The following is a 72,089-nucleotide window of genomic DNA, read 5'->3' on the forward strand; positions in this document are numbered from 1 at the left end:
TGAACTGTTTTTTATAGTGAATTCATTAAACAAAATAGAAAACAGTTTGCTTAAAAATGTTTTTGTTTATGGACCTACCTGGAGGGGTCCGATTGTAATCTAACGGGATTTTCCCTAAAACTTGTTGAGTAATTTATTTTTGTATACGTTTATCCCTAACCAACCTTACCCAAACATGTTTTAAAGCTTATCAAAACGTAAGTTTTTTATAACTAAAAAAAAAAAAAAGAATGAAACCAATGGGGGCTGGTGACCCAACATGCAAAGGTTCATTTACCCTAGAAAGCTTAAGTTTAGGGCTTAATCTGAGTGTGAATTTACTATTGGAATTTGACATAATTAATACTTAACTCTAAACTTAATATTACTAGATATGAATACTATTATAAATAACCAGGCACAACAATTGAGTGGGGTTCTCTATTAAACGAACTTCAATGAATACAAAACCTGTTGTTAAAATTACAGGAACTATTAAATATGTAGTTTGTTAACTAAAATACTGTATATTAACCACTATAAAAAACTCAATGATATTTTAAGGAGTACTAAATATTAATACAAAACTAAGTGTTGAAAACTACAAGAACTATAAAATTATGTCACTAATGTAAAAATGCTTTATATTAAACTGCTGTAAAAAATGCTTTTAATAAATCACTTGTTGAAAATCAAAACAGCTATAAAAATGTACAGTAAGAAAATTACTAAAACTTATTTTAAATAACAATCTTTAAATCTAACAAATAAAGTTACAATTATATATACTAAAACTTTATAAAACAACTCAATACCAATAATCAAGTGTCTTTCTTGTAAACAGTCTCTGCAGCTCCTGGCGGTTCTCTTAACACATCTCAGTCTGGACTGTCAGCTTGTGACTAAAAACATTAAAATGACTCATTGCATCATACAGTTTTGATTGTACGTCTTATAAGAGAAATGCGCTCTCATTCTCTTTTATTCTCTTTACGTCATAAAATAAAAATGCGCTCTCATTCTCTTTATTCTCTTTCTCACTTTTTGTTGCATCATACTTAGCCCGGGCAAGAAATGTAAGTGCTCTTAATAACTCTTAATTTTCTCTTGATAACAAAACGGTTTTCAAAGAATGCTGCACTCCATCTCGACAAGCATGCTACAAAAAAGTTTACGATAAGAACTTAACTTCTTAAAGAAAGCAGAAAATTACTGTGGAAAGGTCGCAAGCAAAAAAGAAAACTGTCGACATGTCGTCACACAAGTACATTATCGAGGTTTATTTCTTGATTGCAAACGAAAAAGTACGCACTGTAATGACAAAACTTCTGATAAGACCAGAAGCGTGTTACAGAATTTTTTCTCATTTTCCCATTTGCAAGCAATAGCTCATTGCAAAGGATGCGGGGGAGTTAAAAGAATGTTCGAAGAAAAATCGGAAGATCAGCTCAAGAATGTGTACTTAATTTCAGATGAGTCAAAGGCGGTCACAGAATCCTGAGAGATTGTTTGACAAATTATGAACGTGCATTAGCTTAAAAATTGTAGAAACTAACAGCTAACCAATCATCAACCGAGATGCAAGTTAAGAGATTGATTAAACTGAAGAACACATCTCGCCAACTTGTGTCCAACTCTTTTTTATTACAAAAGTTAATATCAGTGTGATGTTGAAGACAATTTTTCGAAAGTCATCACCAACAAGAATGTCAATAAAAACTTGTACATTTCCATCCACATGAAAAACCGAATCGATTACTGGCAAGCAAGACCTAAATGAAATGAGAAAAGTTAAAAATCACTTAACACTATTAACAAAGCCACCACCGATAAAGATGATTTCAAAGCAGCGTTTAAAAAACTTTTGTGCAAAAGAATTGTGAGGGCCAAATATCCTTATTTGGCATAAGACAAAAACATTGTTGAGCTAATAAAAAATGGAGGCTCACCGGCCGAAACAAAGGAAATGGACAAGATTATAAAAGACTTTAATGAGTCTAAAGTGTTGTAGTCCTCATGATGTTGTAATCCTCACGATAATCAAAGTGTTAAGTGCACAGCTACTTATATCTGTTCTAAACTGCAATGTAAAAACTGCACAATGATAAAAAATTATAAAAGATTATATACTAATACTTGCAACTAATACTTGTTGTTACATAACAAAGTGACGTTTGCAATTGATAGTTAATTAGTAAAACATATTAAATAAATAATGCACAAAAGTATGATTTAAAATATTTTTCAAAAGTTTGTAACTTTTATTTTACTTTTTATGCTTCTAAACGTTGCTTTAACATATTTGGTCTGAGTTACTAAATCTTAACATAAATATATTTGAATATTTTTGTCTAGAAAAGGAGTCGGCAGGCTAATAGCCCTCTAGGGCCAAATTTCAAGCTTCAAAATTTTTGCGGAACACAGTTAAATAGTTGTTATTTTTATTTCGTTTTAGTTTTAGTCACTTTTAGCTAAACATCTGAGGTCTGTTTATACTTTTTATGAATTTTATAGCACCGACTGAAATACCTAAGTCATAATACTTATAATTTTATAAACTTAAGACTTTTTAAATAAAATAACGACTTTTATTATTACTTAACTTTGTAAGATTACCACTTAGCTCTGTAAAGACAATAATACATCTAAGTAGGTCATGCTTTTTGTCTTTGGAAACAAAAATGTACAAGATAAACAACCATTAAAGAATAATAACAAACACAGTGATGCAAGAAATAGTTATATTAAAAAAAAGTTTCGATTTCTTTTTCTACATCAGTTACATAAAGTGTTATTTTATTTATCGTTTCTGGTTTAAATTATTCAAAAAATCTTCAAAAAACCCAGAAATGGCTAAGGCGGTCACAGAGGCAACTAATTAAAAAAAAACTTATTTTACGTATTCTGACTAATTTTTAGATTTTTGAAGCACAATGTATATATTTTTTTTGAATAAAACTTAAAAAAAAAACGTATAAGGTTACTGAAAAGATACTGTAAAGCCTTTTAAAATGTGTTTTATATGGAATATATGGATCTAAATAATGTTTAGTATTTTGTGTATAATACTTACGTTTCTTATCTAATCTAAATTTTGTTAACCAAATGTAATAAAATTTAAGAATCCATATTTTCTTTTTTTTTTTGTTTTTTAATTCCAATTTAATCAAGGATATCAGGGTAATTTCTTTGCTGAGCGTGTAGCAACCTTGATCATTATAAATTTTTATCATGCGCTATAACGAACACTAAAATGGTTTTAATAAAGTAGTGCTACATAATCGCCAGATAACTTAGTTTAATAAGTTCGAATAAATAAATATATTTGAAGCACTATTTATTAAATTTTGTTCAAAATATTGTTTTTTTGAATCGTTTGCCTTATAACAAACAGAAGTTTACAAAACTAACAAAAACTGTCTTAATTAGTATAAAAATATAGAAAAAAAATTGTGAACCTTCATAGTTGTGTTAAGTAAAAGTAATACTAACAAAAAACATATGACATATGTTAAATATATGGCAGGTTTTTTTTGTCTATAATTGAAATTTTGCTTAAAACAGGTTGCCAAAGATTTTTGATAAATTTCTTTCAGGTTTTAGAAAGTACAAGTTTTTGGGTATATTTTTAGTAAAACATTTATTTAAGATGTCTTAATTAGTATAAAAACATAATTCAAAAACATACATGTATGTACACTAGTGTGCATAAAAAATAATATTGTTTACAGAAAATTTACTTAAGTTATTGAAAATTTGTTCGATATATAGCTTAGATTTCAACTATATGTATTTGTTATAAAAGTTTTACAATATTTTTATATTACGTTTTCTAATAGAAGTGTTTATTAGTTTTATATTTTAACATACACTTAAACATTTATCTATATGAAACTGAATGTTTATGATTTGTTTAAATAAAATGAAACTTAATAATACGCTTATAAAAAAGTTATGTATTAGTCAAAAGTTTTTATACTAAAGTAGACTATTACGTTTTTACTACTTTTTAACAAATCAAAAATTTTAACTATTTTTGAGTAAGTTATATTTTACGTCATCTTTTTTTTTAACTTTAATAACAAATAACGCTTGTTAGTTCTGGTTATTTTAAGTAATAAATTATAAGTAATAAGTAATAAACTAATTTTAAGTTAAAAAACTAAGTTGAGCTAAAAAAAACTTTCAAATTGAATTAGTAGCTGACGAATATGTAACCAAAAGGACATAGAAACAGATAATTTTATCAAAAAGTAACCATTATACTCTAAATCTATAAACGGTACCTTATAAATATGTTAAAAATATTTGAAAAGAAGTCAAACTTTATCCATCGTATATCAATATAAATTGTTACTTAATATAACCTGTTTTTGATAATTAGAACTTATTACAGCTACTGTAAAGCTGTTTAAAACCCCTTATCAGTTGTGGAGGTTGTGTGGAATTTAATGAAAAAACTTATATAATTTATTGCAGCTGTCTTTTGTGGTTTGTAAACATGACGCAGTTTTTAAAAATCGATATCTTATTTTATTTAGATACTAAAAATATCGATTTTTAAAAACTTCAAAAATGTGTATAAAATTTTTAAAAAAAAACTTTTAATATAAAAACACTGTAAATGTTTAACATAAGAATTGGAAAGTTCCTTAGATCATACCGGCTAAATGAACTTATAAAATAGGATTATGTTTTACAACTACTTGAAGACAGTTCTTGACCGAAATTGAATAAGTTTTAGTTTTACTTACGTTTTTAAAACATTGTGTTTAAGTACTCAAGGCGTGATATTCAAGGTTTTGTTTTAAAATTAATAAGCATTTTTGTTACCTAAACACCTTGTGAAAAAACAAACTTAGAGTTTTTTTGTTTAAAAAATTTTTACTTTTATTACTAACTTAATTCATTAAAATATTTTGAGTTTTTAGCTTTGAATTTATTATTTTAAATAGTTACTTTGTCAATTTAACGATGAACTAACTATTTTTAAATGTATTTTTTCTATAAGTTTCAGTAACTATCAATTTACCACCCAATTTTATAACAAAAGATTTTTTAAACACAATATTATTTCTCTATAATAAGATAATGTCACAGCTAAATGTAAGCTGTTTCAAACTTGTACTTTTGTACCACGTTTGCAACTTTAATCAACCTATATACTAACTTTTGATGCTGATTAAAGTGGTGTAACATTAAGACATATGCATTTTAGAAACAACATTATATAAATTTCTAACGATAGAAGGAAGTTAATAACTTTTAATAAACATTTTTACTAAGTTTTGGTAGAATTAATTTTATATTATATATACATGTACTATTTATCACTTAACTGCCTTAATATTATAAAAAGGTTAAAGGCTTTTTATTCGAGCAATAATGTTACTTATAAACAGTAAGTACTTAGCTTAACTAGACCAAGTTGTTATCTTAGTTTAAAATTTTATAAAGTTATGTTTTAGTTCTTTTATTTATTTTTTTTTTTTCCATTAACAAACTTGATCTTCTATAACCGTTAGAAGTTAAATTAATTATAGATCAGCATATGTTTTTATAAATATCAAACAAAAAAATAGGAAAATATTAAAATTGTTATGTGCTAACTATTAAATTTTAACAGCTAAAACACAACTATAATTAATATATGAGCATACTTTAGTATAACTTTGAAGAACTACTGATGGCTTTAATTATAATGTTTAGTTTTAAAACGAAACGCTATAAAAGTTGTTAGAGTTAAAGTTTCAATTAATTTTTACAATATGAAAATATAAAAATAATTAAAACAAGTTTGTTAGTCAATTTGACAAAGCTGCATTGTTGTAGCTTTTTGAAATTAAAAACTTTTGTTTAAGTACTAAATTATGTAATAGTCTGTGTAGATTTTATACTAAACCATAATAATGACACTCAGTTTAACCAAAAACACAAAACAAGGCAACTACTTTCATCAAGTCTAGAAAACTAAACTTAACACAAAAAAGGTTTAGTCAAGTATCGAGATTTTTAAATAATAATTACGTTATTGTACTATACTAAATCACATGAAAACTATAAATAAAGTTTATAATCTCAGTCGATGATTGTAATTAATTAGAGTTATCAGAACTATTCTAAATGCATTATAATACATTGAGGATACTAAAGTTTGAAAAATAGACGTAAATAAACAATACAGTAATGTGCAAAGCTAAATAAGAATGGTAATATCTTAATTTAATTGTAATTTTAATGTAATTCTAAACATTTTTTTTGTTTAACGATTTAAAAACAAAACTAAACTTTTTTATTTATTTTCTGTACTACGTAGCAGTGGTGTCGCGTGGTATTTTTTTTAGGTGGTGCAGAATTTTAAAAAAAAATCCGCTACTTTAAAACTCTTTTTTTTATCTTAAATAACGAATTTTTTCTACAGCAATTACATTAAATTGCTAATGTAACTTGGGAAATTTTGTTTAAAAATAAAACATTTATTAAAAAAATATATTTAAGAAAATAACTTAAAAAAAAAAGTAAATACTTTAAAAATTAAAGCAAATATAGGAATAAAAAAAAATTAATTAATTTAAAAGACTCAAAAAATGTTAGCTTACTTATGAGTATTAATTTTTAAGAAGGCTTTAAAGTTAAAACTAACAGTAGAAAAAATTTAGACAAAACAAATCGTTATTATTATGAAAATACAGCAACTTTAATAGTTTTTTTTATTTTGCCTCAACTTTATTTAAAAAATATTTGATTAAACATCATACTAAGAATGGTTATTTTATTAATATTTAACTTGATAAAAAAATAAATGTCTTATTTGACTTGGCAAGGAAATTAAAAAGTCTACAAACAATAAAAAATATTATGTAGAAACTGCAAGTTTATTTAAAGTAAAGTTTATTTTACTAAGTAGAAAATAATCGCTTATTTACTGCTGAATATTGAAAACAATAAACGAGTATCAACTTATAACTAATTGAAACTTTTGATGTTTGAAAAAAAAAACAGCTTGACTACTAAGTTAAAAACACAAAAGTAAAATAAGCAAGCTCATATATAAATTTTACGAAGTCTCTAACTTACAATTTAGATTAAACAGACTAATATTATAATAAAAAAATACAGCAAATGCAATAATATTTCTTTTAGCCTCAACTTCAGTTAAAAACTATTGGATTAATTAAACATCAAACTATTAATAACTATTTTACTAATATTCAATTTAAAAAAATCTAATTATACTTGGCAATAAATTAAAAAGTCTACAAACAAATAAAATGTTGTGTACAAAACAATTTTTTTTTAAAGAATAACTTACATTACTAATTAAAGAAATTTTACAGAATTTAAAAAAAAAATTAAGATAAAAAAAAAAAATTGACTAAGTAAAAAACTCAAAAGAAAAACAAGCAAACTTAATAATATTAAGTTTCAAAAAAGCTCTAAGGTTAAAACTAAATGTAGCTTACAATTTAGATATTACAAACTTATATTTTAATTAAAATCACAGCACCTATAATGATACTTCATTTTAGCTTCAACTTTACTTGAAAAATATTGGATTAAATACCAAACTTAAAATTATATTTTTACTTATTTTTAACTAAACAAACAAAGGAATGCATTATGAAGCTTGGCATGTAAATTAAAAAGTCTACAAACAAAGAAAATTTTATGTACAAACTACAACATTTTAAAGAAAAACTAAACTTGCTTATTACAGAAAATAGTTACTACTAAATGTCTACCTAAAGAATAAATTTAAAGTTCTAACTTTGCAAACATAAATACTTAGACTCTTACTTTTCACCTTTGTAACTAAAATTTATTCTTCTCTCCTTTTGGTTGATAAATTACTCCATCACATCTTCCTTGAAACTAGTACAATTTTTATTTAAGTCCCTACCAATCGAAATAACACTTAAAGAATTTAACCTTGACAGACCCATGGTGTTTCTCAAGAATGTTTTTATCCTTTTCAAAGATGAAAATGTTCTTTCAGCTTCTACACTAGTCATGGGAATAGTTATCAAAATTCTAAGAAGCTTTGAAGTTTCGTTAAATATTTTAGTCAGGTTATGTTCTTCAAGATATAGCAGTATTTTAACTAAACCATCCTGATGCATTTCTTTACGTGAATAAAATGTTTTCAGTTCTCTTTCTAACTGTTTACATTCAACAACAGGATAGCACTTCTTCACTGTTCTATAAGTTCTAAAGGAATACAAGATTTCTAAACAGTAAAATATTTTGCCAAAAATAGCTGCGAAATTCTTAAATGGCCTGAAAACTTGAACCTTTCAGTAATGCTGAAGCTGACACTATCACAAACTTCTTTTGCTGAAGTAGAAAGGCTTTTTTTAACATTCTCTGTACTACTTGAACATCTTATACTGTTGACTGCAGCTTGAAATGTTTCCAAATGCTGTTCAATTTTTTGAACAGTTAGGTCTGTGCATTGCATGATGTTATACAAAATTTCAACTGCAGGCATAATTTCTGAAAACTATTTCAGGCAAAAATTAAAATTATCATCATTTAAAGTCCTAATACAGTTTTCTACTGCAGCTATTGTGGAATAACCAAAACGGTCTGGGTTATCTACAATTAAATTAAATCCTGCAAATAATTCCTGTTTATTAAAAGAAACTCTAAGAACAGTTTTGGAGTTGTAGTTCCACCTGGTTTTACTTCCAGAAGGAATATTCATTTCTAGAGAACGTTTTCTATCTGGCGACTTTGAAAAAAAAGAAGGAATTTGGTCTAGCATAGCAAAAAAAAGTTTAGCTTCTTGTTGCAGCTTTTGAAAGAATTAATTTAAGCTGATGAGCTGCACAGTGAACGTAGTGAGCATTTTCATAAACTTGCTTCACTTTTACATGTACCCCTCCAATCCTTCCCCGCATGACTGAAGCACCATCATAGGTCTGTGCAACTACTTTCTTTTTATCTCCTTTCAAGATTTTCTCTAGCTCTGTCAGGATGACATTTGCTATTCCATCAGCATTGACTCTGTCTGACTGGAAGAAGCCCCAAAATCTTTCAACTACTTTACAGTTGTGTATATATCTGATAACTAATGATAGTTGATTTTGGATAGAAACGTCTGTGGTTTCATCAGCAACTATAGCTATGAAAGGTGCTTCACTGACTTGAGCAATAACTTTGTTTTTATAAATCTGAATAACACATTCAAGTATTTCATTTTGTATAGTTGCTGAATTTCCTTTGAATTCTGTACTGTTTTCCAGGTGGCCACTAACATCTTTATCAAGAACGCCTGCAAAATTTAGCAGAGATCTAAAACAACCTGGATTTAATGAGTCTCTTTTTTCATCACTTCCTCTGAGTGAAATCACTTGGAAACCACAAAAAAGAATACTGTCAATAATTATTGACAAAACTTTTCTGTTTTTCTGAACTTTAGTATTGTGCTTATCAATACTGTTCTTGTAGCTTTGACTTAAAAAGGTACTAATAGTATTTTTCCTAATAAATTAAAAGAGACCATGCTGTTTATATGGCCAAGTGAACATTCATGGCTTTTGCATCTTGCAGAGATGTTAGAAACATTTTTGAAGCCAGTTTTAGTCCATGCTGCTTCCTTTCCAAAGAGCAAGCATGGGAAATAAAATAGAGCTTTTGTTTCCGAGCATCCGGATAGCCATTGGTGTTTGGAGCAATAACTTTTGTTGAACTTCCTCTCAACTGTTTTACCTATAACAAAAGTTTAAACATTATTAAATCAGCTTAACAATTTTAAAAGACTCAACTTTTTATGCATAAAATAATATATAAAATATATTGTTTTAATTAGATTTAAAGATAAGAAATCTGACTATGCAACTTTTATTTCTAATTTTTTCTCTAGGATATAGGTATATCTGAATATTTAAATCAAAAAAAGTTATTGTGACAACAACAATTTAAAACTTACTGAATAAACAAGGAATTATACATATCTTTCTCATAGCTTAATTTTTAATTATACCCTTTGGTATTTTAAGATTTTAAAGCAATTTGTATTTAAGTTAAAAAGTCATAAATTTAATTACATTTACCATCTTTAATTTCATCTCTATTTAAGTAAGAAATTTATTGTAAGAACTTTCACTGAACTATTACTGAAATTTTTAACTATTCTACTGGCTTAACTTTTTATAAGCATAAAAACATAAATCTAGATTAGAATTTTTTAAATAAAAATTTCTAATAACTTTAAATCTTTAAAAGTTTTGGCACTGCATATCAACAAAGCTTAAACAAACAAACTAAACCTCAGAAGCTTTAAAAGTGTGTGGTGTTTAAAATATTAAATTAGTATCTTTAATTAAAAAAAAACCTTTTGAAGCAAACTCTTGCTCAACTGTTAATTTGGATTGGGTAATTGTCTAAACTCATAAAAGCATTTAAAATTTTACTATAAAATTATTTAACTACAGTTTAAGAGATTAAAATTTATCAACTAGACAAAATAAAGAGATCTAACTTTTTAACTGATACAATATCATTTAGCAGTTGATACTATTTTAGTTTTAATTTAAAATCATATTAATACTACGTAGCAGGGGCGTCGCGTAGGGTGTTGCACTGCCGCAACTGCACCACCTTAAAATTTTGTAAGAAAAAAAAAGTGTCTGTAGCGTTTTCGTTATTTTTTAGAACGAAATCTCTTTTAAAACTCCAATTTTGAAAACGACCATTTTGCCCACTTCACTGCAGCAAACTCTTAGCTGACTGCCGCAAATGAACTCAAAAAAGCAAAATTTCTTCAAGAATTACCGCAAAATCAATATCTTGCGGTAAGTAAACTAAATTGAAAGTTCCCTAAAACAGGAAATGCTTAAGTATTATCTACAAGCTATTGTAAATATAAAATAAAAACAAAGCTAAGCTACTGCAAAAGATTAAACTTGAGTTTATGTACCCACATGATTTTAAAATTTAACAGATCACTTCTATTAAAACTGGACAATAAAAGAACAAAACTTGTCATGAATGGAATATTTAAAAAAAGATAGGAACCTTAAATCACTAAAGTCTAAGAAATTCGAATTTTTATTTTAATCTGCATACATAAACTTAATTATAACTGATTATTGTTATCATAAAATTAATAAAATATTTAATTAAATTATATTTAAATGTAAAATTTGAGTTCTGAAAAAAAAATAAGAAGTTTAATATAAACTTCTAGTTCACTCTTACAGAAAAATAATTTAGATTTATATTAAATGAAAATTAGTATTATTGAAACAGTCACATATTTAAATAAAGTAAAAAGCCTTAACTTAGAAACTTTGATTACTAAGAGTAGTTTAACATTTTAGGAAAATTCAGTCTACTTTATATGACTTTTGGTTTAATTTTTTCATAGTCAAAGCAAAAGTGTTAGATAAAATTGTTGAAACATGGTTGCCTTGCCTCATAATCAGGATAACTTAGAAATGTTAAAAACTCAAGATTACCCAAGATAAATTAAAATAGACCAAATTATAAAAATATTCAGGCTGACTAAAGCAGTTTTAGCTTTTTACTCTGAAAATAACAAGCTTATTTAAAATTAAAAAATAAGTGTTTTACCCCTATGGCCACATGAAAACTAGCTAACCAATTTTTTACTGCTATAAGGGTTACTTATTTATAAATTATCTTAAAAATTCTTTAAAAATTCAAAAGCCTCACCAACTAAACTTAAAAAAGTTGAGCTCCTGAGAAAAATACTGTCATCAAAATAAAAAAAACATATTAAAAATAAATAAAGAAAAGATACCCTTAAAAACTATTGAATTTTAAACCTCCAAAAAAAACATTAAAATTTGAAAAAAAGTTAATAGAAATCTTAATGGTTGTAAAAAAAAAGTGCAAAATAGTGAGGGGTAAGGGGGGGGGAAGGTTTATAGGCACTTTTTTACATGTTGTTCTTATTTTAACTTTTTCAAAAAGCTAATAGTTACTCTTTAATAAACTTGAAATTTCAAATTGAGCTTTTAGTTACAACCGGTCAAAGCCAGAGAGTACAATGATTTATTATACAAGGAGCAAATCAAAACTGCAAAAGAATACAATTTTACTGAAAACCTATATTCTCCATCATTCTTAAAGCAATTTTTATCAAACTTTTTCATCCTAAGTTTTATAAAATTTGTTAAATTTTGTTAAAAAGAAATTTAAATATTTAAGTACCAATATATATTTTTATATATACAAAAAAAAAACTTTTGTTATTTTTTTTTCTTAGTGTTTTAAATATCTACTTCAGCAATTTGTTTTTTTTATAAAAAAACATCTAAAGTTTTTAAGGCCAACTTATAAAAAAAAAGATATGATTTTAGTGATTTGATTTATTTGTTGTTTTAGTTTATATTATATTAATAAGGATTCTTTTGTACCTCTGACTGTGAGTTACCATATCTTAAAAGTTAGTATGAATTTTTTATATTTATAATAGATGAGTTTTAGTAAAATTAAAACTTTATAAAATAATTTCAGTCAAATAGTTCTAAAGTAGATGTTAAGGGCATAAAAGGGGGGGGGGGGGTAAAACACTTTTTTTCAAGCGCTGTTTTAGTTTGTGCCTCCCGTGAGGAACCTTTTATTGCCTTTGACTTTGACCAGATATATCTAAAAAATATATTGAATTTTTAAAATCTGTAAAAAGCATCTTGTAGCTTTGTAAAAACTACATAAAATAAGATCAAATTGTGAAGAAAGTGTTTCTTTTTTTGTAGTGAAGAATTTATTTTTTGTTTGTAGACTTTTTAATTTCCTTGCCAAGTCTGATAAGACATTTATTTTTTTGTTAAGTTAAATATTAATGAAAAAACCATTCTTAGTATGATGTTTAATCAAATATTTTTTATATAAAGTTGAGGCAAAAAAAAAAAAAAAAAACTATTAAAGTTGCTGTATTTTCATTATAATAACAATTTGTTTTGTCTAAATTTTTTCTACTGTTAGTTTTAACTTTAAAGCCTTCTTAAAAATCAATACTCATAAGTAAGCTAAATTTTTTTGAGTCTTTTAAATTCAAAGTATTTACATTTTTTTTAAGTTGTTTTCTTAAATAATTTTTTTTTTTGAAAAAATAAATGTTTTATTTTTAAACAAATCTTCCCAAGTTACATTAGCAATTTAATGTAATTGTTGTAGAAAAAAGTCTTTATTTAAGATAAAAAAAGAGTTTTAAAGTTAGGTATTTTTTATAAAAATTCTGCACCACCTAAAAAAAATACCACGCGACGCCACTGTTGTGAACTATCAAAGTAAAAACTAAAGTTAAGAAATGTAAAACCTGTTATATAAGAACAAAAGCAGTTTTTAAAAAAATTGTAAAATAAGGTCTTTAAGTATAAAAAGTAAACTCTTTTATTTCAATATTATACCATATCATAAACAAATTAACAGATAAAATGTTTTGTTTATTTGATCCTAAACACATAGATCAAAGCTTTAGAGATCAAAGCAAATATTTTAAGGCGATAAATCTTATAAAGCTGCCAAGTAGTATTAAAGTATATTCTGCATAGTTAAAGAATTTAAGCCTGGTTTTAACAGGTAAAATATAACAAAATTTTAATGTTTTAGTTATATGTTACTTTAGTTAAAAAACATATTAAAACTAATAAACACAGCCAATAACTGGTCTTAAAAAACATTTGAATATATTTTTATAATGTTTAATTTCGGATAGTAAAAATAATATACGTATAAGATATACTTACTTAAAAATATATAAGAATAACATGTACTATTTCAACTGTATATATAGGTTTATATGTTTATTATTTTACATAAAACTTACAAGTTAAAATGTTCAATATTTAAATATATCACATTAAAGTCATAAATTGTTTAAACAATATTTTATTTTTGAAAGTAAATAGCATTTTTTTAATATAAATAAAAGATACAAATATAAACACTTCATTTTTTTGATGCAAGTATTAGATAGTCAAAGGATTGGCATAAAAAAGAACCTTTTTCCAAAACTTTTGCATAATACCACCAGTAAAGAGTTAGAAAATCATAACTACGCAAAAGCAACACTTTTTATAATTATAAAAATATACAACTAAGATATTTTCGCACCAAAAATTAAGATTTATTTTAAATAAACTTTTAAAATATTTATTAAAAAAAAAGTTTCAAGCAAACTTAAATTAAAAATTCTCTTATTTTTTATGTTTGCAAATTTTACTTTTTTCTATTATTACAGTTTTAGACTTCGACATGTATTGAAAAAAAAAATATATTTTAAAATAGAAGGAAGTTTGTTGTTAATATAATTATCAATAAAATTATTATTGTTTTTTTATTTATTAAAAGCACAAATTTTACAAAACTTATCGTCATATTTTCATTTAAAAATGTTAAGTCCATTTATTGTATAAATCACTTCTTTAAAACTCTTAAAACAAAAATTTTAGTAGTTAATTTAACTATTCAAATGTAAAATTGTTTTTACTGTTAAAACTAAACTATTATATAAATAAAAAATACCTTTTTAGAAAAAAATACTTATAAAATAGTTTCGTAAAATTTTTTAACCGTATTCTATTTTACTTCCTTTAAAGAAGTTGAAACCTTTAATTCAAGTATTTACACGTTTGTTATTAGTGTTGTTTATCTTCTTTTAAAAGTTAGTTTAAAGTTATATTTATTTTATAGTTTTTATATTACTAAACAATATTCATAGTACATTATTTAAGACAAAATACAGTTAATTTTCGTTTAGTTTTATTTTCTTTCATTTTTCTTTTCGTTTAGCTGATTGTTTTATTGCTAAACATTTAAATACTTAAATTACAAAAAAGAGTATGTGTAATAGCTCATAAAAAACTTTATAAGCATGTGGTGTACGACTCGAGAACCGAAAAGATCTTTTGTTCACCAGGTCCTTAGACCAAATTTTTTCAGCGCTTTTTTTATCGTCAAATAAACAATAATCATTTCAGAATTTTAATAATTTTAATTTTTTTATATATTAGCTTTCCTAAATATTACAAAACACATTGTTAAATGTTTTTTACGTTTTTACCAATATTTATTAATGGCAGACCAAAATACTTATGATATTTTTTCACTGGTTTATTTTATCATAAGTTATGTAGATTAATAAAAGTTTATCACAAACAAATTAAACATGTGATTTTAATATTGTAAAAGATTTTTAAACTAACACATACTTATATGTACAGTTAACTGATATGAATAGTTAACCAGAAGATCGCAATTATTTTTAATACAAACAGGCAACATTACAAAATTGAAAAAGGAAAATAAAAACTACGAATTACCTAGGAAAATACAAAAAAGAGAATTTAAATCAAGACCAAGAATATAAAGCTGAAGATTGTGCTTGAAGGAAGCACCACTGATTCTTCAAGCAGATAAAAGTTCCTATATAAAAGATCAGAATCATTAAGTTCATGCAAGCGTAGGAACAAACTTTTATTATTCTATTTGAATAAAACAAAAACCTAGGAATTGAAACATTAATAACATTTGAATTATCTGTTAGAATCTTTAGAACTTCTTTGTTAAGAATTCGTTGTGTTTCCGATCATATTGTGTTTAGTTTTTTTTTTTGTTTTTTTTTTTTTCATTTTCATTTATTATTACTAATATAAATGTTACCCTACTATGCATTTTTTAATAAATTTAAATATTTCATTACTTATATTATTTTATATTAAATATTAAATAATAAATTCAAAGTTCTTTTGTTTATGTTTTAATGCATCAATGAGTTCAAATTCACTTCACTTCAATTGTTCGAATGTAATTTACTGTTTTGTTGTTATTTGACTAGGTCAGCTCACGTTCACCGAAACCTGGCAATTAAAATAAAAAATATTTGTATTATTATAATTTAACACTTACAAATTGTTTTAAACGACTCTACGAAAACAAATAGTTTCTTTTGTAAATATATATAGTTTAATTGTATAATATAATGTTATATCAAAGCTTGTTTATATTATTATTTTAAAAACAGTATATTTAGCAAAAATTGATTGAATGTTTTTTAGCAAAAGTATTATAAAAAAAAAATAATTTATTTCATTTAGACATTAATATGTCACAATCTTTAAAAATTTTAAAAATTCATTAATTATATAACTTTTTTTTTGTTTTAAAACTACATAGAGTAAACAGGTTTTTTATAATTTCATTCACTTTTTACTTGTGCCCGGTGTATTATTCACAAAAAAATGCACCTTATTTTTATATATTTTTACTATAAACTTTAAGTTTCTCGTTTTAAGAATACAAGCAGATGTTGCATGCAAGTTTATAAAATACAAATTTTATGCTTACAATACATATATAGCTGATAAGTAATTTTGAAAAGGCGTGTTGTGAGCATGTTTGTATGGGCGCAAACTTGATTAAAGATTATGCAAGTGCTTTTAGATAACAATCGATGTTAATCTGATTTTACAAAGATAACATTTTCTGAACACAGTTGTTTTGCATTTAATCAACTTTGATTATTGTCGACTTAAAAGTTGACTTAGTTTAGTTCAATAACACTTATTAACAAAATTTTTTTTTTGAAATTCTATTTTTAACTTATTTATAAACTAAACCACAATACATTTTTTAATCTGTAGTTTCTGTTTTTAATGCTGAAAGTTGTTTTCAATTAGTAAATATTTTTTAACATTTATTTAGCAAACATATACAGCTTTAATAAACGGAAGTCTAGAAAGTATCAAACGATACGTTTTTCAAATTAAAAGAAGTCATTAAAACTATGTTTATTTTAGTAAATATAACGTAAGAAGTAATCACTTGAATTGATTTTAAGGCAATAAACTTCGTAACTAGTACAAATTAGTAGTAGACAACTTTAAACGATATAATGAATGATAATATGTAGACAACTTTTAGATTAAGATTGTTACTAATCAAAACATAAAGTTACTGGTAGTGCAATAATCTGAGAAAAATTGTTAAATTTTTAAGTCAGAGAAACTATAAGAAGTATTAAACTATTAAAATTAAAACTTTTGAGCGAAATAACTATTAATTTTTGAACTTAACTGCTTAATAGTAAGATATAAAAGTAAACAAAATGAACTATATTAAAGTTTTATATAATTACGAATATACGAATTGGTTTACTTATGTTTGAATACTAACATATTAGTCATTGTTAGTCATTGTTAATTGAATAAGTTGTAAACAAGACCTCAGTTCTGTCTTTAAACTGACGTCATAAGAATAATTTACAATTAAAAGTAAACAAAAAGTTTTAACTAAAAAAAAATTTGTTAGTTGTTGTACATATATATATGACTTTAGCTAAAAAACTGCTAGTTTTTTAATTAAAGTTTATCAAGCAAGTTTTGAAAATAAATAAAAAAATTTTTTTTATAAAAGCAGGTCTATAACATACTTAATACTTCAATTTTGTTTTGTTATAATGAAACTCATAAAACATGAAAAATATAAATAAATTTAAATTAGATATCAAAAATGATATAAAATTATTTAGAGGGGAAAAAATCTTATTTCTTATCTTAACTTAAGAAAAATATACTAAAAAAGCTTTTTATGCCTTGCAATTAGTTTTTATGAACTCATAATACGTTTGAGCACAGTTGACAAAGTGGCAATAGGAAAAAATATACTGGATCTTTAAGAATTTAATTATCAAGTATTTAGAATTCTGTATTAAAGTGTTTAAATGTTAAAATATTTAAAATTTTAATCATATGCCAATACAGTCTTGCGGTATTAGTTTCGCTAATAGATAAGAACATTGTTTTGAGAAAATATTAACAGCTCAACATCTATTTATTTTCAAGGTTAAAAAATGTAAACGAACTTAAGAAAATAAGCTTGATCTGTCTTTTTATCGATAGTACAGAGTACATAAACTTGACAGTTTTTTCAAACATTCATACTTTAATGGAAACTATTGCAGTTATTTTAGCAGTTGTTGCTTAAGATAGTTACAATTAAAAAACACAGTAAGTACTTAACATAATTCATTAAACAAAAATCCGCGCACAATATTTGGTCCTAGGATGTGGTGCACGAAAAACATTTCGATTATTGAGTCGCACACCACGAATATCTCTAAACGTCTTGTCCAGGACAAACTTGGCCATTTTTGTAAATCAAGTATTAAGTATTGACTATAAAAGTTCACAAACTCAATCTAACAAACGTGAAATACTTTTTGCGGACAAAATTAAAAATACTTTAATTGAAACAGATGTATCATGACAACGCAAAAAGTACCGTAAAACTTTTCTTTGAAGTTTTAAAAGTTCAAAAAATTTTATAGTTGTTTCAAAAGCAAAACTATTAAGTAATTAATTAACTTTTTTTTTGAAGCTAGTTTAAAGGTATGGTAAAATTTGTAAACATTTTTTTTTTCTTCGATTAAACTTTGTTGATAAGATAATTTAGAAAAACAGTTTTTAATCGCTCAAAACATTTTCATTGTTACTTTCAATTTTTTTTATAAAGATTACTATTTGTAAATAATTAAAAACAATAGTAAAGCTTTAAACTTTTAAAACTAATATACATGTAATTTACATGAACTTTTAAAGGTACTTATAATTTTAAAAAGTATAAATTATACCGTATTGAGGAAAACATTTTTTGACGTGTGTTCATTTTACTTAGGCATAAATTTGTTTATACCTTACGTCAATGCTTGACATAAACAATGTTATCTTAGACAAATATAAACAAAACTCTAGAAAATATTTGACAGTGTAAATATTTAGTAGATCTGAACAGGTGTTATACTTCTGATAACTTTTACACCTAACCCTAAAAAACACCAGGTGCTTAGAAAAACCTAAATAACAAAAAATAAAGGTTACGTTTTGTGTTTTCGAAATAAAGTTTTACATATATTTCTTTTCCTGTATAGGTGTGACTCATTGTATAAATTTTTGACCTTCTTTAAATTTTTAACCTTATTTAGGTTCAAAACATGTCCATGTAAACCACTGCAGTGTCTTTAAATAAAACTCAGATAAAAAATACTTCTGTACTTTAAATTTAGCTAAAAACATATTGCATGAAGAAACATATTTATTATTACTTAAACTTTATTTTTTTTCTAATATTTTAACTATTTTTAAGTTAAGGTTTAATCATTTTAATTTGTGCTATGTTTTGAAAAATTTAAGCCACAATGTATTTGAATCTTTAAATGTTCATTATTTAACTTTACTTTTAAAAAGTTATTAAACTTGATTCTTATCAGAATAAAAAATCTACCTTCAGCTAGAATATTGTAAATGTTTCGTCACAAAAACAGAAAAACAATCACTGTAAGGTTTATATATTACATAAAAAAAAGAATTCATTTGTTAAATTGTACATCATTAGCCTTTATAAAACCTTAACTACTTGAGTATATAATAAGATAAAAAATTTAAAACTTACTTTCAACATTAAGGAGATTACATCTTATGATAACATAATGGTTACACATTAAAAGTTTTTTGAAATAAAACAAAAAATTCTATTTAAGTTAATTTGAAACCTAGTTATAATTGATAGATTTTATGTTAGTATAAATAGTATGCAATAATAAATATGGCCAAACGATCAAAAAAAGTTTTACGGTAAAAGTAGTATTTTTTAAATTCTGATATTTAACTGTTCACAGTAAATGTTATCTTATTTAAAGGTGTAAACAGCGATATAATCTTAAATTTTTTTATGATAATTTCTCTCCTAAAAACACTTAAATACACACCCATTTTTAAATGCTTATCTACTAAAGCTTGTTTTGTAAGCATTAAGGTTTAATTTAGCAATTTTTCAATTTAAAGCTATTGCCACCAGCTAGAAATCATAATCTCAAAATACTTACTATAAATAAATACAAATATAAAGCTTTAAATAATTCGAACTTTCTTGAGAATAGTTTTTGTTCATAAAAGTTTAATTTACCATAGTATACATACTTTTTAAAAAGTCTTAATAATAATTTATTTAAATGTTTTAGTTTCAATAAAGTGAACTTTGTTTATTTATAATATTATTTGTGGTTAATTTTTTTTTATGTCTTGAACTTGAATTATGAAATACCGTTTACGATTTTTTAAATAACTATAGATGATCTTTTTTTAATGTATAAATCTTATCATAAAGTACCGTTTTTGTTATGAACAATTCATTAGCAAAAAAATGTTTATAGTTTCAGTATTAACATAACACAAAGTAAAATAATAACCAATTTTTTTTATGGAATAATAATGCTGTGTTTAAGAAGAACAAATGTTTAAAAGTAAGTTACTCTTTAATTTATAATTATACATTTAGTATGCTTTATAAGTAATAAATAACTTATAAACTAATGACTACAAACAAAAATTATAATTATAAAAAGAAAAAAACTTGTTAATAAATTGTTTAATTAAGCACACAGTTTCTTATAGCTACTAAACTTTAAAGTTTGTTTTTACATTTTATATTCACAAAAACAATTGAAAATTACAACTGAATGTCAATACTATAAAACAGTCTACATATGAAAAAATAATTTCACAGTTTCGTGTAGCTCATAGTTCTTTAAGTGAAACAACATCAAATAAAACTGTTTTGTAAAAGCAAAAATTGTTTGTTTAATCTCTATTTCTGTTCTTAAAATTATTCAAATAGAGCGTTAGAGTTCTTTTACAAACTTATCATAAAGTTATTTAATTTTTGATGGTTTATAGTGATGCTATTTTAAAATATTCACACTTAATTACCTTAAAATTTATGTCAATTAAATAAGTTCAGACACTTTATAGACCAAAATATTTTATTTACCGCAATAGCATTAACCGAATCAAAGTCGCCACAAATCAATTAGTGCTGAAATATTAGGAATTAAAAAGTACTTAAGATTGTCATTACTTTAAATTAATCTTATTTTTACTATTTAGACGTTTTAAAACATCAAGTTCGAAACAACTAAACTTCTATATATGTGTACGGTGACATAGAAAATAAACTATACTTAGCAATAAAAGGACATAAACTCCTTCAAAAACTTTAATTAACTGTATTTACTGTAAAAAATAAATTTTATATCTTATGAAATAAAGGAGTTAAGTTATTTAACACTTCAACCATATTTTACATTCTTATAACTACTAACAAATAGTTTGGAATTACCGCTTAAAACTGTTTTTTATATACCTTAATTTTCAGAAATGTTGAAAAACTTTTAAGGCTTCTTTTCAGGGGCGTGTTTTGACTGGTTTCCTGTTTCCTGTGAACCCTATAAAAAAAAAAGGATAAGAAAAAAAGCATAGATTATTTAATTAAAACATTATCTAATCCGACATTTTACATATTCAAGTATATTTAGCTGTGCTTTTTTGTTAAATTTTTGAATAATTTTAATCTATTATGACGTAGTTTTAAAATATTTTATGTTAAAAAAGTGAAAACTGTTTAAAAATGTTATAATTCAAAAAGATGCACATAAGAAAAATGAAACTTTTGATACAAAATAAGCCAATCAAAATTGTTTAAAAAACTAATTTTGAATGTTAATCCAACTTAGGGGTGGGCAACGTACGACCCGCGGGCCGGATCCGGCCCGCGAGCAAATTTATATTTCTGTAAAGAGTCGATATTACAAGATTTTTACAAAACTTTGTATCATATTTTTACAAAACAAAACTGTAAGAGTTTGACTTCAAAAACATGCTAAAAAATTACTTTATAAATTGTGTACCAATAAATACACCATTTTGTCCTAATATTTTGTGTTGTTCTAACTTAGTTGGAATGTTTTTTGTAAAATTACCCCAAGCAAATTTTTTTTTTAAGTACGATATTTTACATACGTACCTTTGTCAATTTTAATGTCAATTCTGTTTATAGATATTATTTAAACATCCGATCTCAATCTACATCTTAAGTTGTCGCACTTGAGAAAGTTTTTGTACTTGAAGAATTTAATAAAGTGATCATCTGTATCCATGATTTTATATTCCGGCCGGATCCAAAACTTTTATTTACATTAGAATCCGACCGGATCTGTATCTCTACTTAAAATTAATTTCCAGTCGGATTCGGATCTAAAAAGTCATTACTCGGCTTGATCTCGATACTGGATCCGGTAAATCACTACAGTAGACTACCGCTTAAGTACGCACTTTTTTTAGTACGCACCCCGCCTTAAGTACGCACTAATCCAGAAAAAGAAAAAAAAATCTAATTTTTCTATATGTTTTAAACTAGGGTGAGTAATCCTGAGTAATCTAAGTGGCCTGAGATTGTGAAAGTCCTGTTATTAAATGTTAATAAACTAAATATTTGTAGTGGTTGCAGAAAAGTGACAAGAATAATGATATTTGAGCTGTAATGAAATCAAATAAATAAATCTAGATGACAAAGTTAAAAAGACCTACAAATACAACATAGTTAAGTCATAATTTAATTTAAATGTACACACATTGATGTTTTGAAAATTTTTGGTAAACAAAATGTATTTTGGTACTTTCCCTCTAATAAAACAAAATATGGAAAATATAACTCAATATTCTTTTTTATATCATTAACTGACATTGACTTTCTATATTAAATGTGTTTATTAATTATGTAGAAACTTTTTATAGAAAAAATAAATCATTTCAAAATCTATCAAAAAATTTTGCAGATAAGAATTATGTATTATATGTTATTTAAAGTAAAAAGACTTGTTTATTTGGCTTAATTATTTGTGGCTAGTTGTAAGAAAGAAATAAAACAACTTAATTTCATATTATACTACGTAGTCAAAAAGTACGCACTTACCCTGCTAAGTACGCACTTTTTGTTCGGGTTCAATTTGCGTACTTAAGCGGTAGTCTACTGTAATTTGAAATTCTCCGGCATGCGAAAGACTAAATTTTTTCGGATCTGGCCCTTTTATTGAAAAACGTTGCCCAACTCTAATCCAACTCAATTGGTTTCATTTCTAACTTTGAAAACTTTCACTATATATTTCGTTTTCAAAATCATAACTAACTTTTAATTTAAATCTAATGTTTAGCTAATTATTTTAACTTGAATTTGTGTTTAATTAATATTTTATTTATCAATTTATTAACATATCAGTAAATATTTATTACTAATTTTAAGACACTTTAGTTACTAATTTTGATTAGTTCTCGTGTTCAGTGTCGTGATAATAAGTATTTTCGTTATTCATGTTAGCTTCACTTTTTAATGCAAATTTCTGAATTGTTATTAATAAATGACCAAATGTATTTACTAAAATTAAAAGAACTTTATTACTTATAATTTTTTTTCTTTCTGTTGAACTACAATTTTTTGATTTTTAAAAGTAAAAAATAGTTATGTAAATAAGAAAACTTTAAATAATTATATGATAGCATTCATGAAAATTTCTAAAGTGTTTATTAAATTATACCACACATAATACTTTGTTTTTGAACAAAAAAATTGTGCTACTCACTGAAAAAAGTCTAGACACGTCTCTGCTACTTATATTTTTTTTTTTTATCTAAGCAGAAAAAAGCATTCTAAACACATAGGTTTTCAGATAAATATTGCTACTTAACTGACAGTGCATACCTAAGAAATGCGTACTTACTAATTACGGTAAATTAAGAACAAAAAAAATTGTGAACCCCCTTTGAATAAAGTCTAGACTAGACACTCCCCTGATTCTCTTCATAAAAATTAACATCATACATATTGACACTTTTGTCTATTTTAATATACGCTAGTCAGTGAACCGTCTATTTGTAAAATTTTATACCATTTTTTTTTACGACAAAAAAGACTGAATTGGCTATTTCTACAAGCTATTTGTTACTATATTTACATACTATATAAAGACCATGCTATGCTTGCTTTTGTGTAATGAATCGAAAAAATTGACATATTTATTTACCTGATAAAACAGGGGTCGGCAGGTAGTTGGTGCTCGCGGGCCAAATTTCAAGTTTTCAAAATCTTCGCGGGCCACAGTTTTAGTTTTAGTGATATTTAAATAATCTTTTGGTTTTAGTTTTGGTCACACCAGAGATAGTTTTACTTTTATTCACTTATTTACTTTAAATGAATTTAAGCTACACTTAGAATGCCTATTTAATACATAAATGTTTATTGTAAAAGAATTTGCATTTTTTAATATACTTAAGTCTTAATAAAATATGTACTCTCTTAAATACTTAATAAGTTAAACTTAATAAAATACTTTTATTATTTTACTTACAACCTAACTCTCTATAAAAACCGAGCTTGAAAAACATTTATAGGTCATCTTTATACATTTTTTATAATATGAACCACCTTTTCATATTTAAAAAAATGTTAACTTTAGAAAATAGTTTTTGCGTCTTAAATAGTTTGCACTCTTTAGAAAATTCAGTAATTAGTTAATTAAATAAAATTAACCTATTTATACTGTAGATAAGCTAAATCAATTTTTTTAGTATAATTAATGATGGAATACTTTAATAAAATACCTTAGTGGTAATTAATTAGCCTTAACACGGTTGCCACTTTAAAAGCAAAAATGTCTAAATTATATTATAAGTTTACTAAAAGTTAAAATAGCTAAAAACTTTCTGTTAATCAAGCTTAAATACATAACTAAAATATCATTATTTTAAAAAAATCACAATATGTAAATAAACAAAAAATTACAACTAGGAAACTACACTACAGTCATAAAAACTATTCTGAGAATTCGAAGATTTATTCATAATGTTTGAAATAAAAGTTTCAGATACACCTGAGTTTTTTATAAAAATTTCTTAAACAGCTTTAACCTAGCCTGAATTTAAAAAAATTTCAAACTAGCCTGTTTGTTTGGCAACCCTGTTCAAAATAAAGTTCACAAATAAAGAAACACCGAAGTTTATTAACAGTGAATTAGTTATATGACTAAATAAATTGTTGTAATTCAGCTTGAATGGACAATTATGTTTTTAAACATTTTTAACAAAACTATAAATATTTATTAAGCCATTAATGAATTAGAAAAACTTTTTTTTTTGAGCATTGTAGCAATTCTATATCTGCAATAAAAATACTGAATTTAAAAAGAGCAAATGGAATTATAAGACGAGTTATAAGGACTATAACACAATAGTTTGGATTTATTGCGAGAAACGAAAAAAAAAAACAAATCGCTTAAGACAGTTTCAACAACGCACATAACTATTTTCAGTAACTACTGAGTGATTAGAAAAAACTGTTTAGGCAAGTTATAAAGTAGCAAAAGAAATTATTAAAAAAAAAGATACCGTTGACAGTTGAAAACTTATTTAAATAGTTTGTGTTAGCGTTTGCGTTAGTAAAATATTTTTGTTTATTTATTCAATACCAACAAGAAGTCTTGTTTAGGAAATGTCTGAAGATTATAAAGCCGCATAAACCAAATTAGGATTTAAATCAATCTATTAAGATGCGAGAACTGATACAACAGATATTGCTAATTTTAGAATTTTTATTACAGGTGGTTTTACTAATTTTGAAATTTTAGAAGAATTTCTAGGTTAAGTTCCAATACAAAGTACAACAATAGGTAAAGAAATTTTAAAAGCTAAGGTGCAATGCTCCAATATTAAGTTTTTTAAAGTAAAACTTTTTGCTTCTATTTTTAGTATATAACTAAGTTAAAGGAAAAAAAAAAAATTCTTAAATAATATAGAAAAATTTAAAAGATACTGTTAAGATACTTTAAATGTGTTTTTAATAAAAAATATTTATATGGTAGATTATTGTGTCAAATCGAAATTTCATTACTTTTCATATAATTTTATTTTTTAATTTCCAGTTTTTTTCATAATTCTCAAATTCAAGGCTTTTTCAGATTTTTAAAATATAAATTGTCAAATTCCAAGCTTTTCCGGGATTTTTTGGCAACACTAATTGTTCACACTTATATGTTTACAATTAGTATAAATAATAGTTCAAATTATATCAGTTGAATAACTTAAAATTTAAAATATATATTAATAAAAACAAATACTGTGCATTGAACAAAACATACATCATAAATTTAATCTACCACTCTTTAAAGCAAAGAAGTCAGTCCGAGTGACCAAAATTAGCCTGATATTTTACCATACAAAAAGCAATTCAAGCCAAAAACTGAAAAATGACCATGTTGGCCTGAAATTTGAAATCTTCAAATAGTCATAGTCTGAGTGTGTGGTAATTTCTATTTGTTTATTTAATCGAATTTGAACTATTTTGATTAAAAATGTAGAAACTTAATAAATTAGCATTTCTCTATCTAGTTTGTATTAAACTGGTAGTTTCAAAAAACAGCAACTGTTTATATTAGTATGCAACGCATAAAAACTATCTCACTTTGGCAAAAAACATAGTTTGAAAAACCAAAAAGTATACCTAACAAAAACTTTTTTAATTTATGTCATATATATTAATTTAAATGCGTCTGTACACACTAAGATATTACATGTAGAAACAATAATGTTAGAAAAATATGCATAAACTAAACTTTATCTCGTTAAGTATCAAATAAAAAGTGGTTTTAAATATAAGCATCTTTGTTCATTGGTGTGCATAGGAATTAATTTGAAATGCAAAGAAAACTTATAAAAAATCAAAGATTTTAAAACCAAAGTAAAATTAACCTTATTTATTATTATTATTATTATTATTATTATTATTATTATTATTATTATTATTATTATTATTATTATTATTATTATTATTATTATTATTATTATTATTATTATTATTATTATTATTATTATTATTATTATTATTATTATTATTATTATTATTATTATTATTATTATTATTATTATTATTATTATTATTATTATTATTATTATTATTATTATTATTATTATTATTATTATTATTATTATTATTATTATTATTATTATTATTATTATTATTATTATTATTATTATTATTATTATTATTATTATTATTATTATTATTATTATTATTATTATTATTATTGTTATTATTGTTATTATTATTATTATTATTATTATTATTATTATTATTATTATTGTTATAATTATTATTATTATTATTATTATTATTATTATTATTATTATTATTATTATTATTATTATTATTATTATTATTATTATTATTATTATTATTATTATTATTATTATTATTATTATTATTATTATTATTATTATTATTATTATTATTATTATTATTATTATTATTATTGTTATTATTATTATTATTATTGTTATTGTTATTGTTATTGTTATTGTTATTGTTATTGTTATTGTTATTATTATTATTATTATTATTATTATTATTATTATTATTATTATTATTATTATTATTATTATTATTATTATTATTATTATTATTATTATTATTATTATTATTATTATTATTATTATTATTATTATTATTATTATTATTATTATTATTATTATTATTATTATTATTATTATTATTATTATTATTATTATTATTATTATTATTATTATTATTATTATTATTATTATTATTATTATTATTATTATTATTATTATTATTATTATTATTATTATTATTATTATTATTATTATTGTTATAATTATTATTATTATTATTATTATTATTATTATTATTATTATTATTATTATTATTATTATTATTATTATTATTATTATTATTATTATTATTATTATTATTATTATTATTATTATTATTATTATTATTGTTATTATTATTATTATTATTATTATTGTTATTGTTATTGTTATTGTTATTGTTATTGTTATTGTTATTATTATTATTATTATTATTATTATTATTATTATTATTATTATTATTATTATTATTATTATTATTATTATTATTATTATTATTATTATTATTATTATTATTATTATTATTATTATTATTATTATTATTATTATTATTATTATTATTATTATTATTATTATTATTATTATTATTATTATTATTATTATTATTATTATTATTATTATTATTATTATTATTATTATTATTATTATTATTATTATTATTATTATTATTATTATTATTATTATTATTATTATTATTATTATTATTATTATTATTATTATTATTATTATTATTATTATTATTATTATTATTATTATTATTATTATTATTATTATTATTATTATTATTATTATTATTATTATTATTATTATTATTATTATTATTATTATTATTATTATTATTATTATTATTATTATTATTATTATTATTATTATTATTATTATTATTATTATTATTATTATTATTATTATTATTATTATTATTATTATTATTATTATTATTATTATTATTATTATTATTATTATTATTATTATTATTATTATTATTATTATTATTATTATTATTATTATTATTATTATTATTATTATTATTATTATTATTATTATTATTATTATTATTATTATTATTATTATTATTATTATTATTATTGTTATTATTATTATTATTATTATTATTATTATTATTATTATTATTATTATTATTATTATTATTATTGTTATTATTATTATTATTATTATTATTATTGTTATTATTATTATTATTATTATTATTATTGTTATTATTGTTATTATTATTATTATTATTATTATTATTATTATTATTATTATTATTATTATTATTATTATTATTATTATTATTATTATTGTTATTATTATTATTATTATTATTATTATTATTATTATTATTATTATTATTATTATTATTATTATTATTATTATTATTATTATTATTATTATTATTGTTATTATTATTATTATTATTATTATTGTTATTATTATTATTATTATTATTATTGTTATTATTATTATTATTATTATTATTATTATTATTATTATTATTATTATTATTATTATTATTATTATTATTATTATTATTATTATTATTATTATTATTATTATTATTATTATTATTATTATTATTATTATTATTATTATTATTATTATTATTATTATTATTATTATTATTATTATTATTATTATTATTATTATTATTATTATTATTATTATTATTATTATTATTATTATTATTATTATTATTATTATTATTATTATTATTATTATGTTATTTTAAATGTTTTTGTGTAAACTAGAATTAACATTTAGAAATAAAACATCTGTTATAGAAATCTGTTTTATTTAATTACTGTGCATTACTTTTGTACAAAACGGAAAACATTTGCATTTAGTTTTTACTAAATAGATATTATATAACTATCTTACTAATTCAAAGCACTTTTTACACTCTTTTTTCAGAAAATAATTTGTTGTTGTAAGAAAAAAGTTATTATGAAATTGATAAAAAAAAACTGGTAGAATGCTAACCTGTCTTTTTCACATTTTTTAAGCTAAATCATTAAAATCTTTTAATTTATTTAAAATGTTATACAGGAACTCAAAACTAAATTTATCAAAAAAATTTAAGTTTAAATATGTTTTTGCTTAGCGGGCCACATTTACATGCTCGCGGGCCGCAAAATTTTATTTCGCGGGCCGCATTCCATTCAAAAAAATAACATGCTCGCGGGCCGCAGATTTACCATTCGCGGGCCGCATTTGGCCCGCGGGCCGCAGTTTGCCGACCCCTGTGATAAAATAACACTAAAAAAATAAATTGTTTTTCAATTCAAGTTTAGATTTATAAACAAAATAATGTATTCAAATTTTAATTTAAAGCTTATTAAAAAAGGATTTTATTTTTAATTAAGAAAAAATCTCAGTAAAATCTTTGAAAATATTTAAAAATTATCACTACCTTTTATAATCTGCATGTACTTAGAATATTCGACATTTTAATAGTTTTCAATTTAAGACATAAAATATTTTTCACCAATTTGTTTCTTTAATAGAACACGACAAAGTTCTTTAAAAATATTTATTACAATCCAAAAGTTAATTACGTTCTAAGTTACAGGCTGTAAAAAGAAAAAACTTTTTTAGTATGAAATCGTTTCTTCAATTTTCAAAGGAAAATGTTTTTACTTTACTAAAATTTACTATCAAATTAAACCTAATCATTTATTAACTTTATATTTCAGGTTTTAGATTAGTTTAGAAAAATTAAAAACTTGAACGTACTTATTCAAATATCTAATTTCTTTTTCTAGCAATGCTACTTTTCTCTAAAATGATTTGTTTAGTATCCTAATCTTCTTTTGACATGGATTTATATGTGAAAGTTCAGAAGTTTTGAACAGAGTCAATCAGAAGTTTTCAATGCAAAATAATATCAGGAATAATACAACAGATTTTTCTAAAGAAGATTTTTTCTTTTCAATAATGTAAAGTTTTTGATAGGTAAAATGTTAGTTTATAACTTTTTTATTGATTTCGTTAATCACGGATTAAAAATTTAAGATTTTTGCTAACTTTTTTTAGCAAAGTATAAGTCAAATTTTAATATGTTTTTTGTGTTTATCATAAATGATGAAGTTTTTAATAATTATCAAAACATTATCTCTTTACATATTAAAAATTCAGAAGTATACATTTAAATTTAATGACAGTAATGACTATTATTTTTTAAACTGTAGATTAGTACTTAACTAACTCAATAACACAATGTATACATTTTTAAAAATTTAACTACTCTAAAATGTTTCTTTAACTAACAAAAATATTTTAGTTTGTTTTTTTTTTTAAACATAAGTAAGCTCAGTCTGTTAAAAAGTTTGAAAGATTTTTTTTTATCCTCGAGTAGAAGTTTTTTTCTTTTTTTAATAAGACAAAACTCTTAATAAATTATAAATTTTGCTAACATTTTTCTCCTCAACTTTCTTTACTATTTTTAATTTCTTATGTACACCTTAACTGCAACCTATTAGTTATAGAAATTAGTGAAAATAATTTTTCATTGTCTTTAATTAATAATTATAACAACTAATATTAAACTATAATGTGAATAAAAGTTTAAAAATTCCGAAAGCATTAGCCAACATATAATTCTGAATGTATATGCTTACTTTAAGGATTTGTTTTATTAATAAAACTATATATTTGTTTTACTTATGCATTTCTGATGCTTTTTCAATTTATAATAACGCTACCTGTAGTTTCTTCTCACAAACCACGCTTTGTGCAAACTTTCTGTCTTCATGGGCTTTTAACCAGTCTGTGAAAATTTAAACATTTAAGTAAAAATAACAAGAACTGTAATAAATAAAACTAATAAAAGGTATTTATTTATACTAAGTATGTACTTATCAGTCAAAAAACTAATCAAGTATGTGGAATAATAATAGTTTTCAGTATATTGGACAGAAGATTAAAAATTAATCAGTGTGAAAAAATTTTAAAAGCTAATGTTAGTTTTGCAACAGTATATCAAGCTGCATTTGATAAGTCTCTAAATTTAATGAAAGTTTTGAATTTTGTTTCTTGTTCATCCAAGCGTTTAAGAGAAAGCTCGCAAGATCATATATTTTACTGATGCAATTTTGCATTTGCTTAATACAGCCATATACAAAAACTCATCAGTTGGGGGGTGACAACCTTGCATTTCTGGACAACCTTGCATTTGCTAATATGTAGTTAAACAAGACATATATTATGTTTGTTTTTTTATTTTAAAGGTGTTTTTTTAACAGTGTTATTTCTTAAAAGCAGCTTTTTAATTTAAAATCTAAGTATTTAATTGTTATATAATTTTATACATTCTTAAAGTATATTCCTGTTACATATAGTTCTTGTGTATAAGTTTTTACCACAATTAAAGTAGTCTCTAAAACTGATGTCAGTGTCTGCAATTGTTCTTTAGTTCAATGTGTTTATTTAATATCATGCCTAGTTTTATATAGAGTTCGAAGTTTTATTAATTATTAGTATTAGTTTAGTTAAGACTTAATCAAGGTTTTTAGTATGGTTTACACTGCACTATAACTTTACAGTTGTATAAGTTTTTAAAGTAAATGGATTTTCAACTTTTAACATGGTTAAGTAAAGATTTGTTTTAACATTTACAAAATAAAATTGTATTTAGATGTTTAATTAAATTACTTTTGAATTAAAAAAATTAACACTTATTCAAACTTTTGTGATTAAAAAATTTAAATTGGAGATTTTTTTTATTATCCATAGATACATCTTTTTTACAGGTTTTTTTTTTGACTATATAAGGTTTTTTTTTAATTTCGGTTGACATTTAGGAAAATAAAAATAAAAATTTAGAAAGGTTTATACAAAACAGGGTATTATTTAACAAAACCTCAAAATTATAAAAGTTGTAATGAAAAACTGTATACATTTATAAACCTATATATCTCTATAAATACTTAAAGGGTAGTTTTTATATTGAACCTTAAGTTTTTCTTTTTTTCACATAATATTTATAAAAACATTTAATTTCTAGAACTTTTTAACCAAGAAAAACGCCTTATCCAATATTTAGTTAATGAAAATATTTAACAATATACTTTTATAATTGAGCTCTCAAGTTAACTTAGATACAGTTAAATTCCTAAAATCCTAAAACATTCTATATAAACAACAAAATTTTTATTAATATTATTATCAAATATTTAGTATTATTAATATTCGTAATATGAGTTTAAATTTTTAATTAACAACTAAATATTTTTAAAATATTGAATAAAAAAATAGTTCACATTATAATAACATGTTATGCTTTTTGTTAAATTTAGGCAATCACATGATTTCATAATGAAGTGTTTAATAAGAATTCTGTAGGTGTACACTCCACTCATTTATAGAAAATACCATTGTAATACAAAAAAACTAATCAGAAACACAGTTGTCATTTTCCCAGTAGTTTCATAATACTAATCTACGGGAATATAAGAATATATTCTATAATAATTTAGACTTACAAAAGTTTTAAATGGCTTGTGGTAAACTATGGCAACATTGTCTGAAAACTAAATTGCTTCAGATTATTTAAAATACTTTAAAAGATATAGTTTTAGTTTATTTGAAAAATTTTTAAAGCTAATTCAAATCTTAACACATAACCAACTTTGCATGAGTAAAATCCACATGGTACATATGCACGTTTAGTTTTTTTGAAAGTGAGTTAAGGTTTTAGACCAAACATTTTTATCTTAAGTTTTAGAAAAAAAATTGGAAATTTGTTGAACTTTACTATTAATTCACAAAAATGTTTTAATTATTAAAATAAAGTTAGCAACAAAGTTGAAATATATTCATTTCTTTATTTATTTTTATCAGTGATGACATCATTTTTTATGCCTCTATTAAAAGTTAGGAATTTTTTGTTATACAGGTTTATCACCTGAATTTAAAATTATCAAGTAAAGAACTAAATCTTAAGTTGTAAATTTAAAACTATAAAAATTAAATTTATTTTTAGTTCTAGATTATAGTTTCTTACAGATTCCAGCTTAAAAGTATTGTAAAGTTTAATAGCACATTATATTAACAGTGTTTTATGTCTAGTTTAAGAACAATTTTCATGTACTGTGCACTAATTATAAATATTAAAGTATTATAAAAATGCTATTAGCTAAATTACTTATTAATATATAAACAAATTAATTCATACATCAATTAATTCATCTCTTTATTAATGAATTCAACAGTAATATAAAAGATTTTATCATTTAACAACCTTTTTAAATAGTTTTACTTTTATGAACTACAGAGTTGTTACTACTTATTAATAAAAAGATTAGTTTAATCTTATCAACTAAATACTTTTAAATCAAGTTAGTTAGTTACTAAACATTATTCAAATTGTCCTGTATAAACTTATATAATTACTTGTAAAGAGTATTAAGATACTCAAATATTATGCTGTATTTTGGTTAACAGGGAAAATATCTAGTTTCAAATTTTCAGTTTTATGTTTTGTTTTTTATTACAAAAAAGAAGACAGGCAACTTAAAGACAGGCTATATTGCTTTTGACAGGCAGCTAAAAATACTTTCTATTTAAGAACAACTATAAATTGTAATAATTTAAAGATTTTAAGTTATAAAACACAGTAAAGTTACCTACATTTGTCAGTCTTGTAAACAATTAAATTAGTATACATACTCATAAAAATAAGTTATTACTATAGTGTAAAAATAGTTATCTTTTAAAATTTAAATAAAAAGTAGTCAGTTAGAAATATGTTTACTAAAGTTAAAACAAAAAAAATTTAGGTGTATTTATAAGCAGAAGTTCTATATATTGAATTTACTAGCTTTAATATTTAGCATAATTCAACTCTGGTTAAAATAAACACTTTTATTTTGTTCTTATTTTATAAAATTTAAACATAAGTTTAATAAAATCATCTTTAGTAAGTTGTATTGCTGAAAGAATAAATATTTCTTATAGTTTTTAATAACTTTTTTATATTAGTTTTATTATTAATATTTACTTTTATATTAAAAATATGAGAACTTTTTTTAATTATTAGTTTTGTACGATAATCCTTTTAAAGAACTAAAGCTAAACTTACAAATCAACATGATATCTAAATTATACTTTGTTTTTATTTTTTCAAACAATAAACAAATTAAAGTTTTAATTTTATCTTGTAAATTTACATAAAAACTTTAAGCAAACTTTAACAAGTATGTTAAAACAAAAAGTATATTGATAACAACATTTTTTTCAAATATTTAATTATAAGTAATAAATTTTAGTTTTTTTTAAATAATATATATTATAGTTAATTTATATTTAGTTTAATAAATTTTTAAAAAAATTAGTGTGCCAGATATATGTAGATTGTAAGGAAGAGTAAAAATTTAGTAAAAGTTGGACTTAAATGATTTTGTAGGCTTTTTACTTATTTTAGACTTTTATATCTTTATGATTTTTTTGTAATCTATGATAAAAAAGACAAAACTGATGGATTTTCGCTTAATTAGTTTTTTTTGTAAACTAAATGTTTATAAGTGTTTTTTTTTATTGATTCCTTTTTTTTTCTAATTTTTTTAATTTACAAATATAAATATAAAATTAAAATATGTTACTTACACTGATGAATTCTGTAACTGAAACTTAGCTTGAATGTTAAAGTTTTGAATGAATAAAATACATGTTAACTGTTGTAAATTCATAAAAGATAAATCTTTAAAATATAAAATCTCTTTAAAGTTATTTTATTATAATTTTATAATTTTATTTAAAAACCTGAAACTTGTATTCAACTAAATGAATTGTACCTATATTTTTAGGTTATAATGTGGTAAAAACATAAGGTATTTTCTAGGGGAACGGGTCTGAATTGCACGAGGTTACTAAAGTGCACGAGGGGACAAAATTGCACGAGAACAAAAAATTTGCTCGAATGCACAAACTTGCACGAAGCCAAATTTGCACCAGGCCACAAAATTTCACCAGGGAACGAAATTCCACGAAGATGATTTTGCACCAATGGCCAATTTTGCACGAGTTACACTTTTGACGAAAATTAAGAAATATAGTACAAAAAAAATTAAAACATAAAATAAAAATAGTTTAATAAAAAAAAGTTAATGACTGAGGGTAAGGGTTAGGGGTAACAGTGATAGTAAAAATAAATATAAAATAATAACTTTTAAGTAATTAGAAAAAAAATATTAATAAAATAAAAATAGTTTAAAAAAATTAATTAGAAAAAAGCTAACGACCGGGGGTAAGGGTTAAGGGTAACAGTAGTAGTAAAATAAAACATAAAAGTAAAAAAAAAAATATATTTTTTTTTTATAACTAAAAAAAATAAAAAAGCTACTACTAAAAATAATAAAAAATAATAAGAATAACTTACCGATCGAGGGTAAGGGTTAGGAGTAACAGTGAAAGAAAAGAAAAAAAAATAAAACAACAAAAAAAAAACTAAAAAAAAATTATTCTGTGCAAAATTGTCTGCTTGTGCAAAAGGGTTTTCGTGCAAAAATGGCCCTTCGTGCAATTTCGTGAACTCGTACAATTTTGTCCCGTCGTGAAATTTTGTTCGCTCGCGCAATTTAGACAGCTACTCATTTTTTAGGTTCCTTCACATAAGAATAAGATAGTGTTATTATAAATTTTAGTGCATAACCTACACTTTTACGATTAGTTTTGTAAATTAAGAGTGGATTTTAAATATGATATAATACTTCTTTACTCCTAAACCTAGTCTGTTTCATTTGATTTATTTATTTACTTATCCATTCAAAACCTTTTTTTTCTTTGCAGGATTGCTACACAATCAAAATAACTCATGCTAGTAAAAAGGGCCTAAAAAGTCAGACTAACTTGTGCTACTTTTAATCTAAACTATTTCAAGTCTGTTGCTAGTTACTATCATGCTTTATTAAAATTATCATAATTTTAATTTCCTTTGTTACAACTTTAGTGTTTTTAGGTATTTATTATTAATTGGTATTCTGTTATCTTTTACTTATAAAAGTTGGTATTTAAATTTCCGTATAAATTATGGGTATATTTTTATCTCTTCTGTATTTTCTAAATAATTAACAAACTATAAAATAGTAGTAAACTTTTGAAGTATCAATAAAAGGTTTATAACATATATCTTGAGGCTTAGATTGTTATTTAATTGTAATTTAAAAAAGTCAAAGTTGTTCTAAAGAATTTTAATTAAGATTAGAAAGATTTGATCATTTTGAAAACAATCAGATAATAAGCAATGTTATGTTAAATAAGAACAACAATTTTAAATAAGAGCAGAAATGTAAAAGTGTTTGAGTTTAGTTTTATTCAATGAAGTTTGAAGTTATTACTCGTATTTTTTTTTCAACTTTATTATTCACTTATATTATAACTTATATATTTTATATTATCACGAAGCTTAAGGAACTGCGTAAAAAGCTTAAATATTGTTAAACTATCTTTATGAGCTTCAAGACAACTACAATAACAAAAAAAAATTTAATAATATATTTTTAACATTATTTTATGCTAAACAAAAAGTTAGTAAAACCATCTAAAAAACAACTAACACGTAATTTATTATTAACCTATTTATTTATTTTTACAACACATGGTTTTTGAAGTATTTTAACGGTGAAAAAAAAAATTATGCTAGGTCTGTTTAATTAACTTTTTACTTTATTGAGTTAAATTTTTTTAGACAGTTTAAAATGATAAAAATTGTTAGTTTATTTTTATACCATCTTCAATGCTACTACTTTAATAAACAATATTTTTAATGGTTTTAAATTTATTATAAGTTATTATAATAAAAACAGTTTGAACCTAATTATTTTTTACTTTAAGACAAATACCATGTTATTTTAGCTTCAATTTTAAGAAAGTTTAGCGGCTACTTGTTCTAGGACTAAATTTACCTAGGACTATGCCAAGATTTTATAAAAGTTGTGTTTGATTTAATAACAAGTTGTATAGTTTTTGTTTTAATCACTTCTGCTTACTTAATCGATTACCACTAGTTTATATTTGATATATATTTATTAGCTTTTATGTTTGTAATCGATTGGACTAAAAAAGACCTTCAAAAAAACTTATTTGTTGCTAATTTGTAGTGTGCAGTCATTTACAAGAATTCATGATAAAGCAAAGTTGTAAAAATACTTTACAATTTAATAGATTTATAGTGTTACGAATGGATTATACAGTATTATGCTATAAACAGCTATCGGAAATACTTTATAAACTTGAGAAAGGAAATATATGTCTTTTGATAACAATTAATTTGTCTTGGACTTCTGAACAATGTGAAGCGAATATACACGATATGAAGTTAAGTTGATAAACAAGTCTTAACATTAAACCTCTCTCTAATCTCTACATTACTCAGATCAATCAATGAATATATCCCGATAGCACTTTTTTTTCGACATTGAAATATTTCTAATTTTTTCCATAGTATAAGAGAGTGTCTGCCAGTGTTTCAAATAAATTTGTAAATAAATCTGAAGTGAAATATGCATGTAAACAAAGAATATGAAAAATAAATCACAACTTTGCTAAGGCAATGCATCAAGTTCTTGTTTACATTAATGTATATTATTAAAGTAAGCTAAATTAAACAATTTGAATTAAAGGCCGGAGATGGTTTTTTAAATACTTTGAAAAAGTCTGTCTAGAAGTTTTGAAAATTAGTATTAGCATTTTAATGCATTGAAGCGACGCAAAACTTTTGCAAGAAAAACTTAAATATCCGCAAAGCGATTAACATGATCTCTACCAACTGCAAAAAAATCAACTAGTTTAGATGAGACATTAGGTTAACTGATCTAAAATAAATTCTGTACATTTCCAGCAAAACTGTTCACTAATTTTGCACGTGCCAACTGTGATTAATCTGGATAACTTAAAACAATTAAGGGTTTATCAAGACATATTTTCAAAAACAAAGGAAAAATTTCGCACACATGCTGACCGTAATTTATACACACATGATTTCTTTTACATTAGACTTAATAATTTTTGAGAACTTCTTTATAATAAGACTTATATTAGGCAGAGAACATGACTTTATACAAAGTGCAGGTTAATTTTTTTACATTAAGTTGTTCGTTGGACTCACTGTGTTCAGTACTTTGAAGGCTGTAGTCATTATAAAATAAAGTAATTAAAAATGTAGTACTTCAAAACGATAATGTCATGAAGTAAGCACTAGTAGAGTAATATTAAATATTAGTTGTTTATTTGAGTACATAAGCGTAAGCTTAAAGACAACAACTGATTTTTTTTGTTTCAATAATATATGTTCTCCGCTGAATATCCGCAGAAAACTTTAGGAATTTTACAGCTGTTTTGTTCTTTATGAAAAATTATATCACATCAAAAATAATCATGGTTAACTGCCTGCTTTTACGGAAGCTTTAATATTTACAGTTTATTACCTTTAATATTAAAGTTTGTAAATATATTGTTTATGTTTCCTTACTTTTCAGTACTTGATATATTTTTTCTGTATATTGTAGAGTTGTTTTATTTGTCATGCATGGATGATTTCAGCAGCATGTAGACCGTTGTAGTATATGTAGTTATACAATAAATATTTATTTTAATTTCTGTTTTATATATGACATATTTCTATTGATAGATATGAGATAGAAATATCTCATAAATAAATCATCCGTATAAATAAACTGTTGTTTATGAGATTTTTTGAGATTTACTTCTAGTTTTAATTTTTCTATTATTACAGCAATTTAATCGAATAAATAAAAAGGAATGGGTATCTTGAAAAATGTTAGCAAACCTGATAGAAAAGTTAAAACAGTTCGCTGGTCTGAGAACCTTAAATCAGTTTTTCATTTCGTAATAATCCCCGGAGAAAGAGGTTCCTAATAAAATTAATTTAGAAATTTAAAATTCACTATATTTTCTTTAACGGTTTATTAATTCATATAAACAAATAAATATGTCGTAGTCGTTCAGTGTTACTGTATCAGATTATTTTTTTTTCAATAACAGTTGTAAATCTTAATAAACAATCAAAAATTTTTAGTTAAGAATAATTATATTTGCATTTACTTTAGTCCAATGACCTTAAATGAAAGGCAAATTAAAAAAAGTAGTTTTAGATTTAAACTTGATATTCTTACATTTTTCCAATTTTCCAAATGTTAAAATACTACCTTTTTCAAACAGTAAATGTCAGCCGAGATTATTACAAAGAGGCATTAAAAAAGGAACTAAAAGTAAAATGGTTAAAGAGTGATATCGCAGAAGAAATAGTTTGGAAGAAACCTGTAAAATTTTTACTTAAAGATGATTTTCTAGAAATCATAGAAAAAAGAGGAACTTTTAGGTTTTAAATATTGTTGTTATGCAAAACATGATGTTATTAAAAATCTTATTGTTTATATTATTCATTAGTATTTTACTATATTAGTCGTTATATTAGTAGTTAAATGTTAGGTTAAAAATTAAAATTCTACTAATAGGACTGCTGTTTAAATACTGAATATGGTTCTTGTTAAATTATTTTGTAGAAAACACTAAGGAGAATTTTTGTAAAAAATCAGTGTAGATTAGCTAGAGTTGTTTATATGCTTTTCTTGTTAGTTCCTTAAAGTTAACTTTTTCATTTACGTTAAGTGTTATAGTTTTAATACATTAAAAATTATGTATAATGTAGTAAACCTATTGAGTTCATAAAGTTTTGTTTATTAAAAATTACTTAGTTTACTGATTTAATTACTATATTATAAAATTTCATAAAATACTAATAGTTCACAACTATTCAAATTCAACAAGCTCCAATTCTAACTGTTTTAATTAATATATTATGTGAATATTTAATGTTTGAAGTACTAGAATATAAAATAATGATACTTGATTGTTAAAATATGATTTCGGGTCTTACTGAGATATCTAAATACTAATTTTTTGGTTTTGGAAAGTTTTAAAGATTTTTGGAGGTATGTTTAAAATAAGTTTCAGTTTTTTATGTTTAGTAATTTTCTGATATCTCGAGTAGAAAAGAAAACATGGCTATATAACTTACATTTTTTTTAGTTTTCAAAATAAGCATCACTTTTTAGATATAGCCTGTTAATTATCATATAACCAAATATTATTAGGGATCATATAAAGAACTAATAGATATATTTAAATTGAAAACTGAATGGTAAATTTTTTTGTTCAGTATATCAAAGGATTGTTATGTAGATAAACCATAAATGCTAAAATTTAACAAATAGAACGATAAATAAACAAAACTTAAAACGCTGCTTACTTGATAAAATTTTTACTCTTATAACAATATAAATAAATAAGAAAACGTGTAATCACATCGACTTAGTTTTAGAGATTAGCTGTAAACTATAACAAATTTTAACAATCGAGTTAAACCCTGAAAATTTAACAAAAGTAATTTAATGAGTAATACTTTTTTTTTTTTTAATATTGCAACTTCAAACTTCCAGTAAGGAGAAATGGTACCAAGAGCTTAGAGAGTCAAGGACGGTGATGAAAAATTACTTTGATGAAAGTCAGATCCCTGAAAGTCCTGAGGAGCCTGATCCTGAGTATACAGACTTCGTTGAACCTAAAATAATTCGTTTAGAGAAAATAGTGGAACGCAATAAAAAACTCTTCAATATACCGCAAACCAAGTACTTTTAATACACTTTTAAATAACGTCATTTTTTATTAATTAGATGTACTAATAAAATAAATAAATTGTATAATTTTGTTTTATCCTGTCCGACTTCTGTGTTTTTTAGTTAATTTTTAGAGAACTTAGAATAGAAAAAAAAAATTTAATACCAAAACTAGTTTTAATAGTTCCATTGGTTAAAAAATACACAAAGCAAAAACAATTTTTTACGTAGTCATTGTTTTATACTTTATATGTTCTAAGAAATAAAAATAAATATATTTTAGTTTAAAGCTATAATGTTCTATAGAATTCTCTCTACTCTTGAAAATGGAACTAGAAAACGAAAAGTTGAAAACGAATCGTGTAAAACTAAAACAACTGCAAAAAAGTCAAAGTTTGAACTATTAGCTAATTTAGATGACCCTAACCAAAAAACAAATATGACTTTAAATGACATTAAAACCAGACTTAAAATCAAAACGGAGATCGTAAAATGTAATGAAAGCATTACCACTGATTTAATCAAACCTGTAAACCATTTCTGTTCAGAGGATTCTAAATATCCAGAGTTCGAAGATAATTCCGATTATTTTGCTGGCAAATCATGCATTAACCCTAGTTCAATTGTTGTAAACATGATTTCAAAAGATAAAAGAAGTAAACCTGAAACTATTGATCTAACCTTGTCTGATTCAGATAAAGAAAATGCAGGCGAACATTTAAGGGGTGGAAAAACATGTGAACAACAGAGCGCAAAGATACAGCCTCAAACGAAAGCTGAAGAGTTGTTAAGAATAATTGCAAATACCTAATACCAGCATTTGATGCACAAACAAACCAATTTTGACTTAAAGAAATAATGTACAAACATATATGATTCACTTAATTGCAATTTATGATTTATTATGAGCAACTTTTGAAATTATTTTTGTTGGAATTTAGTTGTGCATCTTAAAACTAGCATTTTACACAAACAGTTATGTTATAGTTTAGCTTCATACAATAGCATCACAATATTTATGTAGAGATTTTGATTTGACCGACTTTTTACATATCCAGTTGCAATATTAATTGTACAAGAATGTTTTGTAAAAACTTTTAAATTTAATACTGTTTATGCTAGTTTTGGTTTTCTTAAAAAATGTTTTTGCCAGTTGGTGCTATAGGACTAAATATACAAAAATGGAAACGATGTTAAAAACCTGTTTTCTTCTGTTTTTCATTGTGGCTACTTTTATCTTATTAGCTTTTTTATAAAACATTAAAGAACTTGATAGTATGTAAAAAGTCGTGTTGTTGCATTTACATACGTTTAGTAAAGTATTTTGTTTTGTTTGTCACAGTTTAGTTTTTTATTAATAAAGAAGCTGTTTTGTAGCCTTTCTCTAAACTTATGTCCTTAAATCTTTGAAATAGAGCTTTTGTAGAAAGTTTAAGATGAAATATTGCGTGTAAAGAATATACAAATGAAAATATAAGTTTATTTGAATAAAAAGTTTCTTTAACATTTTGGAAAGTATTTTCAATACTGACAATTAATTTTATTCAATACTGGCAATTATTTTTTTACATATAGTTAAAAGCAATATTTTTTAAGTTTTAAATGAGTATTCAGTACTAAAAATTATGAATTATTATCCTCTGAACATCTTGCTTACATAAATAGGTTATAGTATTGAAATTTAAATTTTAGCATATTATCTATAAATTTAACACAAACTATAACATTGCTTGATAGGTACAAATTCAGCATTTGACAAATCAACTTTATACGCTTTTATTCTTTTTTAAAGAGCAAGGTGTAAATTAAAGAAAATAGTTTGAACGACAAATATTTGCTTTTTTGTCAGGTAAACTTGGATTGTGTATGTAAGTTAGAATCGTTTAATAAAAAAAAACTTACTTATAAATTACATCAAAGGAAATATTAAAAATTCTTTATAAACATAGATGAAGCTATTAACACATTATTTAAAGCAGGGTTTCTCAAAATTTATTTTACAAGACCCTCATTCTAAAAACATGCCTAAGACCTTATTTTTTCTACTTCGCCATCAACTCCTTAATATCTAGAGTAAGATTTAAATTATGACTTCATTGCCCTTTACTACTCACGCCCCCACCCTCATCTGGCCCCTTTGCAGCTTATGGCCCCCTGATTTCTAAACTATCTCTTAAAACAGCCATTTGGTCCACTATAGAAAACCCCGATCTAATAAAGTAATTAATATATACCGAAAAAAAGTCGATTTTCATTTATCTTTTTTGGCCTCAGGTCATATATGCACACTATTAGTTGTTTTTAGTGACTCTTTTTATTTTGAACTACTTAATTATCACTAAAACAAAACTTAGTCAATATTGACATTACCAAGTCAGAAAAAAAACGTACTTGATAGCAAAAAAAAACATCCCTAACAGAATGTTTACCATACAGCTTTTGTTATTAAAAATTTAAGCAACAAAGTCAGCTACTAATTAAATATGGTTTCAAAAAACTAAACGAAATACCGACATAATTAAACTTTCAGCTTATTTAGCATGTTTAAACCTCTTATTTTTCTAAACTAAAAAATAAAGTTTTTCTAAACTCTTAGCTCTAAAGAAATAAAATTAAAAATACCGACCACTTTTTCAAATTTTGAGAGATATAGCGTGCTTAAACCAAGTAGAATGTTTAAAGGGTTAATCAGGCTAATACAAATATTTTCATTTCATTTTGGACATTGTTTTAATTGTTATTCTATCAGTTTACTTCAATTTACATGATTCTATAATAACTTTAGAATTTTAGTTAAAAAAAGGAACCACATTACAAATTCAGTTTTAAGTCAAAATAACAGAAGATTCCGTTGTAAAGTTTTTAATTACATTAGTTACATTAGAGTAGTTTTAATGATCTATGTGAAATGTTCTGCAATATACTAAGTATGGTTCTCTTAAATTTATGTTATTGATGATATGCTGTAATGAACAAACAATGCTGGTCCACAAGCTGATATTTATGTGGAAAAAAGTAGTAAAAAGTTTTTAATCGTAGGTTTCAAGGATTATCTATGATGCTCTGCCACTAACTTTCAAATCAACATTTACAAAATTAATGCTTTCATACGTTTTTAACACTTTTATCATTTTTTTTTTGTCTTAAGTATATTAATAATAATAATTCGGGTCGTATAATTAAGGACCATTTTCGGTTTTTTAATGATTTCTTTACCTAGCTTATTAGTGAAAGAAAATACAAATCAAAAATAGGAACAGGCGAACTTCACTTTAAAAATGTAAAAAGATTAGTTTTAAAAGCTTAGAACTTTTTTTTAAACGCTAAAGCTCACTTTATACCATCAAGCACATTAAGGTATCATGCCAAAGTCTAGTATAGTACAAATTTAAACAGTTTGTACATGGACAATAATTAAATAAAGTAAATAGTCTATCAGAAACCGTTATTTACAAAAATTATTAAGTAATTTGAACAAATTGTAGGTTTAATGTTTAAACAGAAAAAGTTAAAAAATAACTAAAAACCTTCCAATATACATACTAACTCAGACTCCTAATTGTTATTTGAAATTACTTATTTGAAAACGAGGAAATAAAAGTAAATTTTAATTTTTTTTACAGAGCAGTGTATTCTTTACAAATCTTCTGCTGATAAAAAACTAATTGATGGAAACAAACTAGAAACAATGATACTTGCAGGAATACAAAAAGCGACCTGAGTTTAAAGGCTTTAAGTTATTTAAATATTATAAGTAAACATCATTTGGCTAAACAAACGATATTTATTTACTTTTTAAAAAAATTAGAAATTTTTACGAGTAGATATGTAACTATTGTTAATTTATAGCGACTATAAAACTTGCTGTCGTAACAGCTACAGATTATTTGTGTTTTAGTCAACATGTTTTTGTTTTTAAGCTTAACATCAATACCTTGTTTAAAATTTCATATACAAAGTTATAATTATTTTTTTGTAAAAAGTGTGGTTTATAAGCAAATATTTTAAAGTTAGAACATAATTTTGACAATTTTATAACAAAAATTTTAATTTTTAAATAAATTTTCCTTTTTCAAGAAATAAAGATAAAATAAAGTTCTACCACATTACTTTATCATCACTATACTCGTATCTAATACATTTAAAGTTTTCAAATAAAACAAAATCATAGAAAACTAATTTTTTCCTTACCTATATATCACAAAACTTTTTGTGGTATTAAACATACTGATCAAACTTTTCACAATTTTTAAAACAGCAAAAATCTCTGCATTACAGGCAAATAACGAAATATTCACTAAAGACAACAATAACTTTTTGTTGTTAAAATATTTAGATACTTCATACAGCATAATCGCAAATAAAATCCGATTTTACACTGCGAATCATTTTATACAGAAAATAACAAAGCCTGTGAAATTATTACGACTCCATGTTGTTTTTAATTGTACTTTGTTTTTTGATTGTATTCACTTATGAAAATTTATATTCTAATTCGGTTAGGGTAACAGTAAAAATTAAAGTATAATTTAACGCGAACTAATTTAAACTTGTTTGTGGTTTTTTTTTTTCTTTCAGCATTTATTAAAGTCGACAATTTATTTATTTTACATAAAAGAAATAACAAAAAAATGTTAATTACTTTTGTTGCTTGCACGCTTATAAGTTTACTAAAACGAAGTTCTTATGCATGTAGCTTTTCTTTGGTTTTTTTTTTCTAGCAAAACGTTCGTTAACGTTTCCTTAAAAAATAAATTATTCTCACAAAATTAACTTATTTATAAACACATTTAAAATTCTGTTTAAAGTTTTGTTATTAAGTAAAAAGTCACAATGTACATAATTATTGTTTGTAAATTTAAATCCTATTTACATTACAAGCAACTTCAATCTTTAGGATTACTAAAATATTCGGATTCACAATCAATTCAAAATGAGATTCGGATCTGGCCGGGTCCTAATTTCAAAATAGAATTCAGGTCAGGAACAGGCCAAATCCAAATTTTGAAAAAAACTTCGGGTTTGTATCTGACCGAATTTATTTTCAAAGTTTTTTGATCTATAAATCACTTTTTAAGCTATATCTTAATTTATGCATTATTGTAAAGATGATTGTTGTGATTTTTTTTTGTTTATTATATTTTTAATATCACTTAACAAAATGTATTTCTAAATGAGTAGAATTTGTTAAGATTCTCATGTTAATTATTTTTAGTATGGTAAAAATTCAACCTAGTTGATAGTTTACTTTATTGATTATAATCGTTTTTTTTTTTTTTGTAAACTGAAGTTTTTGATATCAAAGCTATATAAAGCTTAAAATTTGTGAAGTTAAAGTAAAAGTTTATATATTTCCTTAACCACATTTAAACGTTAATAAATTAAACACTTAAGTTTAGTAATTAGTTGTTCGTTATAAAATTAAAAAATAACAAACTAATTTGTTTTATCATTTATTTTCTATAAATGTTAAATCTTAATTGCTAAATTTTACTAATTAGTTTTTTTTTGACATTTAAAAGCGAGCAAACTGTATGATGTTATATAAATTTTGTTTTAGTCAACTTTATATCTTTTTCTAGTTTTTACTTCAATAAATACAGTGAGCCGTATTTTTGGAAGATTTAGTAGTTTAAACAGGTATTATAAGATTCTAGTTATTATTTTTCTGTCCAGAACTTTTATTTTTCATTTACTGATGGTTTTTAAATTTATTATCAATGTAAACATTTTTGGCTTGTTTAGATCTTGAAATATAAAGATTATATAGAAAGATATCTTTTAGTTTTATTATACTTAACTGTAAGTGAAAATTGTCAAGATCTTTGATTTTTATTCTTTCTTCCTGTCCTGACACATTTTTTTTTACAAGTTTAAACAATTTTGTCTAAAAGAATTAAACGAGTAGTACAAAGAAATTAAAAAAGAACAGTTGTCATTGTTTGTTAGTTTAACTAATTGACTATAAATTTTGTTGTAAGCTAAAGTTTTTAGTATCATAGCTATCTAAAGCTTAAAACTATTGAGGTTAAAGTTAAAAGTTTATATATTTACTAAATCACATTCAAACGTTAATAAATTAAACTGTTAAGTTTAGTTATAAGTTGTTCGTTATAAAATTAAAAAATAACAAACTTATTTGTTTTATCATCTATTTCAGTAAATGTTATATCTGAAATGCTAACATTTACTAATCAATAATTTCTTTGACACTAAAAAGTGAGTAATGAAAACTCTATTATTTTATAGAGTTTTTGTTTTAGCCAAATTTAAAATATTTTTACTCATTTTTACTTCCGTAAGTACAGTAAGCAGTATTTTTTGAAGTTTTTTAGTGGAAACAGGTATAATAAGATTCTAATTTTCTTTTTTTATTAGAACTATTAATTTTCATTTACTGATAATTTTATGATTTGTGATCAAAGTAAATAATTTTGGTTAGTTTAGATCTCTGAAATTTTGAGTTTATTCTAGAAATTATCTTTAGTTTTTCATTACTTTTAACTATATTTCAAAATTGTTAAGATCTTTAATTTTGTTCTTTTTTGTCCTGAGGCGTCTTTTAATAAAATCAATACGTTTTTGTATAAAAAGAATTAAACGAACAATACACGAAAGTAAATAAGAACAGTTGTTTTTTTTGTTAGTTTACGTTTTTTTGTTGTAAATTGGAGTTGCAAATATCATAGCTATTTAAATCTTAAAAATAGTGAAGTTAAAGTTTTTTCTCAATTGTTTGCATTGTTATAAGAATGATTATTATAACAGTGTATATTTTTCTTCTCTTTTTGAGATTATAAGTCAAATGTGTTTTTAATATTGAAATAAAATAAGTTTTAGTAAAACTTTAATTTTAATTAGTTAACTTGTTTGTGGGTACAGTATACGTTAAATGTTTGATACGTTTGTCTCTATATATTGGACTAATTTTTCACGTTTGTAACTTACTAGTTACACATTACAAAAGGTTTTAATATTAAACTAATGTAATTTATAATACATAATACATATCATAATTGACTGTTTTATCTTTAATAATTAGCGTTTTATGAGTAGCACGAAACAAAATGAGAAAGTATTTTTGTATATTGTTTGTTCTTTAGTAAACTTTTTAATACCTCATTTATTTAACTTTTGTAAAAACATTGTAAAGTTACTTTTGATTCTTTTTATTTTTCTTTTATTTTTGAGGTTATGTCTCAGATGTGTATTTATATTGAAATAAAATAAGTGTTAGTAAAACTTTAAGTCTATTCAATTAGCTTCTTTGTAGATACAGTAAAAGGTTAATGTTTGATACATTTGTTGAAATACATTGGATTAATTCCGAAGTCTAAAACTTACTAGTTATTCATTACAAAAAGTTTTAATATTAAACTAAAGTAGTTCATAATACATAATAAATATCACAATTAACTGTTTTATCTTTTATATCTAGCATTTTATGAGTAGCACAAAAAAAAGTGAGAAAATATTTTCGTACACCGTTCTTTCTTTAGTAAACTTTTTAATTACCTCATGTTTTCTAATTTTTCTAAAACCATCATAAAGTAACTTCTGATTCTTTTTATTTTTCTTCAATTTATAAAACCTTGAAAAATAAAAATAAAGATTAAAAGTATAATAAGTATATGTAAGTTTGCTAGCTTATTGTGATTTTTTATCAACAAAGGTTTGACTTTTGGTTTTTATATAATCAAACTACAGTTTATAAGAAAAAATCGTATAATTAGTTTCTTTTTTAACATAAAATAAAATGTTTGAATAACTTAAAAAATATTTTTTTTGAAAATTCTAGTAATATAATTAAAAATTTAGATACTAAAAATAAAAAGCGAACAAATGGTTAACTACAAAAAAGCAGTCTTAATTTTCAATATTATATATCTGTTAGTAAAGCATTTTATATTAGTAATATTATTAGATAGCCATTATAGTTAGCTTTTAACTGCGTTTATAGATAAACATAGTTAAATTTTGTTTACAAATTAAGTACATAAATATATTTTAAGCTATGTCATATGTGTATTGTTAAATTGTTTTTTTTTTCAGGACATCAGTTTGTGAAGTTCTTAGTCAATTGGCTTCATATTCAAAAGTAAAAACTGACTCAAAAAGTAGTTATGAATATAAAACAGGTGAAAATGTTGTTTGATTAGAAAACTCTTAGAAAAATACATTACTCTGTTACTATTTAAAACTAAGTTTTATAATAAAATAGCTTAATATTGTAATAAAATTAAGCATTACTTTTGAAAAATTAGTTGTTGTATATTCTTTTTTACAAAACCACTGATTTTTATTACACAGAAAAACATACACGCTTAAAACATTAAAATAAAATTGAAAGTTTTTAAGCCTTAACAAGTAAAACTGTACTTATTTTTTTTTACATATCTACATACTTCAAACACACAACTCAACATATACAGTTAATTATACCAAAAATAATTATATGCCATCACAACTAAGTTGAAATTAACACTTTAGAAGACATACTTTTAAACCTATCTTAATATCAACACAGATAATAAAATAGACCCAGAGAACATACTTTACACAAATTTTAACGAAAAAACAACCATATACGAAGGCGAAAGTAGCAATTTCTATTTGAAACTTAATAATTACTGGTATCAATATTACGAAGTAGAAGCAATCGTTTGGTATAACAAAGGTTAAATATTTAAATAAAAATATTTAAAATGTATAAGTAAGTTTACAAAAAGTTAAGGTCTTATAGACTTATTCAAACTTAAAAATCTAAAAGTGATAGTTAAGACTCATAAATTGTACAGTATTATTTGAATATAAGATTTAACTGAACTATTTAATGTATAATTAATTATCTACTTTTCGAATACTAAAACAGTTACAGCTAATTACCACTATGATGGTATTAACATATATAACAATTTTATTTTTATTTATTTTTACAATAAAATTTTCACTTTACATGATTTCTTTTTATACTTAGTCTTATCATATGCTGTAAAACAAATTAAAACGTTTTAAATCTTTTTTTTTAAGTAATTGTATTTTACATAAAATTTATAAATATACATTACTAAAATAACACTACGGTAGTTTAAAGATTTCGAAAAATAGCCAATTTAACTGTTTTTATATCTATTAAATATTTAAACCTCAAAATAAAAACTAATCGTTAATCAACTAAAAAAATTAGTTTATTATTTTTCTTTTGCTTTTAATTAACTCTTTTTAATTTTACAAATAATGCATTGGTACTTTGATAACATAACAAAACAAACTACTTGTTTTTCTTTTTATCAGCTAGCTTTTTTTTAATAGGGCAAAGAAGAAGTCCGATTAATAAAAGACAATGTCAAAAATAGTTTTCCTTGGTCACTACATTACGCCCATCCGATAAAAATGGACTTGTATGGGAAAAATAATGAATATTTGGGGTCAGTTTTCAAAATAATTAAATAAAATATAGGTTTATTTAAAAAAACAAAAAATTGCTCAAATTTTTTGGTTCAAAGACCTGAACACGAAAAAAGACCTCTTGGACATCGAGTTGTTGACCAACTTAATCAAAACTATGTTGAGCTACAAAAATAGCTTTATAATTAATAAAGCTCGGTATGTTTTTACATATCTGTGTTTTTTTTTAACTAGCCTTCTGTTAAATTTGGTTACTCGTATGTTGCAGTGTATTAAAATATGTTTAGCTTTTTTAAATACACAGGTTTGTAGCATTGGAAAAGTATAGAGGAAACGATACAAAAGCAAACCAACCCGGAGGAATCATTAAGATCATTGTGGGAACATCGAGTGCAACGCGGGATTTGGACTGTGATCACTTTTGGTTTGAGAAAGCAGTACACCGACCAATGGTACACGATCAGTCATGGAAGACATAACTTTAAATTTTCAACGTTTGGATACTTGGATAAAATGCGATTATCTACTAAAGTCTATGTTAAAAGTAAATTTTTTTTATACTTTAAAATAGATATAATTTTTAAGATATATTTTTTGAAAAACTTAACACTTTTTTATCCTTTGGTTTTATGAATTATTGCTATTGTTCCTCTATGATTGAGTTGTGATATTTATTATGAGTTAATCTGTGAAGCTGTTTGGCTAAATACTGAGTTATTACAACCATAAAAAACTTAAAAACTTTTAACTATTATACATTTTAAATATTTTGAGAAAATTTAATAGCAATGGTTAAAAGGTGCGTGCCAAAAGAAAGGAGTATGTAACGACAAAGGAAAATGTAACAGATTAGAGAACTATCCTCACTACAAATGTAATTGCAATGGTACTTACACTGGTATGAATTGTGAAAAAGGTATCTAAACTGTCTTATCACGTCATCATGTTTTTAAAATTAATTTACACCATAATACTTGATCGTTAAAGTGTTTTTAATAGTACAATTTACACGGTAATCATTCTAAAGTAAAGGTGAGTTTGAGTCATTTTTATAGAGTTTAAAACTTCAAAACAGAATATATTCTATATTTTAAATTTTTCATTACGATATTTGATAGCTAGAGGATACAACTAAAAAATATTTATTTTATGAGTTTTGTCTTATTTGCTTAGTTCTACAGCCTATGGTAAAAATAGGACATTTTGGCTTTTTACAGTTCTCGGAATATTTCTCAAAAAATCCAATACATTTAATTTTCTTTTTTTATTCTTAACTAAATAAACTTTATACCTCAATGTGTTTCTTTTTTATATTAACTCTTTAAATTTTGGATAAAAGAATTTTTTTTTTTTTTCAGTTTTGGACTTTACCCATGGTTTTCCTGCATAGTCAAAAATATAAAACTAAGAAAATATAAACTCACTGGATAATGGAAATACTTTTGTTGAACATTTTAAGTAAAGCAAAATGGTTTATTTGTCTTTTATTTTTAAACATGTAGCGATAACTAAAAAACATTTATAGACCCTTTTGTGGTTTTTTAGTTGTCGCTACACATTTTTATTAAATTTTAAATAAATATCATTTAATTTTGTCTTAAAAGGCGTAACAAAAATATCTTTATTACTCAGTGAGTTTATTTTTAATTTTTTTTGACAAGCAGGAAGACCATAATTAAAGAACCAAATATTTAACATATATAAAAAAAAGACAATGAGGTATAAAGTTAATTCACTTAAAACTTGTATTTTTTGAGATTTATTTTAAAAACTAAAAAAAATTCAACTATCTCACTTTTTCACCGGGCTCTAGCACCAACTTAATTAACAGAACCTCAAAAAAATATAAATTGTTTTAGCAGAACCTTATAGCAATAAACTTAAACAAAAAATATTCTTTAACAACAAAAAAGTTATTGTGTTTCTAAATTCTTAAACCAATAAAAATGATACTAAGATCTCTTTATTTTAGAATTATTATCGTATAATATTGTCTAGATTTTTAAAACAAACATTTTTTAATCTAAACTAGGGTTCGCTAAATAGAGTAAAATGCAATATAACGTACTTGGGGAAATTTTAGCTATCATGTGGCGGTAAGGGATAAAAAGTAAATGAGTAATTAACATGTAAATAGTCAATATCTCAATAGACGGTATTCTTAAATTACATTTTTACCAAGGAATGATTATTTTAATGAGCTTTAGAAACCCTATATAAATACTTTGACAAGTGTTCAAAAACTTTAAGAACCTATACTATAAACTTGATAACCATAGAACTATGCGCCTTTCTATAAACAAAACACTTAGTGAATATTTCTACCAGATGTTTGTGAAAGTTATGCAAAGTGTCAAAATGGAGGTACTTGTATAAGAAAAACAAATGATAATACTCATGTTGCCGCATGTAAATGTATCAATGGGTTCCACGGTGATTATTGTCAAAATGGTAACTAAATTTAATAAACTTATTATTATTTAAAAATTCAAACACGTTAACAGAGGTTATGCGCATGACAATGTCTTATCTAAAAGTTATTTATATTTACTAAAAAAAAACTATTTAAAACTTATTTTTCAAGGTATTTTTGAAATAATTTTTTCTTATCTTGCTTGCAAAAGTTCTGAAGAAATCAAACTTCGCAACTGTAATAAGTAATATACCTTTTCTTTTACTTAAACAGGACCTTGTACGCGAGGATCAGTATTCTTTACAAATGTAAATAGATGTAAAAATAAAGGAACTCCTAAAGTAGTCAAAAGTTATCCCTATTGTGAGTGCAGTTGTAAGGGTGATTACAAAGGAACTTACTGCCGTGAAAGTTAGTTTTATTCATATGTATAACTTATAAATGATTAATAAAAAGTACTGTATTCATGTTTTGTATCTATAGTAATAATAGAGCTTTTTTATACCTACTAACAAAACGCATTTTTTCCTGAAACTTAGAAAACAAACTTGAACTCTGTTTGAGACTTCTTATTTAATAAAAGTAATAGTATTTAACTTTCAAAATTCTAGTTCAGACTAGTTGAAAAAAACTATCTAATAAACTTTTAGCAGTTAAGTTTTATCTTTTGAACACCTAAAGTGTTTTACCTACCTAAACAAAATATTTTCTATTGAACAATTTATATTAAAATATTTTTATAGAGTGGGCAAACGAAAAATGTGAAGAATATAGAAAAGATCAGCATTGCAAAGATGAAACTCGATTTTGTAAATTTTGTAAAACACGAAACGGGTATTACTGCTTCAAAAAAGAAGTAAAAAGTAAGTACATTTTTTAAAAGAAAAATTAATTAAGAAGTGGATAAGTTAGACGAGTAGAACAAAAGTTATCTTAACAGTTTTATCACAACTGTTACTTATATATTACACTTACAAATACAGCTAATATCGTCAAATTTTACTTTATTGTTTTGTTTTTATGACGTTATAACCTATAAAAAAAGGTAATAAAAAATGAAATAAATGTAAATATGTGCTTATAGATAAATTCAACTTTTTCTGTCATATATATTTATAGTGTTTTCTTAATTATATGTAAGCAGTAAGTAATCCATAGCTATTTTTTAGTTTTGACACGATAGTTGTTTTTAAGCCAAGTTGCTTTAAACAAAGGATTTCAAAACTCATTTCAATAAACGCCCTCTTGAAATCAATCTTCAGTAATATAAAACACTATTTGTAAAATATAAACCGTTTACTAGTTAACTACCCATTTACTTTTTTAACGTCTTACTAATCAAAATTTCCAAGAGGGGCCATATTACCCACTTTGGGAAACTCCGCTTTAAAAAAACAAATTGAGTTTTTCTTTAAAATACACAGATCTAAAAGAGTTAATTATTTTTAAATTTATCAAACTTTGTTTGTTTATGTATAAAACACATTGAAATGACTTTTTGTGTATTCTACTTTGTGAACTTAAGAATCTAATATAAATATTACTTTTACCAATTCAGACAATACATACTAAGAAAAACTTTAAACTAAAATGAGTTATAAAACATAATATATGGAGAAGCTTCTTAAATATCATTAAGTTTAAACTAAAACATTTTGTAGAATTTCGCTTGGACGATGAAACAAACGTTTATTGCGAAGATTCAAATGAAGAATGTCTAAAATTTACTTTAATCGATATTCAAATATTTCATTTTACCAATGCAACAATGAAAGTAATATTAAATTTATACACTTTTAATTCACTATTACAAAATTAGAAATTTTTAGATTTTTTGTTAGTAATTGCTTTTGTAAAACAAAAGATCTAATTTTAGCTGCAAACCTTTCACTACCAAGTGTTTTCAGTGAACAATGTACAAAAGTAGTGTTGACAAATAATGACATAATCATTTGTTTTATTACCGTATAAAAACTTTTCCAGATAAAGAAAAGAAAAATGATAAAAGCAACTTGGTATCATACATATGTTTTGGGCTATCTTTGGTTTTTCTTGCTATTTCTATTGCATTATACATGTACTACAAAAAGCTGCGAACTAATAACATCTAAATTAATCTGTTTTTATGCTGTCTAAAGGAAAAAACGGATATCTATCAAAGTTGTTAAAGATACTATTTTCTGTTTTAATTTTTTCTTATGCTTTCAATTGACTAACAGTCAAATTTAATAATCAAAATTTTTGCTTTCTAAGAAGGCTTTAACTAACGCTAACTTTGTTAAAATATAAGCGTATGAGATTTTAGGTTTGTATTGGTTCTAAAAGTAAAAACAAATATTTAATTCAAAATCCTTTGTTTGTTAACTTGACAAATGGAAAATAAAAAATTATACAGCGCTTCCTTAAAAAAATGTAATTTTTTTTATAAAATTAATAAACATATACTGGTGAAATTATTAAAACTATTAAACGTTATTAGAATTAATAAAATTAAACATTGATTATAAAACCACTTTAAACGAGTTTTTTTATGCATTTGCTCGATAGCTCTTTTCTATATTAATTTTATAAAATTTTTGTAACTCTTAGTATATTTGATGCTTTGTTTCATATGTTACACATTTTATTTTATACTTTTTTTTCATCAATTGTATTTGTCGTGTTTTCATGTGCTTACAATAAAAACATAATTGATTGTTTAGGTAATTATATTTAGTTATTACAAGTAAACCAAAAATAAAATTCAGTCAATATTTTTTTGATCTCCTCAAAAAATACTCGTGAGTTCAAAATACAGAATTAGTTTTATAACTAACTTCCTGTAGGTTACAAAAACATAATAACTTAATAATTTGTCTAGAGCTTTAGTCAAATTATCTAAATTTTTATCTTCTAAGACGTTATAATAAAAAATTTTCAAGAAAGTTTTGAATTATTTCTATTTTAAGATCTGAGAAAACCACTGGTCGGTTTTTCATACCTTTCCAAAACTTTCATACGAAGTTTTATTAGAAAAACTGACACTCGTCTGCCTTTTTTAGAAAAAAATTCTGCGGGCCGCAGTTATTTTAGAGTATTTTTAGAAATTAAGATAAAAACACTACTTTAAACCCTAAATGTAGCAAAATAAGCACTAGTAGAGCACTAATAACACGTAGTTAATAATTTAAAAGTCCAATTGTAAGCTTTTACCACAAACTATTTTACAATCATTATTTGAAAAGATATATTTCAAATTGAAATTACTTAGTACCCCGATTATTTAGACTTTTAGGACTGCAGTTTGTCGATTGTTAGTTGAAACTAAACTATTCTATAAAATTGATACAATCAAGTTTTCTTATGACCAATACTAAACACGATTAGTGTAATTTTAACTTAATTAAATTTTGTAAGATTCAGCTCAAATTTATTAAATGCATAAAAAAAGTATTCAAATGGTAGAAACAGTATTTTGATAGCTGCTTTAAATTAAAGCGTAAAATTTATTATAAAATCTAAAAAGCTTTTAAATATGTAAAATGAAATATGTTTTTATTGTGAATTTTTTTTTCCGAAAATAAAATATTTTATGTCTCGTAATTTCATCAAACTAAATAAAAGTACGTTTGTATTTAACATTTTTTTGCACAACTTTTAACAATTCTTACAATAAATATTTTACATGTGAGCTTAAATCATTAAATAAACTTTTTTTTATATACAAACAGTATTCTTCGCTAATCTACTAATAGTTTTTACTATATATTTTAGTTTTTTGAGAACAAGTACAAAGATCTTAACTTCTAGAGGTCATTTAAATAGTTTTTTTTTTTCAGAACTTTAATTAGTAAACTTATTGTCGGTGAAAGACCTCGTCAGTACTTATATAAATTTTGTTCACATAGAATTTTAGTTTTTGCCTATATTTACCAGCAAGAAAAACATGTTTTTTTTGATTATAGATACTTCATGTAAACATATACAGGACGTGACAACAGAAAAATGATTAAAACACAAGTTTACCTCCTTTTTGATTCAAACTAAATCAGTTTTTAAAACAAAAGAATAAATATCAAAATCTTTTGATATGTTTATCTTAATTCTCATACCTTTTATTTTAAAAATGTTTTATACTTATTTAGTTTAAAAATAAAAACAATGTAATATCAAGCTAAATTAAAACTATTTTTAGAACCTTTCACATTTATAAATATTAACAAAAGCGTATTAAATTAGTTAGAGCCTGTATATATTACATGCAATTTAGGCATTTTAGACCACATGCGTGTCATAAACAAAACGTTGTAGTTTTAATTAAACCTTTATTTGTATTTCAATTTTCATGCTCGATAACTTTTAATGACCAATTCCTACCAACAATGACAATTTTTTTTTATCAATATTTATTATTTTATATTGTTTTTATGTATTAACACGACCAATCTCACAGTTCCACCCAATAAAATCCGAAAACAAATTACTTACCAAGGGTAGGTGTTAGCGGTATTTATTATAGTAAAAAATATATTAAAAAATCAAAAAAAAAAGCTGTAGAAGTAGTTAAATAAAAATAAAAGTTTGATGAGCATTAAATAATAACTAGTAAGCAGAAGTAGTTGTGTTTGAAATTAATAGAACAAATGTAGCACAAAAATTGAATTTTCTATGAAAACAATTACATAAACTAAAGAATAACTACAAAACACTTTGGAAAAAGGTTTAGTGATATATTAGTATTCGTTATAAAATACAAGCCGAATTAAAGTCTATATTGTTGTTTCTAAGTTTTAATTTTGTGCTAAAATAAGTTTACAGTGTTAGAACATTTACAGGTTATTAGCGCCTTTTAAGTTAATAAAAAATCATTTTACATCGTTATATCTTACATTTTCAAACTTAGATACTTTTGGCATAGTTTGTTTATTAATATAGTACATAAATTACTATACAAAAACTAGTATACAGCTTCACAGAAATAAGAAAGAAATATAGAAGGTAAATAGCTAAACAGTATATGCTTAAGTGGTTTCAAAACTTTAGTAAAAAAAATGTGATAAGTTATTTTTGTTAGACAGTGGAGGAGTTTAATCTAAAATTATTCTTACTCATTTATCTCACATTTATCACTACAGTTTTGTTAATTTGCTCTTAAACCTATTTTTGTTCAAATAAGCTTCTTGCGTTTCCTGTTTACAAATTTGCAAGACAAAAATCCTTGTAAGTATTCAGTTTTATTTCATTTTAGTAAGTCACACTCAGGTAGTCTTAGTTAAGCCTAAAATAAAAGCTGAAAAACTCGGGCTTAATCGGTATCTTTTTTTAAAGCCTAGTATGCTAAGCTTATTTTGTTAGTTTTTGTTCTTATTTGACGTAGCCTATTTAAATAACTAATTTTTTTTTTCAGCCTCTTAGTATTAAAAGTTTAAGTATTTAACTATAAGATTACTAGCTTTAGATTAAATAAAAATTAGAATACATTGATGATGGTCATAAACAATGAATTTTTTAATATGGGTTGACAATTTTAATTTAATGTTTCGTTATATATTTCATTACTAAGTTTATAGAGATTGTTTTAATTCGGAAGTCTAGTTTGTAATAACATTTTAATTGTATTTAGCAGTGGTCGTCAAAGTGTACACTGGTGCACACTAGTGGACCCAGAAATTCTTTTGGGGTGCACGAAACTATTATTGTACACACAAAAATATTTAACGCCTTTTATTATTATTTTTTAAATATTTAAATGTTAAAATTAAATTAAGCCCTGGGCTTTTGATAAAATGGTCTTTCTAATCTAATGAGTATTTTGGTCTTCATATTCAACTACTTTCCTCTTAAAAAAAATCTAAAATTAAAACATCTTAAAGCAAAAGAAGAAAATGTGGAAGCTCACAAATATTATCAATTATGTTGAGTAGTTTGAGAGATTATTGTCCATCAACAAGCCGTAACAGAAATTTAATGAACTAAATTAGAAGGTTAGTACTTTCTTGTTTTTATTAACACTTTTAGAATTACAATATTAAGCTTAGTTAACAAAGTTTCTTATTTTGAATCAAAATAACTAATGTTAAAAACTTTTTAAACTTAGAAACTATTTTTACATGACACGATATACAAGTTTAACTAATAGTTATGAATTTAAATATAAGTGTTTTTACTCACCTGTGAATTTGAAAAATTAACTTGAAATTTAATAAATTTCAAATATGTTAAAACTTTGTAAAGTTTACTAACTCTTATCTCTAAATACATCATAGTACAATATAAAACATATTTATAGTAACAGTGTTGAGCCTTAAATAATTAATTATTGTACATATTTGTAATTTAAAATTTATTTACCAAAAAATGCTTTTAAAAGTACATAAATATGTGATTTTATTAAAACAGATTTGCCTTACACTTAGACTAGTTTGAACTCTTTAAAGGACTTAAGATAAAATCAGGCTGGCTTTGGTTTTTCTAAAGCTTTTTTGCAAATTTCAGGATGCTTAGGTTTGTTTTTTTTAATTAAATTTATGCTAATTAACTCAATTTATTTCTGTTTTTGAAAACTTTGGTTCTATTTTTTTTTGTTCTGTTTTGGAATTTTATTTTATAATTAATTAGTTTTTAACTAGAAAATATTAAAAATTTTATCTTTGATTAACTGTATGTTTTCCAGTTTCCAAACTTGTCTTTTACTATTCTTTTTAATTTCTTGTTAAAAATCTTGACAATAGTAATATAGTCTGGATGATAACTCAAACTAATACAACTTTAAAAATTGGCAACTTTGTATCCAGCCATAGGTTTTAGTATGAGTTAGGGTTGCCTTTCATTCATGCTAGTTAAAACTAAAAAAATTTAGACTGACTATGGATGTGTTATTTTACTAAAGCTAATTTTGATATTTTTGTTGAATCTGCTGATGCTTTTATGACTCAGAGTTTTTTTCAAATGTTTTATTTTTTGTTAGTAACTAATCTTAATACAATAACGATAGTTTTTGGATAACAGGTTACTTAAAATATTTTATGCAAATTATTTTACATACTAAAAGCCTAAACTAAACAATAAGAAATATTCTACTTAGTAGTATGCTATAAGTTTTAGATGTAACTACTTGTTATGAAATACCAGTTTCACTGCTGTTCTATTTAGTTGAACACCAAATATTATAAAATCAGTCAACCAGAAAGCAAGTTTTTATTTTAAGCTATAGCTATATAAAAACAAGCCACAGTGTGACTGCAGTGATATTATGGTCAAGATCTTCCAGCTGGTGTTAGTTTTTAAGTTTTTTTAAATAATGTTTATTATTTACAATTGACTTTTGAATATAACTATCAATTTTTATAGTATATTCCTGTTAGATTTAACTGTTGTGTATAAATGTTGACTATATTTAAAGTAATTTATAAAGTTTGATTTACTTTTTTTAGTGTTTGATGTGTTTTTTACATAAAGTATAACCATAAGAATTCATGCCTAGTTTAAGTAGTTAAAAAAATATTTAAATATCATTTGGTTATAAGTTAAATTAAAACTTAATTAAGGTGTTTAGTGTGGTAGTATACTAGAACCTTATATCCTGTTTTTTTAATTTTTTACAGCGCATTTTTAAAGTCTTGTAATGTTTACCTCTAAAAATATTTTTTTCATTTTAATTTTTTCTATTGCAAAACTGATTTATCTTAAATACTTAAAAATGTTGTCAAATGCAATATGAAAACAAGTCACTTAAATTCCTAAGTAACACCCTTACTTAATTAAAGATACCCAGCTTAAGCTAATCATTTGAAATTTTTATTAATATAATTGTAGTGATTATATTTTTTAACTAAATAAACTACAATACTAATCATAATATGAATATCATTATATTATGCGTTAATTGCGCATAATATTTATTATATTAATTTATTATATTAATAAATTTATTATATTATTAAAATTACTTATTTACATCTATATATGTTAATTGCATTTAAATTATTTGAGTTAGATATAAATGTTTTATATCTTATTAAGCTATAAGGTATGGATTGTGGTAACTTAACTTATTGTTACTGCTTATCACAATTATATCCTACTTAATCTAATTAATCTATTATAAATAATATAATCTAAACCAGACTACTTTATATAAACAACACAACACAGTTTGAATATTGTACCTACTATATATAAAACCACAAAAAAATATAACAAAATCTTTATTGCAAAAATATAAGTTACTTTTAAATTTCACTTGACAGAACTACAAACTTAATAATGAAGCAAAGTTAGTCCATTAGACTATAGAACAGTAAAGAACTGGTATCTATTTACATATATTTTAAAAGACTTAAACTGTTGATTAAATATAAACTTTTAGTGAGCAAGAACTATAAAAGTCTTTGTAATAAAATACCACTTCAAGGTTGCCAAAAAATCTTTAAACCTATAAAAACCCTAATTTAGACAACTTAGGCTAAAATACCTGTAAATTTAAAATTTGTGAAAGTGTGAAAATAAAACCTGAAAAAACATAGAGTTTTTAACAACTTTAATATGTTAAGTAGAAAAATTTCGATTTGACTCAACGAATCATCATATAGATAACTTATTTTTCTCATCACCAATTTTTCTTTTAATTTTCAGTTCACTTATAGTAAGCTTTAAAGTATCTTTTAAATTTTTTTATACTATTTAAAACAGTTTTTTCTTAAATTTAACTTTAAATTAAAAACAGACCCAAAGTGTGTAATTTTGAAAACCTAATGAAAATTTGCAAAAATATTTGGCAACCCTGCTAACTACACTGCTTTTCTTTTTAGTTTAATACTTTATTATGAAGAAGAAAGTTGCAGTTAGGAGAAAATGAGTCTGATAAAAAATTTCAGCTAAATGTATACTGAGTTCTGGCAGTGCCATGCATTCTAGCAACAGCCTGCTGAAGTAAACATGTTAAAAAGATAAGACATTTATATTGTTTTCTTGTGTTATGTAAATTATTTCTTATTTTTTTTCTATGTAGTTATATCTTACTATTAATTGTTATTCTATACATTTTTAGTCCTGTTAGCTTGAATCTTGTATGAAAGTTTTGACCACACTTAAGCTATTTTTCTGTGCTGTTCTTTTATATTTATTAGTGTTTGCTTTTGCTGTCTAATACATAAATTCATTCATGTCAATCCTAGTTTTATATAGAGTAGCCCTAAATATTACTTAACATTAGTGTTAGTATAGTTTAGGTTTATTTTAATTAAGTGTTTTAGTGTGGTTTTATACAACATTATAATCTTACAAGGTTATTAATTTTTTTTAATAATAAATAACTTAAAAGTAATATCATTGTTTTGTACATTCTTTTACTTTTTAAATTTATTTATTTGTTATCACAGGAAAAGAAATGAATGAAATTGCAAGAAAAAAAATTCAAAACCTTGTACGCTGCTTTTTAAAATTGTTATTTTAAAAATTTCAAAACTAATTTTACTGGTTTATAACCATTGTTTTTATTATCTCTTTTTTTTAATTTGATTAAATGTAAACCTCAACTAATAAGTAATGAAGAGTTGATTATAATAAAAAACTGGTTAGCTATATTTGTTTAGCTTTTCATGGTTGCCATCTTTGAAAAACCTAGAATTTGAGAAATTTAAAAAACCTGGAATTTTCAACAAAAATAACTAAAAAAAACTGGAAAAACCTGAATTTTTAAACAATTTTTACATGTTGAGTATTAAAATATTAGTTTGAAACAAATAAACTATCATATAGATGAAACATATATGTCATCATCAATTTTTTTATTTATTGAAATACGCATTTAAAGTAGCTTTACAGTATCTTTTTTAATATTGTTTTACTCTTTAGCAATGTTTATAACCTAAATTTAGCTTTAAACTAAAAATATACCCAAAATAAGTGTAATTTAAAAATTTGTAAGAAATAAAGAAAACCTAAAAAAAAATTTTCAAAAAATTTAGCAACAATATTTTGGCAACACAAGACTTGTTAATGCAGAAACTTTTTTAAATGTGAACGCTGACAACTATGGTGAATGAATTTGTGTGAAGAAGGACCTTTAGGTCATCGGGCTTTTAATTATAATTTATAGTTTAAAGTTTTAAAACTTTAAATAAAACTATCGCTCGATGCGTAAAAAAAATTAAATCCGATAACAGTAAAACTTTATTTATTTCTATTCGGAATTTTTTGTAAAACATATTTTTTGAATCATCAGACTCAAATATATCTAATAAAGCTAATCATCAGGTGCATAAATACATACATAAGTAAAAAGTCTAACAAAACACAGCTGTGAGCAGGTTATTAAATTTTTAAGGCTAAAAGATTTAGACAGTTACAAAAATTTCAAGTTGCTCAGGCATTGTTTATATCAGTAAAAGTATATTAAAGTTCGAACTGTGTGCTAATCAACAATAAGTTTTCTTTAGGTGGTAAAAATGCAAGGAGTAAAAATATGAAACTATTTAAATACCACAATGGTTAATGTATTTACTACAAAACTACTTTTCCCTTAACTAAGAACTTATTTGATTCAGCTCGTCAATGATACAAAAAAAAAAAATAAAATTCTAGGATTGAAAATTAGAATTAATTTTTTAAAGTAATTTTATGACTATCAAGTATGTAAGAGCACCTTCCACAAAAAGCTATAAATATACGATAAAGATAAAGCAAGTTTACTTTTTGTATCTAAATTTTAGGTTTAATGAATTTTCAAAAATTTGTTGATTAACAAACATAAAGTAAATACCTGAAGACTTTATAGAAATGGTGCAGACAAATACAAACTATAGGGAAATTATTTAGTAAAATTTGTAGTTAAATGTTACTCGTAAAAAAATTAATGTTAATTTGTACGCAACAGTAAAATTTCAAACAAATTGTTTTTATTGTTTATTTTAATAAAGTACAAAGTTTAAAATTAATAGTAACTGAATTCTTTTAGAGCATTGCACTGCCCACCATTTAGAAGATTTGTATTAAAATCTCATCGTTGATGAGTTCTGGGTGTTTTTATTTCATTATAAAGTTTTGCAAATTAAGAAAAGATTTTTTTTTGCTTATTTGTTTTCTTGTTTGCTCACCAATAAAGTTGTGTAAACAAAATGCTTCTAGGACTCTTTCCTGCTTTGTATTGTTAAAATCTCAAATTAAATAAAAAATAATTTGTTTTAAATATGATCTGATACTGTAGTAACAAATAGTTAAAATTAATTATGTTTACATTTATTTCCCTTATAATAAAAGACACAAGTTATGCTAGTTAGAAGAAAATCATACGTATATCTTTTTAATTATAAATAAGTTATTCTCTCTCTGCAGTATCAGTAACCGTGAAAAAAAAATATAATTAAAAATTTAGAGAAGAAATAAATAAAACCTTTGATTGAAAAAGAATAGTTCTTATTGTATAGTTTACTTAACAGTTACTTTTATGTGTTGTTTTTAGTTTTATTTTTAGTTGTTGGATATAAAATGAGTTTTTATAAAAGATGTTTTTCGTAATTAGACTATTTTTTAAGTTCTAAAGTGTACACTTTTTGTAAAATATTTAGAATGTACGATTGAGGTCTAGTTTGGTTCTTTTTTATTAAAGTACAAGATAGCAAAGTTTTACAATAATCTCTCACTCAACTAAATATAGTACTCAATTAACTATATTTGTATGCTTGGTTTTAACGAGTTTGTGGCTTTTTATACTCATTTTTCTCTTATTTAAGGTTCATACTAGCTCTTTTTTTTCAACCTGATTAATGATAATGTTTTTATATGCGTAATTTTGAAAAAAAAATATATGTTTGAAGATACAAAATAATTCTTAAAAACAAACAATATTTTCCATCAAGGTAATACAATTGTTATTATTTCTTGATATTGTAAGGTTAGAAACAAAATAAAATTGTGCCATTTACTACGATATCATGTAGTTACTACAACCAGTTACTGATGCTTGCATTAACATATAAAAATTAACAACAGTCCTGAAAATATTCTCTTACAAGTATAGCTATTTCTTCTTAAAACTTTTCAAACTTGTAGAATGTAAAATCTCCGTACTATAAAAATTTTAATTTAACTAAACTCAGGTATTGCTTTTTGGCAAGAAAAATTACCATCATAATTCACAAAACTCTTTTAGATTAGTTGCACCAGGGATTAACAACATTTCAACAGATACTAATCTAACATTGTTTTGTACTTACTTTAATCTAAATACTTATACTGATGCTGTATTACGGTATGCAACCGGGATTGAAATCAAGAAAATAATTAAACTTTTATTTCTATACCATCTCGGAAAATACAAATAAATATTAGTAAAACAACCCACTTACACAGTCAAACAATATTGCGTGTTTTACTACATGTAACATTGCAGTAATGAAAAGTAAGGTGACACAAGGCTTGCATTAAGCTAAAAATAAAACTTTAACAATGGCTTTATATCGGCATCACAATTTTACTACCTTCCTTACTTTTACATTTCTTACCCTTCTGTTATTAATTTTGAACAGGAACAGTCCTGGGCAGGACATAAAACTGCATCCAAGTACATAGTGTACGACTCAATGAACAAAAATATCGTACTTTAGGTCTTTAGCCATTTTTTAACAGCTTTTAATTTGCTATATATTTACTTTAATCGTAATGATAAGAATATAAATTGCTTTTCTTTATGTATTTTGTATCTTTATTGTTGTTTTATGTTAAGAAATTTGTTAACTATTGCGTGCATTTTCAATTTCAGCAGCATATTTATTGCTACAAATAAAAATTTGAAATGAAACATACTTTATATATTATATAAACCACTTATTATATTTAATTCCATTTATAAGACAATTATCTACTACAAGTATAAGCTAGTAATTCGGTATACTAAGTTAATAAAATTAATTTTGGTCAATTTGGATCTCTTAAGATTTTTATAAACACTACGTTTTAAAATGAGTAAAAGTTAAAATATATATATTTTCGTCTAACAATAAATACTTTTAACAGAAGCTTAGTTGCTAATTAAAATAAAAAATGGGTATCTTAAAAAATTTTTTCAAGCGAGAGAGTACAGCAAAAAAAGTACATTGGTCTGAAAACCTGGAAGAAATTAGATATTTTGAAAATATTCTTGGTGAAAGAGGTAAGTAATTATTATACTTTAAAGTATCTTTACTAATTTGGACAACATAAGTTCCTTAAATAATACTCAGCGATAACGTATTGTTAAACCAATAAAACAAGTTTCGTTCCAATTCTACATATGATTTAATACATTGTTTCAGAATGAATAAATTTTTTAATAATTAAGTTCAATAAATTTAAATGAAATATATTAAAAAGGTAAAACTGTTTTTGAAGTTTAGAAGTATTTTAAACTTTCTTTTTTTTGAGATTAAGTTTAGACTTTTCAATGTTTTGTCAGTGAGATAACTAAATAACTTTACCACAGTTAATGTCAGCCGTGTAAAATACAAAATAAAATTAGAGCAAGAAAGAATAAGACAAGTAAACAAAGAAAAAGAAAGTAAAAGGAGAAGAGAAGAAAAACTAAAAAATAAAAAGTTATTGAACGGAGATGTTGATGGAATAGTTTGGAAGAAACCTGTAAAAGTTTTTCTGAGTAATGAATTTAAAGAAACAATGGAGCATAGGGGACGTTTTAGGTATTGATAATTGTATTATTTTATTCAATATTTTTATAAAAACTACTGATTATTAAATTGCAGTCATATTTTTTCGATTTTTCAAAATTTGATAAATAGTTTATTTTACTTCATCTATAAACTTAATAACGACTGTTGTCTAAAACCTGTCAAATGAATCACCAAAACATATTTATAAGTATATTGTAATATGTTGTCTAAGGTTTTCAAAAAGCTATGACTTAAAAACGCTTTTATTTTCCCGTAACTCGACATAAGAATATTTAATACAAAATTATATAAACTTCATAATATTCGATAAAAAGTTACTAGACCTAAGAATTTGAATAAACTCAATTGTATAAGTAGAAAAGTTAATTTTAAGAAAAAAGTCTAAAAAATGTATAAGAATTAAGCAATTAATTAGCATTACATATTTAAAATAATTTCAAGTACACAGTACAAAATTATCGCATGCATAAATATATACCCAAAGATTTATTCAACGTATTAACTTTTAAATCTTTCAAGTGGTTATAAGACATTTTTTAAAGGTCTGATTCTAGCTAAATTTGTAAAATATGCTTAATTGTGTAAACTTGAAGGTGATAAAACAAGATTTAACTATAAAATTTAAGACAGATATTCGACTTAATGAGAAAAATGACGTAATTGAGATAACCAGTAGTTATTATGGCCATCATCAACATAGTTGAGATGTTTCGCGCCATCAATAAAAATTAATGAACTTTACCGTAAGATCAACAACAACAGCATCCAAGACATCCTACGACCGGTTTCGTCCTAATTAGGACTCATCTTTCTGGCATAGTCGGGATAAACCGTATTGTGATCTTAAGCAAATAGACTTAAGTACGAAGTATGTACTAAAGCGACCATCTGTGGGTGAAATTGAAAAAATTGACAGCCCAACGTCTCAGAAATTGTCAGTTTATTATGAGACTATAGTCTGCGCTCGTTTTATCAGTTTCTCGCGACTATGCCTGCCTGATGAGTCCTAGTCATGTAGTTGAAATAGAAAATTAAGAATCTTTTTATTTAATGAAACATTTTTGTTGACATATTAAAAAAGTCTAAACTGTCATCTCTGTACAATATTTGTTAATAGAAACTTATGGTTCTGCTGTTATACAAAAAATAAAAAACGTTTCCAAGACACATTAGTACTTCTAACTACTCAATTATATACTTTAATTTTCAAACAGGAGTTTTTTAAAAAACACTAAAAGCAAGTATAAACCTAAAAAACTGTGTAATTTTTAAGTAATACAGCAATTTATCAAAACAATAAATTTTTAACAGTGAGGAAAAACTGTTGCAAGAGCTTAGAGAGTCCGGAATACTGACGACAATTTACTTTGATGAAAGTTTGATCCCTGAAAGTCCCGAGGAGCCTGATCCTGAATATGTTGAGTTTGTCGAACCTAAAATAATTCCTTTGGATGAACCGGACAATGTTACTTATGAACGAAACGAACTTAAAAACCTTTCTTCAGGTGGACCTGAAGTTATTCCATTTGAGAAACAAGTATCTACAAACAGGTAAAAAAAAAACAGCATATTTTGCTTTTGGACTCTAATAAAATAAATGAATTATCACGTTCTTTAACAAGCTCTTAATTTTGATTTCAGCTTTTTATTAACTTTAATTTATTGAAAATTTTGTAAATACAAGTTTTAATTTATCAAACACTAATATATTATAGAATAGTTACATAATCTAAAACTTAAGGTAAACAAAATAATTCCAAATAACGTCTTTTTAAAAATAATAAATTAGATTGATAATAAACACTGTTTGAATTTCAAAAAAAAAAAAAACATATATAGACACCAGACTACTACTAAGAAAAAAGAAAACAGAAAGAGAAATCTTGAAACAGAAACAAATTATTCAGAAACAACTGCAAAGAAGCCAAAATTAAAAAGTTTTCATAATTTAGCTGACCTATTAAAGACTATTGGTAAAAGCAATGAAAAAGTAACTGTTATAGATAAAACAACTAATCCTAAAGTAATTGATTTAACATCAGATAATTTCACTGAAATACTAGCTGCAAAAAATGAAGTAATTCATAAAAAGATTACCGTTAAAGAAGAAACAACTAAAACTGAAATTATTGATTCTGAAAACGAAATAAGATGTTGGTTTCCTGAATTGTATGAAGACTTTGAAGATGAAGATTTAATTACAGAAGAATATTTGAAAGATAAAAATGAACTTGAACAAAATAAACAGTCTCAAATGATAACTGAAGAGTTAATAAAGTTTTCCGCAAAAGGACCCCCAGTATTTGATACGCCACAAAAGAGAATTATAAAATAACTTATTATGATATTAATTTATAAACTAAATGTAGTTTAAATTTTGATTTCTATTCTAATATTTTATTTTGAACTGTTTTTATATTAATTTGTATTTATTTATTGATGTGAATTAAGCATTGTAAGCACAATAAACTTTAATATACTAACGCTGCACTATTTATTTTTAAGAATATTATATTGTTTATATCTAATTTGTACAAATTTCTAACAACTTTATAGCTCGTGTAAAATATTAATAACAATAAATAAATAATAGTTTTAATTCTAAAATTTAATAAATAGCTCTAAAATGTTAATTGAAAATTATGAATTAATTAGTTTTATGTTGTATCTGGTTATCAAACAAGTTTTAAACGTACTTCTATGACAAGTTTTAAGATCGCATATAGTTTTTATTGTACAAGATTTAATAGATTAGGAACTAATGCGCAGTAAAATTTTTAATTGATTGATCGTACCTTATTATTTTACCCGAAATTACGATCTGTTTTATTTCTTTATGTCTAACTGATGATAAAACAGAAGTATGTATGTTTACTAAAACAATTACTTTAAAATAAGTACATTAATTTAAAAATAAAGAGTGTTTTTTTGGAAAAAAAAAGCTTAATAACACTAAGTATTTGCTTTAAGGAATAGAGTAATTTTAATAAATAAAGTTAATATGTTTAATACAATAAACTCTTACAAAATATGTATTGAATATACTGTTGACCTAGATTACCTAGGCTAAATAGGGTTGACTGTACTTCACAGCTTTTTATACGTGGCATCAACCTGAAAATTTTGTAAGGTATAACGTATAATAATGTGATGTAACGTACCATATTTAAAAAAAAAATAATATTGGCAAACAAAAATTAATTATTATTGAAGGCAAGTTACGCTTGCATATATAGTTCGTTAAGAAGCAAATTTTTTGCAGTTTTATCCCGTCAGCATAAAATAGAGTTGAATTATTACAATTTAAGAGTTACTTTGATAACGTCAAAGTCCTTATCGTAATATAAATCTAGCAGCTTTAAATTAAAAATAATATGTAATTTATCATAAAGCAAAAACATTGACTACAAAATATATTTGTAAATAGTCTTTAAAAAACGTTCCTAAACTGAATAATTTTAAATAAATTGTCGAACATTTGATTAAAGAAACTTAATGCTTTTAAATCATAAATGATTTTTTCAGTTAATTAAATAAGTGCTACAGTAAACTAAAATTTAAAAATGTTTCCTAATTAAGAGTATCAGCATTCAATTAAAGTGCAAAGATTTGCATTTAATTTTTAATGTACGAGATATTATATATTAGGAACTTATCCGCTATAAAATTATTAGATGGATCGTAGCTTATTATTTTAACCGAAACTACGTAATCGTTTATTCCTTTATGTCTAACTGATAATGAAACTTTTAGTATGCTATATATTAAATCACTTCTACAAAAATAGTACTACTTATACTAAGTAATCTTAGTGCATTTATCGCAGCTTTAATTAAAACGAAAACATATTTTAATCTAAAGTAAAAACTACTTAATGTTTTTGTGAAAAATTTTTAATCTAGTTTCGTAAACTAAATGACGTTATTTAAATTCTCGAATTTTTTATTTAAGAAATTTTATGTACTTTCATTATAAATAGATATTTTAGTTAATTTAATTTCTCGGGAACTGTTCGGTTAACAGAAAGTTTGAGAAAAAAGTTTCCAACAATAATGAGTATCGCATTTAATTTAAAATTAAAATCTGTATCAAAAACTACTTGCATGAAATTACCTAATACTATTAGAAAATCTAGTAATTTTAAATATATATTTTGAGTAAAAATATATTTATTTTACAACGTCTATTTATTATAAAAAATTTAAAAAACGGTTCATTTTAAATGAAGAATACAATTCGGGAAAAAGTTTAGGATAAAAGTTTTAAATACATACTTTTAAGTTGTTGTTCATTCATTTTACAACGTTAGTTTATCACAACGAATTTTTTTTTTCATCTAATACCTAAGAGCCAAATACAAATATAGTAGTAATAAATTAAATAGAATACTAGTATAGAGAGCGGTTGTGTTTATTTACATGAAGCGGTTAAAAAGGAAAATTAGAAACATTGTAATAACAACACAATTTAAACGCTAAACATTTAAATAGAACAGCAGTAGCTTATATACCAGCTTAATTTATCGATTATAGCTTAGAAAAGCTAGCAACAACCATTGAGAAATTACAAGTAAACTACCTTGAAAACTTATTGAAAATTAAAAAAAAAACTGCTACTTAAAGTAGCTTGCTAGTAGAGCTGGTTTGATCATAATTATTTTTTTTTATGCAGGTTACGACTTTTGCTTACGAGCCTAGACTCCAACCAAGTTCTACTAGTGTTCTTCTTTCTTTTCTTCCTCTTTTTTTGTTGAGATTGGCTCCCTGTTGACTCGCATTTCCTCTTGAGACTTTTTCTTTCATTCGGAGGTTTGTAGACTTCAGCAGCTGTATCTTTTAGCAAATCATCGATGTTGTTAGCTGGTGAAATAGTTTGATCTTCTTGGATCACAGGGTTTTCTGGTGATATTTCTGATATGTCAGTTAGATTTTGATTTGCATTCGAAACTTGAGGCGCTAATTTTTGCTGTTTATCAGCAGAATTGTCATTATTTCGGTTTATCGGTGAATCACTTTCATCTTCTCTAACCATCTTGTTTTGAGGCAGGCTTGTAAAATCTTTGGTTTTACACTATCTCCTAAGAAGCTTCCTTTTAACTAGGCTGTTTTCTGTCACAAATGGAATTTTTTGTTTTTTCTCGTTATCTTTGAGAGAATCGTCATTGATTTTAGGCGTCAAAATACTCGTGTCTCCTTGAGCTACAAGGGTTTCTGACAAATTTCCGGATTGCAAGCTTAGATCAGGCAACTTTTGTGTTTCATTTGAGCTTGTACTGTCTGGTGTTTTATGTTCAGGAGCTAAGCTGTGTCTTTTTGGAGTTAACACTTTACTGTTATCAACAATTGAGTTGCTATCTTTTTTTTCTAACATTTTATTATTATTAATAATAATTGAGCTTTCACCTTTTTTAGCTTTGGACGCTGATTTTTGCTGTTTATCAGCAGAATTGTCATTGTTTTGGTTTATCGGTGAATCACTTCCATCTTCTCTAACAATCCTTTTAACTTGACTTTTTACTGCCTTTATTGGAGATTTTTGTTTTTTGTCGGAATTTTTCAGAGAATCGTCGTTGATTTTAGGTGTCGAATTATTCGGATCTTCTCGTGCCACAAGGGTTTCTGACAAATTTCCTGATGAGAAGTTTGTATCAGGCAAGTTTTGTGTTTCATTCGAGCTTTTACTGTCCGGTTGTTTATGTTCAGCAGCTGAGTTGTGT

At 23.7% G+C, this 72,089-nt stretch overlaps 1 protein-coding gene across 1 annotated transcript; it reads right to left on the reverse strand.

The window, feature by feature from the left end:
- Positions 1 to 8,756: 8,756 nt before the first annotated feature.
- Positions 8,757 to 31,449, reverse strand: LOC145835170 (zinc finger MYM-type protein 1-like). Its single transcript, XM_082942732.1, has 4 exons — positions 31,425 to 31,449; positions 30,980 to 31,044; positions 9,545 to 9,690; positions 8,757 to 9,318 (listed from the first exon to the last, which is right to left on the reverse strand). Exons 1-4 carry the CDS (start codon positions 31,447 to 31,449, stop codon positions 8,757 to 8,759), a joined length of 798 nt encoding a protein of 265 aa, XP_082798858.1.
- Positions 31,450 to 72,089: the final 40,640 nt, after the last annotated feature.

Source organism: Thalia democratica, chromosome 4, assembly GCF_965202585.1.
Source record: "Thalia democratica chromosome 4, ktThaDemo2.hap1.1, whole genome shotgun sequence".
NCBI classification, from domain to species: Eukaryota; Metazoa; Chordata; class Thaliacea; order Salpida; family Salpidae; genus Thalia; species Thalia democratica.

Bases quoted from the DNA above. Each gene is read 5' to 3' on its own strand.
- LOC145835170 (XM_082942732.1), bottom strand. From the start codon at position 31,449: ATGCAAGGTTGTCCAGAAATGCAAG. The intron at 31,045-31,424 runs GTTGTCACCCCC...AAATTTTCACAG, and splicing joins AGGTTGTCCAGAAATGCAAG to ACTGGTTAAAAGCCCATGAA. The intron at 9,691-30,979 runs GTAGCGTTATTA...CTTTTGTTATAG, and splicing joins TTTGTGAGAAGAAACTACAG to GTAAAACAGTTGAGAGGAAG.